Source organism: Ranitomeya variabilis, chromosome 2 (assembly GCF_051348905.1).
Source record: "Ranitomeya variabilis isolate aRanVar5 chromosome 2, aRanVar5.hap1, whole genome shotgun sequence".
Classification (NCBI taxonomy): Eukaryota; Metazoa; Chordata; class Amphibia; order Anura; family Dendrobatidae; genus Ranitomeya; species Ranitomeya variabilis.
The window spans coordinates 224,250,454-224,322,542 of NC_135233.1; the positions used below are offsets into that span (position 1 = coordinate 224,250,454).

At 46.3% G+C, this 72,089-nt stretch overlaps 1 protein-coding gene across 3 annotated transcripts; it reads right to left on the reverse strand.

Annotated features, from left to right (window-relative positions):
• Positions 1–1,062: 1,062 nt before the first annotated feature.
• On the reverse strand, positions 1,063–57,035 carry PLXNB3 (plexin B3). 3 transcript variants are annotated; one of them, XM_077283772.1, is made up of 35 exons: positions 56,878–57,035; positions 37,229–38,275; positions 36,812–36,991; positions 36,519–36,644; positions 23,576–23,676; positions 22,109–22,241; positions 21,185–21,341; positions 19,011–19,119; positions 18,525–18,636; positions 18,229–18,357; positions 16,997–17,119; positions 16,513–16,606; positions 15,422–15,591; positions 14,245–14,390; positions 13,216–13,321; positions 12,643–12,773; positions 12,379–12,555; positions 11,720–11,885; positions 11,367–11,597; positions 10,536–10,697; positions 10,289–10,437; positions 10,081–10,181; positions 9,717–9,934; positions 9,442–9,620; positions 9,292–9,358; positions 8,541–8,847; positions 7,266–7,369; positions 7,104–7,191; positions 6,863–7,026; positions 6,626–6,786; positions 3,609–3,756; positions 3,165–3,229; positions 2,691–2,766; positions 2,490–2,564; positions 1,063–2,048 (listed from the first exon to the last, which is right to left on the reverse strand). In XM_077283772.1, the coding sequence occupies exons 2-35, from the start codon at positions 38,264–38,266 to the stop codon at positions 1,944–1,946; spliced, it is 5,598 nt and encodes a 1,865-aa protein (XP_077139887.1). In that variant the 5' UTR covers positions 38,267–38,275; positions 56,878–57,035; the 3' UTR covers positions 1,063–1,943. The 3 variants fall into 3 exon arrangements, with proteins under 3 accessions (XP_077139887.1, XP_077139886.1, XP_077139885.1); XM_077283771.1 differs by lacking the exon at positions 56,878–57,035 and adding an exon at positions 50,749–50,771; XM_077283770.1 differs by lacking the exon at positions 56,878–57,035 and adding an exon at positions 43,621–43,683.
• Positions 57,036–72,089: the final 15,054 nt, after the last annotated feature.

The following is a 72,089-nucleotide window of genomic DNA, read 5'->3' on the forward strand; positions in this document are numbered from 1 at the left end:
TTAAGATTCATTCCCTTTTGTCTCCGCAAATGCACATGTACATTTGCAGCAATGAACAGACCTGATCCTATCTTTTGTATTGAAGCATCTAATGAGCGTGTGAAAAGGTCATTGTGATGGGAGGGGGAAGCAGGGTCTGATGTGATTGGTGGAACTTGGGTAATCCTGCCTCTGAAAGGGAGCCTGCTGTAAACTCCATGTGAAAGGAGAGGAAGTAGGCCCTAAAATAGCCCTAGTGGCCAGTGTGAAAATTGCAAGACTACTAATTTTATTTTTTTATTAAAGATAATGACATAGAAAAAAAAAGAAGCAAAACAATGGTAAAAATACATAAAAGCCTTTTTTTTTTTAGACACACTCCCTTAAAACCATGCTCACAGCGGACAGATACTGAGGATTTTGCATCCGGATTTGCTACTAGGAAAAACTGCAGCATATTACAAGTAAATGAGATTTTACCGCACCTCATCTACACTCTTCAGAAAAATCCACAGTGGAAATTGACCTGAAAGGTGAGATTTTTAGATCCGCAGCTTATATTAAAGGGTTATTTCCATTTTCATAGATGTATATTGTCAGAGAGTATAAATACAAGTAATTTTTCAATTTACTGCTCATCAAAATGTTCAGCCGTTCGAGATATTAACATTTTTATTTGCTTTACTGCTTGCTGCCTTGGAGACCGACCACCGCTGCTTGACAGCAGAACATGTGCAGTGTTTACAAGCTCTTTTCTACTGAGCTTGTACGCGCTGTTTTGATCTGCCCAGGATTGCTGGCGCGCGTCGCCACCTCCTAATCCGGCTAGCTTCAGCACAGTGATTACAAGCTAGACATCAGCAGCGGTCGGTCTCTTGGGCAACGAGCTGTAACTAAAAGAAAATGTTAATATCTCAATAATGGCTGCAAATGTTAATAAACAGTAAATTGAAAAAGTGCTTGTTTTGACAATGTCTATCTATGAAGATGGGAATAACCCTTTATAGGCTGTCAGGGCACGCTGGTAGTTGTACACTAGTTGCATTATAGGGTAAAAATAAGTAAAAACTCGTGACAAATCTCTTTCTAAAAAATCATTTTATTTGCAAAACAATCTGCATAAAAAGAACAATAAATATCGTTATAACTATGTACAGGCTTTGCATAAGTTAGAAACAAACAAAAGCGATCTAACGCTCTCTGGAGACAGACAGCGCGGTGATGAGACTGTCCCCTTGGGTACCACCACCAAACGTAACGGTCACACCCCTCACAGGCACCGCCTGGCGATACAATATGCCCACCATGTAACAGAGCACACAATGCCTTGTATACATGATTCTTTTCTCTGTAACACCAGGGTCAGTCCTGCAAGAAGCTGATAAAGCGCATACATATTGTATATTGAGGGACACAAATAAGACTGGTGCATGTGTATTATGGCCCATGACAAACAATCGGAAATCCCATCGTTTGCTATAAGCAATACCTCTTCCCTGCCATATAATTATAATATACATCCACACAGTGTATTACTTATTAATTCCTTATTATACAGTGGAAGGGAATAAGGCCAGGGCGGCATACTGCCCCCCTTCTAAGACATAGGTGGACCCCCGAAAAACCACAGGAAGAACCAGAAGGAAGGCACTTGTACAGCTCCACTGAGGTAGGCAGTGCACTGCATGGCTGGTGATGAAGGAGGAAAGGATTCTCGATAGCGCCAATCGATACGGTGGAACTCGTCATTTCACCTGGATTGTGGAAAGAAAGTGCTAAAAATGTCAAATGTCATTTGTTCTGAAGAGTCTGCGGGTGCCGTCCAATGACCCGAGAGTTCCCGAATCGCACGTCTTCTCATCGGATGGAAACGTGCAGCAAAGTCCTAGTAGGAGACCACCAGGTTTCTTCCCATAAGTCATTACTATGGGATGTGAGAAAAAGTCATGAGACCCCCAAATCTATTATAGATCTGTCACTTTGTTTTCCACCAGAGCAGAGATCTGTTGTAAGCGATACGCCAGCTGCATCTTCTGCCCGCTGGGATCTTCCTCCAGGGCCTGGCTGATCTGTTTGTAAAAGAAAAAAAAAAAAGGTTAGTGGGAGTGATAAATCTCCATAAAGAGACAGAAAAGAAGCTACAAAGTCTCGGTCAGACCGTCACAGTGAGCTCGCTGATGGACTCTCAGTTAACTCATTCTGCATCCACCAATGGCCAGTGCAACATAGAGGCTAAGAAGTGAAAAACAGCGCAACATTTTTAATGGAACTCAAAATAAAAATGATTTTTAGCTGAAAAATATCTGCATTTAAGAAAAAGAAACGTGGCCCCAAAAGGTGAGCAAGCCCTTTAACCCCAAGGAGACGGATCAGCAGAACAGACACGTAATCGTCACACAGAGATAAGCGGCTGCCAGATGCAACTACTGACGCTTATCTCTAGGAAAATAAATCGTCCTGAGATCCAACGTGTCCGATCTGTTTCTTGTGACGGTGACAGCGCCACTCACCGGATCATAGTACTTATTGATGTAGTTGTACAGCTCCTGCAGCGCCACCATGGAGTTCAGGTCATCGGCGTGAATCTGAACGGAAGCAGAAATGGCAGGTGTAATACACATATACATTATACTGCCGGAATCTGACAGCTGCAGATCTATATCCCGGGGTCGGCGACTTATCAACGTGCGCAGACCCCATAACTCACTCACCCCCGACAGCTCTGTGAGAGAGGAGTTCATCTCCTGGTAACTAGCCGGGGTAGTATCTGCGATGTCGGCGTAGTACCTGTATGAGGAAGAATACAGAAAAATCACCTGTCATAGGTATAACGGGGGCCGTACACATTCATGGCTCGTCCGACTGACCGCCGTCCCCCCACACAGGCTTCATCCAAGTATACATGTATTCTGTATAGAAATAAGAGGCTGCCAGGCGCCTCAAGCAGAATCTTATCTATAAGGACCAGGCATGTTCAATCTCAACATGTCCAATCCCTAATAATCCAATGTACTACAGTACACAGTGAATTCCCCTCGCTTACATTATGTAGGGTGCTGTAAGAAAGGTCACTATATAGTGCAACAGATCCCCCACCACTGAGACCCTAAGAATTCAGGTAAAGAGAGTGACACATGGGGAAACAGACCATCCCCTAGTCTTCTACAATGAGAAGGTGTACTTACTTCTCCACCAGCTGCTTGTATCGTGGGATTTCACGAGCGTATAGTAATTTATTAACAGGCGAGTCCTATAACAAAACAAACATAATCAATCCAGGCAGAAAACACATATATAATATAATGAAATATATATATATATATATATATATATATATATATATATATATATATATATATATATATATATATATATATATATATATATATATACCTACCATATATGTAAAGCTATGGACCTTTCAACAGACTATGGATTCTTTACAGTACAAGCAGTGAGACCGGACTGTGGATTGTTTACTCTACAAGAAGACTATGGAATCTTTGTACAGAGATAATATGAATATATATATATATATATATATATATATATATATATATATATACACACACACACACACACACACACACACACACAGTATATAAACCACACACATAATATATACTCACTCTGCCCACTTTGTGCTCGGAGATGGTACACGAGTCGATGAAGGTCTGAGCAATGACTGACAGAATGGAATCCACATTCTCCGACACCTCGATATCGAAGACCATCTGAGGGTTCTTCAGGATGAGCACCCAGAACCTCTGCATCAGGCTGAGGCCAAGCGGAGAGACACATGAGCCTCACGGTCATTCTTACGACATTTTAGAAATGGATCCCCCCAATAATAACACAATGCAATAAATCTGTATACACTGTGCTCCCCCTGGTGGCGGCAGTGAGCTATTGAGGCCTGATTGCAGCCGGAGCTGGGGAATTGGGGCACAGTTTATTGCACATTCAGCAAATAAAGCTTTTCGTGCAATAATGAAAAGTTATACAATTTTCCAATATACTTTCTGCATCAATTTCTCACGTTTTTTCAAGATCTTCTGCCGGGATCTTAAAAACCAGGAAAAAACAATATTGATGTCCTGTCCTTTGCTGAGGAGATTAATATTAAATTGGCGGAGGGTCCGGCTGGCTGCAGCCTTCACTTATAGCTTTTTTCAACTTCAGCTGAAGTAAGGTCAAAACGGGCATAAGGGTGTGAGGTGGAGGCTGATGCGGTGACACACTGCACTTTCTATTTGCTGGTATGTCTAACTCCATGCATGGTGTACACACGTTCTCTGTTGGGACTTGTTGTACAAAATCTATACATGAACATTACATTGCATATGTACACACACACACACACACACACACACACACACACACACACATACATACACACACATACATACACACACTTCTATATTTTGGTAGTCCTCTGCCATCTAGTGGCCACCTTTTGTATTGTCCTTTCTTCTGACTTGTGTCCCTCTTCAGCCTCCTCCCTACTTTTCATTGCTGTCTTATTTATTTTTACACCTAGGACAGCAACAATGACATTGGGTCATCCTCTACGTCCAAAAGAAAGAAGGTTCAATCATAAACACGGATGGCGATTCTTTACTGTACGAGCAGTGAGACTAGGGATTCTTTACTGTACGAGCAGTGAGACTATGGATTCCTTACTGTACGAGCAGTGAGACTATGGATTATTTACTGTACGAGCAGAGAGACTATGAATTATTTACTGTACAAGGAGTGAGACTATGGATTCTTTACTGTACGAGCAGTGAAACTATGGATTCTTTACTGTACAAGCAGTGAGACTATGGATTCTTTACTGTAGTAGTAGTAAGACTGGAATATTTACTGCACAAGCAGTGAGACTATGGATTCTTTACTGTACAAGCAGTGAGACTATGGATTATTTACTGTACTAGCAGTGAGACTATGGATTCTTTACTGTGCGAGCAGTGAGACTATGGATTCTTTACTGTGCGAGCAGTGAGACTATGGATTCTTTACTGTGCGAGCAGTGACTATGGATTCTTTTCTGTGCAAGCAGTGAGACTATGGATTCTGTACTGTAGTAGTAGTGAGACTATGGATTCTTTACAGTACAAGCAGCGAGACTGGATTATTTACTGCACCAGCAGTGAGACGATGGATTATTTACTGCACCAGCAGTGAGACGATGGATTCTTTACTGTACGAGCAGTGAGACTATGGATTCTTTACTGTAGTTAGTAGTAAGACTATGGATTATTTACTGCACAAGCAGTGAGACTATGTATTCTTTACTGTACAAGCAGTGAGACTATGGATTCTTTACTGCACAAGCAGTGAGACTATGGATTTTTTACTGTGCGAGCAGTGACACTATGGATTCTTCACAGTACAAGATGTGAGACTATAAATTATATACTGTACGAACAGTGAGACTATGGATTATCTACGGTTCGAGCAGTGAGACTATAGATTATATACTGTCAGTGAGACTATGATTCTCTACTGTACGAGCAGTGAAACTATGGATTCTTTACGGTAAGAGCAGTGAGACTATGGATTCTTTACTGTGCGAGAAGTGAGACTATGGATTCTTAACTGTACAAACAGTGAGACTATGGATTCTTTACAGTACAAGATGTGAGAGTATAAATTACATACTATACGAACAGTGAGACTGTAGATTTACTGTACATGCAGTGAGACTATGAATTATCTACGGTTCGAGCGGTGAGACTATAGATTATATACTGTCAGTGAGACTATGGATTCTTTACTGTATGCACAGTGAGACTATGGATTCTTTACTGTACGCACAGTGAGACTATGGATTCTTTACTGTACGAGCAGTGAGACTATGGATTCTTTACTGTACGAGCAGTGAGACTATGGATTCTTTACTGTACGGGCAGTGAGACTAAGGATTTTTTACAGCACTAGTAGTGAAACTATGGATTCTTTACTGTACAAGCAGTGAGACTATGGATTCTTTACTGCAACAGCAGTGAGACTATGGATTCTTTACTGTACGAGCAGTGAGACTATGGATTCTTTACTGTACGAGCAGTGAGACTATGGATTCTTTACTGTACGAGCAGTGAGACTATGGATTCTTTACTGTACGGGCAGTGAGACTATGGATTCTTTATTGTACAAGCAGTGAGACTATGGATTCTTTACTGCACCAGCAGTGAGACTATGGATTATTTACTGTACTAACAGTGAGACTAAGGATTCTTTACTGTACAAGCAGTGAGACTATGGATTCTTTACTGTACAAGCAGTGAGACTATGGATTCTTTACTGTAGTAGTAGTGCGACTAGGGATTCTTTACTGTATGAGCAGTGAGACTATGGATTCTTTACTGTACGAGCAGTGAGACTATGGATTCTTCACAGTACAACATTTGAGACTTTAAATTACATAAAGTACGAACAGTGAGCGTGAGACTATGGATTCTTTACTCTGAGCAGTGAAACCATCTGCTACTAGTCTGAGTGCCTTGTGAAGAGCCGGGAATTAATTTTTCCCTTAATATTGAGCTATTAGTGTCGGCCTAATGGGCTCTGTGCTTTCCTCTGGACCAACATGTCAGATTATAGGTCACACTCGATGGACTTGGGTCTTCTGACCTGCACCCACCTGTGAGTCTTCCAGATGTGGACCGTTTCCTTATCTGCAATTCCATGTTTCTCAGCCATTTCATCCAGGAAATCAAAGTAGTATTTAATGGCAATGGGGACAGGGCGGTTCACTCCCAACATGGCCTGGAAAGTGTCATCCACAAACTTCTGCAGTGTGCCCTGTGAGGGGTAGGGATGGGTGAGCCTCGGCCGGAGCTGACCATGACCCTCCATATCTGCGGGTGACCCTCCTCACCTTCATATACAACAGGCGCGTCAGGTAGATCTCGGGGATGGCTTTGGCGCGCTCTCTCTCCCGCAGGCTGCTGCGGCGCTGCTTACACACCTCAGGCTCCTCCACGGACTTCACCAGGTGCCATATTCTGATGCCATCGTCACCATCCTCGAGCATTGGGGTCTCTGATAGAAGTGAGATACGTGATGGGGGGACGGACGTGGCGCTGGGCACATATGACAAGTCTGACCCAAGTACTCACTCTCTCCGCCCATGTAGTTGCTGCTCGGCATCTCACACTGGTCATTATGTAGCCGGGGGATTAGAGTCACGGTTGCGGCATCCGGGACCTGTTACAAGAAGTGAATGGTAGAACCCGTCCTAAAATCTGGGGGTCCCACAAATATCACACTAGACCCCGTACCTTATAATGGTTCAACGTGTTCAGCCTCTTCCAAACACCCTGCGCTAATGACGTCAAGTCTTCGTCCGACAGAGTCAAATGGCCCGCCTGACCAGAGCGCCACTCTGTGGAGACATCAGACATTACACAGCCTGCGTACTCATTGCAGGGTCCCCTGACATTACACAACATGGCATCCATATGCTTAAAGAGGCCCACACAAGACAGCTGAAAGGGCTGATTTCAGTGGGACCTGCCGATCTTGTGTAGGGGTCTTTTTGACTCCCCCGTCCAACAGGTAAATAAAAAAAGATCAGACATGTTAACATTTCAACATGCCACATCCTTTGTACTCATGAGAGATAAGTGGCCTAAAAATGGCTTATTCTTGTCTCAATATTTTGCATATATGCACTCTCAGCCAAACTGAGTGTGCATGTGTATAGAGAGGGGGCGCCGGTAGGTTTAGTCTGTGGAGAAACAATCCAGCATATTTTAAAAGGTTTATCAGCCTCTTTAAACCCCCAGCAATCAACTTTAATCTGGAAGCAAGGACTTCATTTTCCTGCAGCACCTCCAGAGACCAAATGAAGTATTACACAGCTTCCATTATTATCATCCAGCCGGGTCCTCCAGATTGACAGATGCTCTTTATGCTAGCTAGTAGAGGAGGGTCCTGAATGTAGGCCCTTTCTATAAACCCATAATTACCTATTAGGGTATTTATCGAGGAGTTGTGATGGTTTGGGAATAAAATATGCCAAGACATTCACTAGCAAGTAGAGTCTGATATGTAGGTAAATGTGGACTAAAGGGAATGTGTCGTCAGAATATGATCTGGTGTTTATATCAGGATTTGAGGTTTTGCATATGTAGAAAAAAATTTATATATTACTATTTTTATAAAAAAAAATATATATATAAATAGTAATCCTGTGACTTCTTTTTTTTTTTAACGTTCTACTTCCTGTTATTTCAGGAAGAGTTTTCATCAGGCTCCTTATCATCAGAGGCAAGATTACAATGATAGGTGACACCTCTCTACACAGCTGATAACAGAGGGTCCATCAATCTCAATCGGTGATGTCACAGCTGACCTGCTCCTCCTCCCTTCAAAATGACTTGCACATGCGCATTATATGCTTCAGTACAAAAGATTGGGTCAGTCTGATCATTGTGGCTAATGTACATGTGTTGTTTCCTGAAACAATGATTAGAGCCTACAAAAGCCCCAGTGGTCATTGTGAAAATATATAATACAAGGTATAATTGTAGATATACCAGTTTAGGTCTTACCCAGGTCAAGTGTATGGACAGGAGGCCGCTGTGAGAATGGCATTCCTTTGTAAATATGGCTCAAGATCTTCCTTTTAACCTGTGTGATGGTGTCGGTGTCCAGCACTTTGACAGGAACCCGCTGCACCTCTGCCCCATTCTTCACTATGACGGTTAGAGTCATCGGCCGGCACTCGATGTCCTCCCTCAGGAGCCGCCCGTCATTCAGAGTGCGCTTAGCTTTACCCGTCACCGCGTCCACGGGGCCCTTATCCACCTGATACATGATAGCGCGGTACAACTTGTACAAAGGCTCTGCTGCCGCCTCCTGCGCGGAGAGGAAAGGAAGACACTGACCAGGTGGGGTTCCCCATAAGAAAGAGATACTACACCTGCCCCTCTGATCGACCATTTTTAGGACACCAGTATCATTGCTTCCTCCAAAACACGCATCCCCTGGGGCACTCCAAAAGATAACTCACATATGAGACGTGGCAAAACTGTCTTAAAGGGGTTCAACAACCTTTTCATTTTTCCATTTTGCCGAAATGTGGGTTTTATTCCTACGGTGGGCCTTGCAGTCCTCAGCTCCTCTTCTCCCCCTTTGATTGACAGTGGATATGCTGCATTATGCCAACAATGGAGAAGAGGAGCTGAGGACTGAAGCATTGGATGATGACCGCAAAAAGGGATTCCCAACTTAGATTAGGACGATGCGAAGAAAGAACGTGCCGGGGTCTCTGCATCGCAACGGATAAGTCACGTTACTCACCCGAAGGAAGGAATGCAGGCAGATGGACATCCAGTTGGTCAGCAGTTTCTCCACTATGGTCTCTGTCCTGATAACAGAGAGAAGACGTTGGGGACACCATGGTTTGGGATCTACCGGTAAGATCTACACTCTGTACAGTCCAGCATGTACCTGCGGAGCAGAAGTTTGGGATTCTTGGCCACACACTGGTCTATCAGGTTACACAGAAGGGTCTTCATCACATCCGTCAGATACTCCAGTTTACCGTGCAGAGCCACCGTGAGCAGGGAGGCGGCGTGACAGCGGTCTCGCTGTGAGAGCGTCACTTGGGCATCCAGCGTCTCGATCAGCTGGGACACGACAGATTGAACATGAGGCTGAGGTCTCAGTATAAATTCATAAGATGTCAACTTGTGTTTTAAAAACCTCACAGGGGAAGCTCGTACCTTGGTCAGGAAAAGCTTGTTGTTGAGCAGGTTCGAGAGCTGGGTAAGGCCTTGCTCCACCGTGGCTCGCCTGCTCTCTGGGACGTCCAAGCGCTTACGGACGGGCGAGACGGTGTCCCCGGGGAAAAATATCTTTTCTGTGTATGTCGTATAGTCAAGAAAGGGAATGCCCGAGCCTTCGATGTCGCTAGTAAGATCCATCATTTCGGTCATCAGATCTGAAAGTGGAATAAATAAGAACACCCGTGTGCATGATCTGCTTAGCCGAGTGTGCACGTGTCTAGTAGGAAAAGAGGTGGAACCGCGGCCGGATGTGCACGGTCTGCTCTACGCTAATCTGGAAAAAGAGACATCGGGACAGTACCAGTAAACTCCTTCCGGCACTGGTCTCCCACACTGGTCTCCAGGTTCTCCAGTTGTACCAGGACCTTCTCATAATCCCTCTTCGCCTTCTTACTCTGTCTCCTGTAACAAACGCACACGAGTTACATATCCCCAGCGTAAATGTGCCAACATTCACCGGGAAGGCAGCTTTTACCACAATTTATGAGTAGTGATATTTCTGATCATACCGGTACATGAAGATGATGATTAGCACAATGGGGATCAGCAGAGCAGCTCCAACTCCTATTCCAATTTTTGCTTCTTTAGGGAAACTCGACTGCCCGTCCTCATCATATTTCACTTGGCCGAGGTTGAACTGGAGATTTCCCATGTGCACCTTAGTTCAAAAATGATAATAAAAAAAAGGTATGAGGTTGTTGTTGGCAGCGTTACATATACACAGGAGACGAGGCAAAAAAATTCAGGAATACTAACCACAAACTCCGGGAGAGAAGAAGTGGAGTCGAGCGGAGGTGGAGCAGTAAGAGGCGGCTCGCAGTACAAGTGGTTGTGAGTGAGGGTCTTCACGGTACAAATACCATTTCCAATCATTGCCCGAACTTCTTGTTTGCTGATGCCTGAATCTAGGCCCTCGCCCTGTAAAACCACAGAATGCAGCAATCTAATGGATATATGCAACATTTTGAATTTATCCTCAGACTGCACTTTACATTTTGCGTGTTCAGATTACAGCTTACGGGAGAGCCATCTGTGGTCAGGGACACCAGCAGAAAGCTGCCCGAGGTGGGGGACACTGGCAGAAAGCCGCCCGAGGTGGGGGACACTGGCAGAAAGCCGCCCGAGGCCGGGAACACCGGCAGAAAGCCACCTGAGGCGGGGGACACCGGCAGAAAGCTGCCCAAAACTGGGAATACTGAGAGAGCCCTCCACCCCCGAAGCCGGGTGGGTCGGCATAGAGCCAGCCTCCCTCCTCATTCTCAACACCTGACCCCCCACACCTGAGTCCAGGGATTACGGCAGGGAGACCCGCCCCGGAGGCCATCGGCAGAGGCCGGAGACACAACGAGAGAGCCCACTCCGAGGCCGGAGACACTGCGAAAGAGCCCTCTCAGAGGCCGAAGACACTGGGAGAGAGCACAATCCGAGGCTGGAGACACCGCGAGAGAGCATCCTCAGAGGCTGAAGACACCATTAGAGAGCCACCTCCAAGGCCGGAGACACCGCAAGAAAGCCCCCCAAGCTTGGAACACCATTAGAGAGCCCTCACCGAGGTTGGGGACACCGCGAATGCTCTCATATTGTTACCTCTATATCAAGCACGTTCCCGGGTTTCAGGCTATATGGTTTGCCGGGGTTGTCACGGTTCAGGGGCTTCAGGACCGGGTTCTTCTGGTAGGTGAAGTTCTTCCCGAGGCTGCTGTATGGAATCCTGACATTGTCTAGTACAAATAATATATCCACAAGGACGGAGTTGTCGGGGACAGACGGTGAGGTGCACTCCATGAATGTAGAGTTTTGGAGACACGGTTCACTAATCTGATCATGGAATGTGAAACAACAAAGGGCAAAAAAAATATTAAAAATAAAAACAAAAACAGAGCTAAAAAGCAACAAAGTATTAAAAGAAAAAGTATTAGGATGATTGGAAAGGGCCTCACCTCATGGACAGGACCAAGAATAAATTCCCTCTTTCGCCTCCTCCTTCTTCTCCTGCTCTCCTTTACCGGCTGAGGCTCCTCCACCGGCGACCTCACCAAAGCGCACATTTGTGGCGTCTGCACGACATCCAGGTTCACACCCGTCACCACAACTGTCCGTCCTCCTCTGTGGAAGAAGCAATGGGACATCCATGAGATGGAAGTCTCAAACATACTGATGCCGCTCAATTCCAAGTGTGATGAGGAGGTCCTGAGGACAGATAGCCAGAGCACAAGTCGGCCATGTACATGTCCTGGGAGACCCCTGACAATGGGTCAGCATCAGCCACAACTCTTTAAAGGGAATTATTGATGACCTATCTGCAGGATCAATCGCAGATGGGTGGGGATCCAACAGCCGGCAGCCCACCAATCAAAAGGGTTTTGCTATCGGATGTAAACACTTTTGCATACAAGATGTTCTGCAGCAGCTCACAATGGCTTTTGCACTTTGATTGAAGCTGCGCTCATCAGCTCCTTTCTAAGCTGATCTATGATGATCAGGGTGCACAGGGTGTCAGACCCCCAATGATCTGCCATTGATGAACAGATAGGGCAACAAGCCGTATGCCTGGACCGCCCCTCTAACTAAAGCCCAGAGATGTAATTTCCATCCCTACCCATAGAAGGCGCTGGAAGGATAAGCAGAAGAAATGGTGGGGTTTTCTGTATAGTCGTACAAGGTGTCCATCAGACGTCTTCCTGTTCTCCCATAGAAAACCTGCACTGCCATCTCCTGCTGCACAGAACTGGGGCTTGTGACACAATATAACTGGTCTTCTAACAAATCCCCAAACCTGAAAAAGACAAAGAAAACAATAATCCATATTATTGGGCACAAACAACAGAGTAAAATAATAACATAAGAGCATAATATCACTCACACTTCACAAGGCAAATCCCCGACAGTCACTGCTATCTGGTCACCGGTCAGTAGCTTGGAACCGAAAATGGTGATGACTGTCCCACCAGCCATGGGACCCCGTACTGGATCCAGCGCCTGAAGAATGGGGTCCTGAATTGTAAGAAAAAAATCCATTGTTAACATGAAGCCCCGGCTGCAGTCCCTAGAATTATATTAAACGAGGGCGGTCATTACAGAGCCTTAAATAATAAACCTGACTGCCCATCGCCAACCACTAGGGGGAGCTCACTGCATGGGGCTGATAAAATACTATACAGAGATTAAAGCCCCCCATACACATTATACAGCTGAACCTGCAGAGATTGAGGGGTCATCAGACAGTCTAATGAGTATCGGAGACTCCAGATTCTCCCCTGACTGATGATGTTGGGGGAGAGAAGGATCAGACATGAAAATTTCAGTGTCCGATCCTTTTGTTCTTCCCACCACCAGAGGAGTCAGCATAGAAGACACAGGCACGATAAGCAGTGCGGAGCGTTCCTGTGTATGTCGGGGGAGATAGCTGTGCATATGGGGGCTTCATCTGGCTTACCTGATAAGAGAAAAGCTCGCTGGAAATTCCAGGATCCCGACCATTTACTGAAACTTGCACAGTGCCAGACATCTCCTCTGGACTCGCGGACAGGGTGCAGACAATCCTGTAGGTAAGTAATCAACTAATTAGCAGGCCCCCCCATACCCCAGACATCTGGCCCGACTCTCCCATATACAGGACCGCTCGCTCTGTATATAAAGAGACTTGGGCTGGAGGCGTCGGGATGCACGCTAGACCCCCACTACATGTAAAGACCTCCAAGCCTCTGTTTTTGGCCATTTAGCACTCAAAATCAGAGAGATCTGGCATTTATCACCTAGTGATCACCTAGTCTTTATGCATTTTTGCGCCATATTTTACGCAACGTTCTTCATTATATATATATATATACATACATATACACACACAACAACGTGGGCTTGTTTTTTGTTAGCCAGATTTTATTTTTAGCAGTTTTGGTACAAAATTTTGTGCGATAGTGCTGCAGTGGAGTACAAAACTTGTGAAAAAAAAAAAAAAGTTTATTTTGTGCAGTCGAAGACTGAGAGGCGACACTATAAATCTTATCGATAGGAAGGTGCAACATTTTACTCAAAAAGGGCACAAAAAGAAAAACAGAGGACAAAGTGAGAGCATCATTGAATCTGTGCAGAATTCATCGAACACCCTGCGCCATTAGATGAATTTGGGGCAAAATCCCCCAGCGGAAAAAGAGGGGGAAAAAAAAAAGGCTCCTGCAGTGCACAAATCTATTTCTGCAGTACTACTACCCACCACCAGGGGGTGGTAAATAACAGGCGCAGCAAAGTGTGACTAACTAGGAGTATGATGGATCCGAGTCGCTAATAAACACGTCTATTTCAGGAAGCCGCGGTGGACGGCAGCCGCTACTGGAACTTTTATAAGAGGCAGGACACTAAAATGAAATGTCCCAGTAAGCAAAGGCTTAGAAGTACAGAAGTGGTGAAAAGGGGGTGAATTAGTGCGAAAATCCAGAAAGAGCGCTCATTGCAGCGGTCTACTAACCTGTTGGATACGACGTACAGTTCTGGCAGGAGGGAGCACGGCTGGTCACATACAGTCACTGACACTTCTTCGGCTTTCTGGCCCATGTTTGCTCCATCGATGGTAATGGTCGTGCCTCCTTCCAAGATACCAGTCACAGGGGAAAACTAAAAAGTAAAATATAATAATTAAAAAAAAATCTCCATATTATTCTCTAAATATATACAGTTACAATCAAAATGATCAACCTGGCTATAAAATATGTTTGCAGCAGGTTATAACAGCCAGAGGTGAAGATATGTTTGCAGCATGTTATAACAGCCAGAGGTGAATATAGGTTTGCAGCAGGTTATAACAGCCAGAGGTGAATATATGTTTGCAGCAGGTTGTAACAGCCAGAGGTGAAGATATGTTTGCAGCAGGTTATAACAGCCAGAGGTGAATATATGTTTGCAGCAGGTTGTAACAGCCAGAGGTGAAGATATGTTTGCAGCAGGTTATAACAGCCAGAGGTGAAGATATGTTTGCAGCAGGTTAGAACAGCCAGAGGTGAAGATATGTTTGCAGCAGGTTATAACAGCCAGAGGTGAAGATATGTTTGCAGCAGGTTAGAACAGCCAGAGGTGAAGATATGTTTGCAGCAGGTTATAAAAGCCAGAGGTGAAGATATGTTTGCAGCAGGCTATAACAGCCAGAGGTGAAGATATGTTTGCAGCAGGTTATAAAAGCCAGAGGTGAAGATATGTTTGCAGCAGGCTATAACAGCCAGAGGTGAAGATATGTTTGCAGCAGGTTATAACAGCCAGAGGTGAATATAGGTTTGCAGCAGGTTATAACAGCCAGAGGTGAAGATATGTTTGCAGCAGGTTATAAAAGCCAGAGGTGAAGATATGTTTGCAGCAGGCTATAACAGCCAGAGGTGAAGATATGTTTGCAGCAGGTTAGAACAGCCAAAGATGAATATATCTGAGACTGCAGTAGTCGGCAAAAAACCCCTATATTTTGTAGTAAATTTGGAGCAAACGTGTTTGATTTGTTGTGTTGAGCGATTTACATTGTTCTAGTTTCATCAGTATACTGATCCATGTGAGGGCTGTTGTAACTGAAGTATGAGGCCGTATTGTACTGTACCCCCCCACCCACACAGAATTCACGGCGTACGAAGTGGTAAGGCTGTGCGTGGGCCCTGTATACGTACCGAGTGGATGAGCGGTGTGGGGCAGACATGGACGGTGCTCTGGTCGCATTGATCCTTGTGCACACACAAAGCATTGGTTTCCTCTCCGCACCACAGGCACTGGTACTCCGGGGGCAAGGCCTGGCAGCGGCTGCAGTCCGACTGCCCCACAGAGCAGTTATACAGAGTCACTGGGGGGATGAAGATGAAAACATTTGGGAAAGAGAATGAAAAAAAAAAAAAAATGGAGTAAAATAATGAAATAATGACCGTCCTTCATGTTGTTTCAATATTCCAGTTAAAGGGGTTTTATGGTTTCAGAAACTCCCTAGTTTGATATAAAGATTAAAAAAAAAAAGGAAAAAAAAAAAAAAAAAAAAAAAGAGTTCTCTCATTCTCACCCGGTCCAGCTCTGATTCTTCACCGCTATTGTCTGCAGCACTGACATCACATTGACAGCACTGCAGACAATCACTGAGATAAACGACTCTGCCCAAGCTGCTCAGGGAAACTGAGCTCTCTGATTGGACTTCCAATGTGGGAGTAAGCAGACCTGGAAGACCCCTTTAAAGCTGGCAATACACATTTAATAGCCGTGCATATTTTTTATTTTTTAAATTGAGGAGTAAGCAGCTACCAGATCCCGACGGTGACTTATCTGGTTAGAGAATTAAGGATCGGGCATGTTGACATTAATATGCCTGAACCCCTTTTTCCCCACATCTCAGTAATAGATTAACTGCACATCAGACGGTAGGGTGGTCCCATCAACATCGGTGGGTCCAGATAACATTATCTTAATGTGAATGGTCGTCCACGGCTTAGAAATCGGCAACCTATATGTATGCTGGGTCCTCAATATCAGATTGGTGCTGGTCCAACACACAAGACCCCTCCAAAGTGAGCTGCAGTACCCAACAACAGCCACAACACGCTGAGTGGCGCTGTGCTGCTCCTGCTCTGTACACCGCCAGAGCTGAGAACAGCAGAGCGGTGGGGATGGCGGGTGTCAGACCTCCACCTTTTAATGCATACGTGATACAACGCACGGCACAAAGTCATGAATTATCACACAGTCAGTAAATATCCTGCTATGGTGAACCAATAAATACCTGTAATGTCCCCCTCGTTGTCCACGCGGTACACGTCCCCTTTCTTCACATACACGGGGACCTGATGCTCCATCACTCGTAGGGGGTACTCGTACTATCAGAGAGAAGAAGCCGCCTGGTGTTAATCATTACATCCGCTACATGGCGGCATCATCACAAATTAATAGGGCTCATCGATATTTTCCTATACAAGTTTATACATGGAAACGGTCCCTGAAAGAGTTAAACTTTTTATCCATTTTGAGCAACTACATCGAGACCTTCATGAAACGGCCAGAGCAGGAAAAGCCCCCCCATCGGAGGACCCAAGAGGACTACGCATTACAGACAACCCATTGTTTCCAATTAGAATTGTGTAATACTATATTTTTCCTGTGGGGGCACTGCAGAGAAACTAAACACTTGCTGTGATTGTGAGAAAAAAGGCAGACGACCCATTTTAAAAAGGCGGCAACCTAAATCCCCTGCAGTCAGTCTCGCGCACCTTATGGGATTCACAATGGACCTTATACAGATCCTTTTCTGCGGTCGTCTGGCTGATCTGCGCTCTCAGGGTGATGGGCGCTCCTTCCACCTCTATGATGCAGTTGAATTCTAGAGCTTCGCCCTGAAAAAAAGAAAATAAATAAAACATTGAAAATTATTCCGTTGCCAAAAATGGCATTAAAGGGGTGGTCCGGAACTAGAAAAAGGGTGTGCTTTTTTTTGTATTACTGCTCAACCCCATTCACCTTCCAGATAACCCCCGGGCACATAAGACAAGCAATCAAATGCAGAAATAATAATAATAATAATAATAATAATAAGCATAATTTAAAGAATATATAATAAAAAAATATATTAAAATAAAATGTTGAATAATCCACCTTTTCCCAGTAAAAAAAATTAAATAACGACAAACATATTTGGTATTGCTGCGTTCGTAAGGAAATTCAGATCCGTCAAAATATAAAATTATATAAACCGTATAATAAAAATCGAACATGCCAGAATTGTATTTTTTTTTATTGTTCATCGCTGAAATTTGCCCATAACAATTGAATAAGCGATCAGTACGACCCATGTTCCCCAAAAGTGGTATCAATAAAAACGTCAGCGCGACAGAAAAATAAAATTATAGGGCTCAAAGCAAATTTTTTATTTTTTTTTTTTTAATAAACTATTATTTTTTTAAACCATTAAAATATATAAAAAATACAAGATTAGTATTCTGTAATTGTTCTGAGCTGTAGAATCATGTTTCCAAGATATAATTACCGCACACTGAACAATGTAAAAACAAAACGCAAAAAACAATGGATAAATTGATTTCCCCCCCCCCCTTTTTCCAATACAGTATATGGTAAAATAAATGGTGTCATTCAAAATTACAACTCATCCTAAAAAAATAAAAATAAATAAAAAAGTCCCCATACAGCTATGATCATGAAAAAAAAAGTTATGGTTGTGGGGGAATTAAAAAAAGCGCAAACCTAGAAAATTGCTCAATCAGGAAGGGGTTAAGAGGCGTCTCTAAGTTACTTAACACAAACTGATCCCTATAGGAGAATCTGCCGGGTTCGGTTATACTACTCGCTTAATAAATGCTGCAGTACCAGACATGGCCTTAGGACAGGAGTGGCGCTGTTGAGTGTACAAGTGAAAGTGTTTGGATGTGAATCTGCCCAATATCTATTATTACAACACACACAATTTGACAGTATCGACAAAACTCACATTGAGGAGCTGCAGATTGTATCCGATCAGATCGAGTTCTCCGTCCATGCCAACGTGAATCAAGTGAGAGCCTTCAACTTTCTCCACCCGCGGGCAAGATCCCGGACCCCACAGCTCCCTCTGTTCATCCTGCAAGTACAGTAAATATCTCACTGTATGGGCAAATCCCAACCAGATCCCATCAGCATGGCACGAGGACCCAAAAACATGGAAGGTTCTCCCCCCAATGTTATGGTCGGTGACGTGGCACCATGCCCCGTGGTCACTGTGGACCCAGAAGTAACTATGATCCTTACGCTCTGGCTGTAGATGATGATCCCCTCGTGGCTGCACTGTGGAGTGTGAGAGCAATGGTGGTCCGACAGACACCAGTAACACCTCCAGGGGCTGCTCACACACGCGCTGCACCTGTAAAGACAAACCCTGCCATCATCATCTGTGGGGTACAGACACGTATAGCGCCCCCTGTCCTGAGAAAATATGGCCTAAGACTGAGCAGACGTCGTTCTATCACAACGAGGTGGGCTTCCAACTCTCAGGAAGTAATCTGTTCCCATTATTATCATTTTACTTTTTTAAATGTCACCATCAGTGATTGACAGCAGCATCTAAATGGTTAATAGCAGCAATCGGAGCCAGCTCCACTCACTGCTGTTAAGGGCAGATGACGGCTGTATAACACTGTACTTATGGAGTGTGCGAATGAAGGGGTTAACGATTCTTATGCCTATAAAATTATTCAGGGTTCACTTAATTACCAACCACAGCCTGGGCTAACTCACGGATTAGTCACTGCCAGGTCCATAACAGCCGCACAGTCATAGAAGACAAAGTCGGTCACGGTGACGGTGACTTCATGGAAGACCAGCGCCAAATGTACAGTCACGTGATCTGGAAGAAAAAATCTAGATATATATTCGCTTATAGCGATTTATCATTACACGACGTGTATGCGGTATATGTGTGCAATATATGTCACCGGTAGTATCCTGTAATATCCAGCAGGGGGAGCGAGCAAGAACAGGGAGAAATCTCAAGGATAAAGGGGAAATAAACTTATAAAAAGAAAACTTTTCACAGTCACATGTCAGAAGTTCTGATAGGTAAGTGTCAGGACCCCCACAGGGGCAAACAGAGAAGGGGCTCAATACCAAGCCTATGTAGGGGTCCGTGCTCAGTTCTGCTCATGCGGAGCCTTATTGACCCTTCGCTTGCCAATTAGTGGGGTCTTATGAAATAAATATACTTCTTGGAACTGAAAAATCAAACTAGTAATTCTCACATTAGTTCCACTGAATTACGATGTCCTTATATAACGCCTGATTCTGGTCCAGGTCCACCCTACTATGGGCACGGGACTGTTTGACCCTACTACCCTGTAATTATATATATATATATATATATATATATATATATATATATATATATATATATATATATATATATATATATATATATATATATATATATATACACACACACACACACACATACACTGTATATATCACTATACCCATGCTCCTCTGACCACCTCCACTGTAAACACAAATGGATTGGGCATGCTGGAATCTAACATGCATGATCCTCTCTCCCCAACATCTGCTGACAAAATAAGCAGGAAGGCCACTATACTTAGTAGATCATTTGGCAAATTAGCCGAAAACATCTTCACTAGACCTCAGGCTTATGCCCCCCACATACGATCGTTGACCCGACAGTTATATCCCCCGACTCCCCATAGAAAAGGATCGGCCATTGGAAATCAAACATGCCAGCTTTATTTATTTATCGGGGAATAGTCAGGGCCCCCCATACACATTAGATTGACAGCTGATCGGGACAATATTTAGTCTAATGGGTATGCGGCCCGTTAAGCATAAAGGCACATACATCCACTATCAGGATGATTCACATTTACCAAATGTGGGAACTTAACGCCCAAAAATGTAATTATCTGAGCTTTTCATTATTTGCTACTCAAACGTCATAAATAAACATAGGAGTTGTGGGATCGCTGAGAATCTGACAGCTCCAACTACAGGGAGGTAATTGTCCCCCGTATAAATACCACAGTACTGAGCATGTGCGACCACCGCTCCTGTAAACAGTGAATAAAGCAGTGGTCGCACATGCTCAGTACTACTCAACACACACAGGAGGAATTTAGGACCCCTGCCCTCTTGATTGTGAGAGACGAGGCTGCCGGACCCCATCTTTTCTACAAATATCACCAATCCTGTTGGATATGCGATGTATGTTTTTTTCTTGGAAAGCCCCTTTAATTTTTTTTTTTATAAGAAATATTAACTCTCCTAATTCTGAGCAGAGATTTATCTGCACGGAAAAAAAGGAAACTATTGAGTGCACACGAGAGAGACTCATGGACAATTAGAAGGAGCAGGCTTCATAGGACAGGCACAAGGTTCCTGATCAGGAAGCCTGACCTCCGAGCAGCACATAGCCAGGCCCTGTACACACTGGCTTCTCGTGAACCCTAAACCTCCAATCTCTGCAATCTCAGGAACTTTACCACTGCTCTTGACAAACCTGATTATTATCGCCAGAGACAAAACAACCAGCGCCATCGATACCTGCAGTGACCGTCTGCAAGGCAAGGGATGCAAGGAGACCACTGTGGAAAACTTATGGGGGTGCAGCTGAGTAATTGCTGCACTTAAGGGTCTTAATGGGATCATCTACTGTAGAAAAGTTCTGGATCCTCATCTCATGGTCAGGTTTTAAAGAGCGTCTCACACTCTGGAGGACCAGCCCTGCATTTCACAGAGCATGTGTGTAATGCTTTATTTCACCTGCGGAGGCGCTGCAGGGAAACTGAACACTCACTGTCAGGTTTTCCCACAGATTACAGCTGATCGCTTGGTGTTCCAGCAACAAGAAGGACTTGTTTGACATGAAGAACCCTTTTACTCGGTCTTTGTAATAGACGGGGGCTCACCTTTGTCGGGCTGATTTGGGGGCAGTAGTCCCGGTGGCGGAGAGGTGCACCTGACATTGTTCCCATAGACATGGGCAGGACTGGACCAATCATTGAACAGACAATTCCAAGCGTCTTGTTCCGCACCTGATGGAAAGTTCAGCACAGTCATGGAGACCTGAAGAGAAGTGAGAAATATAAGGTTCATCTGCCGGACCCCTCATGCATTTTTTTTTGAAGACCACCAAGTTTCTAGCGCATTATGGGAGATAAAGTGACAGATACAAGGTTAAGGGGGTTATCTCAACAAGCACAGGAGAGAGAATAAGTGTATGACCCCCATACACGTCTTGGCTGACCCCGCTAATATTCAGCCTACAGTCTAAGTTGTATGGGGGCTTCCCGGCTCTCCCCCAGTAGATGATGCCTGGGGGCATAGCCGAATTTAGACTGACGATCATTTAGTTGTCTAAAAGTTAAACTACGGAAGGCTCGGCTCCTGTGTATGGGTGGAGTCAGGAGAGGGAGCTTTATGTATGGGGTCCTTAGGGTCCCATTTTGACACCCGCCAATCATGAGAATGGGTGATTTTGGTAGTGCCCCTCGCTATTCATTCTCTATGGGGGCAGCAGTGAGCACATTCCTGACAAATGGTGAATAGAGCGGTGATCACACATACACTATTGCACCATTCACATGGGACCCCCATTCTCCCAGCGATCATACATTTTTGTAGAAAGCGATAACCCCCTTGGTAGTCGGTCAGATAACTGCAGGCTAATTCCAAGATGGGACCAGCAGAACTTTGACTTTTTACTTTGGGTGTGAATAGAGAAGTACACTCCGCGCACATGTAGTACACGCTTTACAACATTGCTCAGTGGTTTACGTGGCCTCTGGGCTGTAATCTACAAGATTGGAACTTCAGCCTCTTACTACTCGCACCTCGGTCTGCTCCAGTCTGCTCTGGTTGGCTGGATACAGATCCTGGATGGACACGCACTGAGTATGATCATCGAAGCTCCATAGCCAGTGGTTGGCCTCACTGCTGGCTGCACACTGCAGCTTCTCTGTGCACCTACAAGGAGGAGAACCAGATACAGAGATGACTAGGGGAAGGGCGAGGAGAAGAAAGAAGGAGAACCAAACACAGAGATGACTAGGAGAAGGGTGAGGAGAAGGAAGGAGGAGAACCAAACACAGAGATGACTAGGAGAAGGGCGAGGAGAAGGAAGGAGGAGAACCAAACACGGAGATGACTAGGAGAAGGGCGAGGAGAAGGAAGGAGAACCAAACACGGAGATGACTAGGAGAAGGGCGAGTAGAAGGAAGGAAGAGAACCAAACACGGAGATGACTAGGAGAATGGCGAGGAGAAGGAAGGAGGAGAGCAAACACGGAGATGACTAGGAGAAGGGCGAGGAGAAGAAGTGGACTTTAAGATGCCCATACCCCTCGTATTACTAGGCTTAGCAACTTTCTATATGACCGAGATCCAGGATTGAATTTTAACCCAGGGTATTTTAACAATTTAGAACATTATCCAGTTTCTGTTACAGGAAGTCATGGTTTCCCACGTCTGACACTATCAGACCGAGTACTGACCACGATGGCTGTTCGGCCGCGGGTCTCCTGACTTGAACCCAACAGCAGACCCGCGGACTGTCTTCACATTTCTAAATTTAAAAAGTAGCTGACAGCACATTTCTGTCTGCACTCGGACCGTGAATGTCAGAGGTGTGAAATCGGCCTTGACTCATGTAAAGTTATTTTCTCGGTCAGCAATTCATCCAGCCTTTAAAAAAATTCTTAATAAAGTAGAGACCCCCACCATCAATTGTGTTTCCAAGTATAGTTAAGAAGTAAGATCAGTAAAGATGTCAGGCTCAGACTGGTCCACTGGGGAGGCTGAGAAACTCCAGGTAGGCCTCTAAACTAGCAAGTCTGTAATATGTTTAGCAGGTGCCACTATGAACACCCTCTGATGCAAAATACTGACCAATACTGAACATGAGTCGTACTGCTCTACCAATGCAAGAAACATGAAAGCGTCCAGAGTGCTAGTCCGAACTGTCAATCAATCAGGAGCGCTACTGCCGGGTGGCTGGGGAGCTGTGTGCTCCTGAATCAAGACTGAAGACCCCCTTTAAGTGTTACCCCATAAAAAGATTATACACAACAGCCTTCGCTCAGCAGCCAGCTGTGTATTATATGGATGGACATACAGACAGCATACGCTGTCCGAGCCTCCCTGGTAATATCAGCCGATCCCCCCCCTCCAAGACCCTTTAATTCCTCTATTTAAATGCAGAAAATTGATGTTTATATTCCAGTCAATGGACCGTACAAATGTGAATGTCACCCGGCAGCCCGTCATCTGCCACTACCCGTAATTACTCCATGAATTATTTACCTCCCCTCCAGGACACACCAGCCGCAGAAGGGGTCCCCCGCTCCGAGACAGGAGTCACACGAAGAAAAGCTCAAACACTCGGCAACTGGAAGCCTGGTGACCTGGAAAGTGAAGGAGACGAGGTTACAGGGGGCAGGGAAGACGCGGTAAAGATTGCCCCCCTATAAGGGGTCATCAGACAGGCGGACAGTGACTGGCACCAAAAGAGAAAGAGAGAGCACAATCTAAACTAGAACATAACGTCTTCATGTCTTCAGTGCAATCTTCTGCTCTCTGTTATCACCAATTGCAGATCAGGGAGACTGGAAAAACAAATCCGTGACCTCCCGATCGCCGCTTTCTCTCACCCACCTTCAGTACCAAGAACCTTTAAGTAAACTTTTCATAAGTGAATAAATGGTAAAAAAGTTTAGAAAATCCATAGTCACAGGGGCATCTGTTATTTAGGGTCCTCAGCTCTGGTCCAGTAGAAATCGGAGAAACTGCAAAGAGCCATTCTCGTTCTGGAGGACCCGACCCGTCCTGGGTTACACACACATTCTACTCATGTGACGGGGGACGGTGTAATACTAGGCTTCACCAGTGGTGGAGCTGCAGGGAAACTGAACGCTTACTGCTTGGTTTACACACAGATTGATCGCTGGAGAAGTCAGCAAGGGGAGAAGCCTAGGACCCCTCTAACACACAGAGATGGTCCAAAGCGGAGAAGCCCCTTATAGGTGTTGTCTGAGGCTCCGTGCGAGGTTGGCATTTACCGTCCACAAACAAAAGGAACCTGAAAACGGCAGCTGCTATAACCTGGGCTGCCATAAACTGGGCTGTTATAACCTGGGCTGTTATAACCTGTTTAAATTTGCATGTGAACCTGTAATCAAATATTCGACATCCTGCTCCTTCTAGGAAACACTGAGGGGCGACGAACTTCATCATTAATTATGGAGCAGTGAAATCCGGGAGAAAGCTGGAGGGCAGGCGGGCCCAGGAGCCGTGTGTGATGTGTTATTAGGTGCAGAGTCAGTGACAATCCCCCAGACCTCGTCCTATACACACAGATGTAGCACAGGCAGTTTGGTCATCGGGCAGAACACATTTTTTCTTTCTTACTTCCTGTGAACCTGAAATCAGTGAGCCCCCTGGTGATCATTAGGGTGGTCTGTACACTGCTCGGCCTATCACCTTTGTGAAGGGACTTGGGACTTCTCCCGAATAGCCAGAACAAAGAGCCCCTGGGGGTTTAGGGCACTGCGAGGGTTAACCCTAAATCTGGCTATGCACATTAGATGGCGTTTGTCCGGCTGACCGTTATCCCTCTGGACTCCCCTCACAGAAAACCAAATGTTCCTAGGTCTTCCGAGAAAGTTGAAGACAACCATCTAACAGTGGCTTAAAAAATGTCGGGAATACTCATGTGGTCATCATAACTGGCGGATCTGGCCAACTTCTCTCTCATGTGTATGGGGGCCGCAACATCACTTAAGGCAATTAACAACATCGGATGACAGCTTTCCTGACCCTACCTTCCATGGTTTGGTAAATTGAAGAGGTCAATATGAAAATCCCTGGTGGTCTAGGGAAGTAAACGCTTTAATATAAGGATCCCTGGTGGTCTAGGGAAGTAAACGCTTTAATGTAAGGATCCCTGGTGGTCTAGGGAAGTAAACGCTTTAATGTAAGGATCCCTGGTGATCTAGAGAAGTAAAAGCTTTAATGTAAGGATCCCTGGTGGTCTAGGAAAGTAAAAAGCTTTAATGTAAGGATACCTGGTGGTCTAGGGAAGTAAAAGCTTTAATGTAAGGATCCCTGGTGGTCTAGGGAAGTAAACGCTTTAATGTAAGGATCCCTGGTGGTCTAGGGAAGTAAACGCTTTAATGTAAGGATCCCTGGTGGTCTAGGGAAGTAAAAGCTTTAATGTAAGGATCCCTGGTGGTCTAGGGAAGTAAAAGCTTTAATGTAAGGATCCCTGGTGGTCTAGGGAAGTAAACGCTTTAATGTAAGGATCCCTGGTGGTCTAGGGAAGTAAACGCTTTAATGTAAGGATCCCTGGTGGTCTAGGGAAGTAAAAGCTTTAATGTAAGGATCCCTGGTGGTCTAGGGAAGTAAAAGCTTTAATGTAAGGATCCCTGGTGGTCTAGGGAAGTAAACGCTTTAATGTAAGGATCCCTGGTGATCTAGAGAAGTAAAAGCTTTAATGTAAGGATTCCTGGTGGTCTAGGGAAGTAAACGCTTTAATGTAAGGATCCCTGGTGGTCTAGGGAAGTAAAAGCTTTAATGTAAGGATCCCTGGTGGTCTAGGGAAGTAAAAGCTTTAATGTAAGGATCCCTGGTGGTCTAGGGAAGTAAAAGCTTTAATGTAAGGATCCCTGGTGGTCTAGGGAAGTAAAAGCTTTAATGTAAGGATCCCTGGTGGTCTAGGGAAGTAAACGCTTTAATGTAAGGATACCTGGTGGTCTAGGGAAGTAAACGCTTTAATGTAAGGATCCCTGGTGGTCTAGGGTAGGGAAGTAAATGCTTTAATGTAAGAATCTCCTATGTCTTAATGTAGTAACGCACCCTGACACAAAGCACCCCTACCAATTAGCTGAAGCTGGGATATTTCAGCTCTGAAGCTACGGAATAGTGAATGCAGCCCGGGACTACAATACAAGCTGTGATTTGGGATCAGCACTAGTGTACACACCTAACTGTATGCCTTCATGTCATATAATGCCGCCATGGCCCCCCGCTGCCGTTATTAGGACCCCGGTCAGCTGCTCGGTATAAGAATTCAAGGACGAATTGTGAAGAACAGAAAGTGTTCCTGGTGGAAAGAAGGAGCAGGAACGAGATGTGACCAGCACAATGCAGCTATCACTGGACACTGCAACAATGTATCAGGGACACTGCCAGCATAGCAAAAAACAAGATTATTAAAGGGGTTGTCTACTTTATAAAACTATACTGCAGCCGCTGCAATCTAATGGTGATTGATCAGAGCAGTACAAGGTGGCCGGACCCCCGCCGATCACTGGATGACCACCCTACATGGAAGTGACAACTTACAGTCCTACAGACACATATGGACCAGGAGACCCCCGGCCAGTCCGGGTAAAAAAAACCAAGAAGCTAGACAAAAATAAAACGTAAATGCAATCGTGAATCGGGCCCTTTGTATGAAAAAGGGGAATTCTGAAAATCAAACTGGAAAAACTACGCCTCCATATGAGGAAGGAGGCTCGGGGTTTAGGGGGGGATATTTTACCGATGTGGTCTGTGCTCATAAAATCAACTGAGAAAAACCAGAGCGACAAACTCTCCATCAAGCCGTCTAGCGAGCTCACTGATGGATTCTCAGTAAACTCATTCTGCAGCCAGCAATAGATGGTGCAACTTTTTTAATGAAACCCAATAGGAAGAGTGAATTTTTTTTAGCCCCAAATACAACCAATTGCCAGATGTTACATCTCTGGGGCCATTTAGGAAATATTTTGCACACCCCTTTAAGACGGGACAAGCCACCGGGCCCAAAGAGCCGCCTGCAGATCGTCTGACCCTCCTCAGTCATTAATGTGCCCAGTCATGCAGATAAAACCCTGACAAGTCCTGGAGGAGACAGCAGGCATGGCACTGCCCGGGGCCGACTCTGCTGGAGGGGAGAACTTTGTTTTTTTTGTAATTAAAGTTTAACTATTGTGTAACAAAATCTCCCACAACTTTGTAACATTATTATGGAAAACCAGTCTGGACCAAAATCACACAGCTGGGGGGTTTGTTACAGTGTATCAGAGCCGTGCACATGAAACAGCAGGACAATTAAAGGGAACTACCTTTTACCAGTAGTTTATACTGCTGTTTGTATTTTTTTTTTCACTTTGTAAACACATATCTCTATGACCAGCAACTATATTTATCCCTTCATGCAATCTATGCAAATCATTTACTAGTAGTCATGGAGGCGGAACCTCTTAGATGAGTAGTCATGAAGCGCATGGCGGCATGGGTCAGATGCTTGAGATAGAGCATCCCGTGTTGATGGAAATCAAGGAATCCACAGTTAGTCCATGAGCCGGGCCAGATATCGGTACCACCCGGAGTGACTAATTTTCTTTGGTATTTTTAGGTAGATGCATGTCTGTAGTTTATTTTTTGATATGATAGCCCTTACATATACGTAGCTTATTAACCCCTTCAGCCCTAGGCCTATTTGTACCCAAGTGCCTAAGCCAATCTGACCTGTGCCACTTCATGGGCTAATAACTTTGGAACGCTTTCACCTATCCAAGCCATTCTGAGATTGTTTTCTCGTGACATATTGTACTTCACGTCAGTGCTAAATGGGAGTCAATATATTTTACCTTTCTATATAAAAAAATGCTAAATATTCGGAAATTTTGGAAAAATCGGCAATTTTTTAACTTTGAAATTCTCTGCTTTTTACAAAAATACTGATACCCCCCATAATAGTTATTAATTTACACTCCCCACATGTTTACTTCATATTGGCATCATTTTGAAAATGAAACCTTATTGTTTTACGACGTAATAGGGCTTATAGTTTTATGCGCAATTTTTCACATTTACAGCAAAACCCACTTTTCAAAGGACCAAGTCACTTCTGAAGTCACTTTAAGGGGCTTACATAACAGAAACCACCCATAAATTACCCCATTTTGCAAACTACACCCCTCAAGCTGTTCAAAACTCATTTTTAAAAACTGTTAACCCTTTAGGTGTTCCACAGGAATTTTAGCATGAGCCAAGAACCAAATATGACGATATCGGTACCACCCGGAGTGACTAGATGTAGTATTTGTAACAAAATTTAATCCAAGTTATGTAAATACACACTGAACATGTCATGTGCATATATATATATATATATATATATATATGTTACTCCATAATATCTTCAACATCGGACTCTGAATCTGACTGTTGTTCTACTGGCTCGTCTTCAGTACCCTTGTTCTGGCATGTCTGTAATCTGCACATGTCTGTGCACTTCAGGCCATTGCTGAGGCAAGTACACTGAGGAAGTTCACATGACCGCACACACTTGCAGGACAGTAGCTGTATAATAGCTTCTGGTGCTGGTGCCCCTTGCATCCACTTGACAACAAGCTTTCCGTCGTTATCTATCATCCAACCGCAGTCTGTTGGGTTTGCAACCCATGGCTGGCTCTGCAGACTTCTCCTCCAGATCGCAGCCTGGTAGTTTGCACGCAGTGCATGCATGAAAAGGCAGTCCTGGCAAGGAGGGAGTTGACTTGACTCTACCACTCCACGTCTGGCACAGAACAGCTGATAACGGAGCCTGTTTACCTCAGTTGTTTGGGTAGTTGGCAGGTACATGTGGCAGGTGATTTCCTGTAACTTCTCAAAAAGTTCGGTAGACACTTCCCATGAACGACCAACTTCCTGAAAGGCATCCTGGTATGTCTTGTTCATCTTCAACTGCTTGAGTGTCGTCATCTTCCCACGGCCAGCGAATGCACTGACGGTGTCACAGCCTGTAAATGCATGCATACCAATCAATGAATCACATACGCTGCCTCCCAATGTTCGGCTCAGAGTGGTGATATCCAGGAATCTTGTCCGGTTCTGTGTACCGCATTTCTGGAACAGGTGGGATGGGATTTTGTGGCACATGCCCAGACACAGGACCATGACATCAGTATCCTCCGAAGTGATGATGACCGACTTGTAACCAGATTCTGCTGCATGAAGAGCATGGAGAAGGAGGCGTGTGTCTGCTTCTTCTTGATTTGACTTAAGGTCAGCAGCCTCTTCCCACTGTTCTTTGGTGATCTTAAAGCAGAGCTGCTCACATGTGACATACAGCTCCTTCTCCTCAAGCTTCTCCCTGTGGTGTTTCGCCTTCCATTCTTCTACCAGAAACTTTATGAGACTTGCCTTGTTGGAGGAACTACTTAGAAGCTTTTTCCACTGCTGGATGTTGTGCCCATGTTGAATGTTCTTGAAATGGATCCCTGTGCCTTCATATCTGTTGACTCTTTCTGTATCTTTGATGGATGTCTCCTTGTAGACGTCAAAGACAATATCAATGCGCTTGCTCTTAGCACCCTCATGGATAGCGCGACTCATTGCTGTGCCTGCTAGCTGGCCAAATGTTGCATTGTTTCCCTTCAGTTTCTGAACCAGGCTCATCCCATCAATGATGGTTGCAGAGGGCTCGGGGATCACTTCTGCAGGACGAGCATTCCTCTCCAACTCCCTTGCGAGGGCAGCCTTGTTGGTCTTGCGGATAGACCCATCACCATTGGCAAGTGCCCATGGCAATGGACCCAGGGGATGAGTCAAGACATCACTCATTTGTAGCTTTCTGTTCTCAGCTACAAGTATCATCTGGCCAAATAGGTTTCTGTCAGCCTTCAAAATTACCTCCTTGCCAAGACCTTGTCTGCGTGTCTTCATTTGGATGTTAGAGAACGTTTTAAGTTTGTTCTTCGTCATCTTGTCATGAAACAATGTAGTTGGCTTATCGGTACCCAAACGCTCATCCTTGAATGTTTGATATGCATCCTCTCCTATACTGTATGCCCCTTGAAGGTCTTTGGCTACATCTGGTGGTGCTACAGTCGCTGTTGACAAACTGATAAGTTCACCATTATGCTCTTTGTTGAAGGGGTTCACCCAACCTGTCTCCAGCAGTTGAACGAAAGATTGGACATCGGCTTCATCTCTTCTAATCCTAGACACCTGTAGGTCTGAATGGCTGAAGTCAGTATATTGTTGGCCTACCAGGGCCCTCAGCTGCCTCAAGTACATACTGCGGTACTCTGATGTCAGGTAGAACCTGGAAACAGCTCCAACTTTGAGGCTGAAGCCTTTTGTGCCCCCTGGTGTCTGGGTGTCTTTGTTGATTGTCTCTTCAATGGTCTGGTCCACAGGAATTCGTCCAAAAGGATTCTTGCTACCGATCTGGACCGAAAAGCCACCTTGCATGAAGTATTCATGGACCTCTGGGTGTTCTATGGGCAGCCGAGACATTGTGGCATAGTAATAGGTTAGGTATCGGGCATAGTTGACCTTGTCATAGGCAAAACACCATGGTATCATCTGTCGGATTGCTCCTAGGTGAAGCATCCAGTTGCCTTCTCTTGAAGCTCGAACCAGGGCCAGCATGGTCTCGACCATGTCCAAGTATGACATCCAGAATGCTGAGAGTTGTTCATTTCTGAGGGTCTCAAGATAAACTTGAAAGAGCTTCAGGGTAAGTGTGCAAGATTCATTATCCAAGAGCTTTTCGAAGGATCCCTGCGACACACTGATGCGAAAGTTTGTGATGTTCTTCAGTGTTTCATCCAGATGGTGAAGGTCCCTTGCATGGTTTTCTTCTAGCCATGGAAGGAAGTTTTTCCATGCAAGCCTCATAAGTGCTTCATAGACCAGCTTGTGTAGTCTCACTGCTCTGTTGTACCTCCGGCCGTCCATCACTCCAGACACTGATCCTTCAGCGATTACACCGGATTCAACACACAGATCTCTAAGGCCTGCATCCTGAAATCTGTTCCCTATGATAGAGAGGAGATTACAGATTGTGTGGAAGACACCCATTCTAATTATAATGTTCTTGAACTTCTCCTGTTTCCAGATAACCTCGGCAGCTTTGGCATAGAGTGCTTGATCAAACACACACACAATTCTGTTAAGCTTCAGGGTCTGCATGATGGCATGTGTTTGCTCCAAGACTTCATTCACAGTGGACATGGCTGTTGCAGGAGCATTGATAGTGGGCAGGTAGCTTACAGTGTCCTGGGCCACTACAATGTCGCTGCGGATTTTTATGTTGAACCCAGTCCAACTGCTGGTGGTCTGATCCTCATGGTCTGACATTCTAGCCAGAAGCCAGATATGGTTTTTGGTTTTTGAATCCTGGACCTCCTTGGTAGTGTTAACATTCGAAGTCTCAATCCTGGGTGGCTCTCCCCGCTGCCCAACATTGTATATCGGTAGCATTAATTCTGTCAGAGTTATGCTTCTTTTCTTCGACTTGGTTACATCTGGCAGGACTTTCTTTGTCACAGAGCATGCAACATTGGACTGAACAGCAATGCCATTGACTCTATGAGATGTACCTGCTCCACTTAGTGTCTCCTCAAGTCTGTCAATGTTATCCCAGGCCAGGGTTGTGAACACACCTGGGTAGATACTTGCTGGCATTGGGATGTCATCCTTTGAACATTCCAACTTCTGGATACAAAGGGCTGTATCGATCTCCTCAGCCATTGAATATGACACACAGTGGCCAAGACGATTCAGAGTTCGAATCAGTTCTGTATTGCCGGTCAAAGACTTAACTGCAAAGGATAGCAGTACGTGCTTTGGTGTACACAGAACGTGTATGTGTCAGTGTGTGTGCGTGTGTTGGGGCACCTCAGGGTGTCTTCAAATGTGACATAGCCCCCTAGATTTCTTCCAGTAAAATTTGCACTCCAAAAGTCATTTGGCGCTCCTTCCCTTCCGAGGCCTGCCGTTCCCCAATACTGCAGTGTACGACAACATATCGGGTGTTGTTGTGTTCGGGAGAGATTGGTGAACAAATAGTGGGGTGCATTTTTTGCTGGTACACCTCTTAAAAATAAAAAAATGAGCCTAAAATGACACCTTCATGTAAAAAATGCACTTTTTCCATTTTCTCAACCAAGTGTTTCCAACTACTGTGAAACACTGGTTGGGTCAAAGTGGTCACTATACCCCCTAAAAGATTCCTTGGGGGTGTAGTTTCCAAAATAGGGTCACTTTTTGGGGTTTCCACTGTGGGGGTACCTCAGGCAGCCTTCAAATGTGACATGGCCCCCTAGATTTCTTCCAGTGAATCCGCCACCCAAAAACCACATAGCGCTCCTTCCGTGTTGAGCTGTGCTGTGTGCCCATACTTTAGTTTACGAGTACATGTGGGGTGTTTCTATAAACTGCAGAATTAGGGTAACCAAGTTTGGGTTTGCCGTTAACCCTTGCTAGGTTGCAGGTAAAATTGGATTACAATGTAATATCTGGAAAAAAAATGAAATTTTGAAATTTCGCCTTCATTCTGCTAAAATTCCTGTGGAACACCTAAAGGGTTAACAGTTTTTAAAAATGAGTTTTGAACAGCTTGAGGGGTGTAGTTTGCAAAATGGGGTAATTTATGGGTGGTTTCTGTTATGTAAGCCCCTTAAAGTGACTTCAGAAGTGACTTGGTCCTTTGAAAAGTGGGTTTTGCTGTAAATGTGAAAAATTGCGCATAAAACTATAAGCCCTATTACGTCGTAAAACAATAAGGTTTCATTTTCAAAATGATGCCAATATGAAGTAAACATGTGGGGAGTGTAAATTAATAACTATTATGGGGGGTATCAGTATTTTTGTAAAAAGCAGAGAATTTCAAAGTTAAAAAATTGCCGATTTTTCCAAAATTTCCGAATATTTAGCATTTTTTTATATAGAAAGGTAAAATATATTGACTCCCATTTAGCACTGACGTGAAGTACAATATGTCACGAGAAAACAATCTCAGAATGGCTTGGATAGGTGAAAGCGTTCCAAAGTTATTAGCCCATGAAGTGGCACAGGTCAGATTGGCTTAGGCACTTGGGTACAAATAGGCCTAGGGCTGAAGGGGTTAATAAGCTACGTATATGTAAGGGCTATCATATCAAAAAATAAACTACAGACATGCATCTACCTAAAAATACCAAAGAGAATTAGTCACTCCGCTTGGTACCGATATCGTCAAATTTGGTTCTTGGCTCATGGACTAAGTGCACGTGTCTATGGCATGGGCTCTGTGACTATCCATGGATCCTGTGTTATCTACTGTATATAGAGGTGGTATCAGTCATTGTACAGGAGGAGGAGGTGAGCTGTGACATCACCTATTGTGAATGATGGATCCTGTGTTATCAGCTGTGTATAGGGGTGTTATCAGTCATTGTACAGGAGGAGGTGAGCTGTGATATTACCTATTGTGAATGGTGGATCCTGTGTTATCTACTGTATATAGAGGTATTATCAATCATTGTACAGGAGGAGGAGGTGAGCTGTGACATCACCTATTGTGAATGGTGGATCCTGTGTTATCTACTGTATATAGAGGAGTTATCAGTCATTGTACAGGAGGAGGAGGTGAGCTGTGACATCGCCTATTGTGAATGCTGGATCCTGTGTTATCTAAAAGCTCACAGACGCACAAAAAGGACTTAAAAATCCTCCAGAAAATTGACAAAAAAATCACAGAGAAATAAGCAGAGATGGTTACCTGCTGAAGCCTCCAAACAAATGCACCAGCAGGGCGCATCGGTCCCGATTAATGATGGCAAAAACACAGGTGCAAAAAATACCGATGAAACAACCACTTTCAATCCAGTATTGGTTGTTTGGTATTAGTGCACAAAAAGATAAGCGATAATAGTCTGTATGTGGCATTGTTCACACAGGCAATGTGTGGTCTACAGCCTATTACTAACGCACATACAAGATAAAGTGCGTCTGTGAGCTTTTACTCAATGTTTAGCGTTAGGACCGGCAAAAATGTAAGGACCCTTGACGTGGGTTGCCGGCTCACGTATTGAGGCCCCAATATAAACTAATACCTTACATACATTGATATGTGTTTTTTTTGCACTTTATCTTGCACGGCGCAGTCGGACCAAGATGGCTCTGTAAACTGTAGGTCTCTATTCACACAGTATGCATTTTGTTGCACTGGGCGGCCCGCCTGTATGTGCGTTAGTAATAGGCTGTAAACCAGATGCTCTGCATTGCTTGTGTGAACAATGCCACATACAGACTATTAAAGGCACAGATGATTGGCCTCGGGGAGACCAAAACATCCAACACCGCGGAGACACCATCACGTGTTTCTCAACGCAGTGATCCAGAACACTGCCCCCATCCCTTATGGGAAATATGCAAATGCATGTAGGATAGCTGCGGAGACACCATCACGTGTTTCTCAACACAAGCAGTGAATAGCCAGACCTTTCCCCGGGAAGGAACAACCACGGGAAGGGCAGCATCCTATAAAGGAAAACGTCCAATACAGGAAAACCACCTATGCCAAGCATGGTATCCATCCACAGACAGCTGTTTCGAGGTGTTTGCCCATCATCAGTGTGGAGTAGGAATCTGGCTATTAGGAGCAGTGCCTAGTAAAAGGCTGTAAAGGCACAGATGATTGGCCTCGGGGAGACCAAAACATCCAACACCGCGGAGACACCATCACGTTTCTCAACGCAGTGATGGTGTCTCCGCAGCTATCCTACATGCATTTGCATATTTCCCATAAGGGATGGGGGCAGTGTTCTGGATTGAGAAACACGTGATGGTGTCTCCGCAGCTATCCTACATGCATTTGCATATTTCCCATAAGGGATGGGGGCAGTGTTCTGGATCCTAATAGCCAGATTCCTACTCCACACTGATGAGGGGCAAACACCCCGAAACAGCTGTCTGTGGATGGATACCATGCTTGGCATAGGTGGTTTTCCTGTATTGGACGTTTTCCTTTATAGGATGCTGCCCTTCCTGTGGTTGTTCCTTCCCGGGGAAAGGTCTGGCTATTCACTGCTTGTGTTGAGAAACACGTGATGGTGTCTCCGCAGCTATCCTACATGCATTTGCATATTTCCCATAAGGGATGGGGGCAGTGTTCTGGATCACTGCGTTGAGAAACACGTGATGGTGTCTCCGCGGTGTTGGATGTTTTGGTCTCCCCGAGGCCAATCATCTGTGCCTTTACAGCCTTTTACTAGGCACTGCTCCTAATAGCCAGATTCCTACTCCACACTGATGAGGGGCAAACACCCCGAAACAGCTGCCCATGCTTGGCATAGGTGGTTTTCCTGTATTGGATGTTTTCCTTTATAGGATGCTGCCCTTCCCGTGGTTGTTCCTTCCCGGGGAAAGGTCTGGCTATTCACTGCTTGTGTTGAGAAACACGTGATGGTGTCTCCACAGCTATCCTACATACAGACTATTATCGCTTATCTTTTTGTGCACTAATGCCAAACAACCAATACTGGATTGAAAGTGGTTGCTTCATTGGTATTTTTTGCACCTGTGTTTTTGCCATCATTTATCGGGTCCGATGCGCCCAGCTGGTGCATTTGTTTGGAGGCTTCAGCAGGTAATCATCTCTGCTTTTTTCTGTGATTTTTTTATCCTGTGTTATCTACTGTATATAGAGGTGTTATCAGTCATTGTACAGGAGGAGGAGGTGAGCTGTGACATCACCTATTGTGAATGGTGGATCCAGTGTTATCTACTGTATATAGAGGTGTTATCAGTCATTGTACAGGAGGAGGAGGTGAGCTGTGACATCACCTATTGTGAATGGTGGATCCTGCGTTATCTACTGTATATAGGTGTTATCAGTCATTGTACAGGAGGAGGAGGTGAGCTGTGACATCACCTATTGTCAGTGGTGGATCCTGTGTTATCTACTGTATATAGGTGTTATCAGTCATTGTACAGGAGGAGGAGGTGAGCTGTGACATCACCTATTGTGAATGGTGGATCCTGTGTTATCTACTCTATATAGAGGTGTTACCTTTCATTGTAATCCTGTGAAAACTGCAAGATTTCTATTGATTCTCTTGTGATGAGGAAAATTAAAAATAAAAAAATTCTATACTTGATTTAAACAATAGGTCATTTTCTGATTACACATTTATGTGAAAGCTTAGTTTACAATTTTTGCCACATGTATGGGGAAAACTACAAAGTGTCCCCTCTAAACATGTCCTTTGTCTCCCCATGCATCCAGGAACACCAACAGACTGCGCTTTTGGTTTCCGTTGGGGAGATATTCGGCTCCAGTAATTTGTTGGGCTCTTTCGGTGGCCTAGACTAGCTTGTCAAGTCATTATCATCCATTTTCTGTATTGGAGGACTGCCCCATTGCTTACATTCTGCCGCAGGCGATCAAGCAGACATCAAATACATCAGGGTGGATCTCGCTTACCATTGACTCAGTCATAACATACAGGAGCCTCCCCGAGGTGTCCAAAACTAGGTCAGGGCTTACAGGAGATCCCGGTGCCACCACCAAGGAGCTGTAGACTTGTCCAGCACCAGAAGAAACAAAGACCTAAAAGAAAGGGAAAAAAAGGTAAAACTATCCCAAAATATACACAGACCGCTGGAGACCATCTCTAGAACCATTTTTTTATGGACAATTACAACACAAAGATTCCTCCTCATCCTTGAATCCTTCATGGATAATGTTCCTCTCTTTGACCGAGAATCAGTTATCACCTTATGTATAGATCCTCCAGCGTCTCCTAGGAAGACAACCTTGCGAGAGTCCTCCACTAACGCAGCTACAGCAGTGAGACTGGAGTCATTAGTGATCAGAGGTGAAGCCATGACCGAGACTCGGCTGGCAATTGGGCTGGGTGTGTGATCGCCTCCACATGGAAAATTCTGTGGGGACTCCTGTAAAGAAACAAGAATACATGGTTACTGAAGGTCCAAGCTGGAAGCCAATTTGGGTCAAAGTAGAAGGCTTGAAACAGTTTCTACTCTTATTGACCTGGTTCCTTGACAAGAAATAAGCCAATAGGTTTGGTTATTCTCAAGAAGGTACAAAACCACTTCCTAACCTTACAAGAGGGACATTTCGGAGATAATGTAGTGCAGAACTTAAGCAGGACTGTACATTTGGGCACGTACCTTAGGGAGTGCTGCACACTTAGAGTTCACTCCATATTCAATCCCAGCCTCTTCTTGACCACTTTCGCCCTTGCCCGACTCCGTATAACACAAGACTCTTGCTTTCTCGATCCGTTCCTCAATGTCTTTCATCATAAAGGAACATAGCGCTGTCCGGCTACTGGGAGATGGGATGGGACCTTGGCTGGCCGAAAACACCACAAACAGCTCTCTGTTCTTGGTCTCCAGATGGGCCGCTTGCGCCAAGTTGTAGCCATCGCATACAAGCGGAACTTCCACATAGGAGTAGAGGTGAATGTCCTTGCTGCAGACGCTGCCAAGATATGTTTTGTACTCCATTTGTGATTTTGATCCACGCCGGTAAAACAAGAAGTAAACATGGCCATCATCGGAGAAAGTTCCTACAAACGTGTTATTGTAATCCGAAAAGTCGCCCACCACAAGTTTGCCCAAACCTTCATTGGAGAACACGGATGACTTCTCCAGTTGCCGTATAGTAATTGGTGGGATTCCACTCGAGAGCCTAGCAGTCAAGCCCCGTCCTACAAAAAGGTAATCACCCTGTGGTGTCCTCTCAACTATCCCTACGGTGGTGACTTTGGGATCGTTGGCTGCCACAAATTGGTTGTCACCAGGGTCCTCTGTGCGGTAAATGATGTTAGAAACATTAGCCAAGTCTCTTTTCTCACAAATTCCCTGAAAAACATGTCCACAGGTCAGTAATTCTCCACCGTGAGTGTTGACGGTCAAGAGCTTGTTGAAGTTCTGGGTCTTGGTAGCCTGCTGGCAATCTTTTAGGTCCTTGAAAGGAAGGCACTCAGGACTGTCCAACACGGGACCAGTCGAATCCTCCGACATAAGCTGAAGGTCGGGTGACAGCTGGAAGATCCAGTTGACAGCCCCAATGTAGATGAAGCCAGAGCTGGGGTCATAAGCCATATGGTTGAACGTGACATTTGGGCGGAGAAAGTGGGGAAACGAGGAAACAGACAAAGAAAGGCCAAGAAAGACAAGCAGGGACTGGGCCAGATCCAACATAACGATCACCTGCAAAAGAGGAAATTATTAATATCACTGGAGTGATTTGTTCATGGCAAAAATCCACTCATGGAAGCAGAAGGGATGGGACCATCAGCAAAAATATAATGTGACACTCTGCCAAACCTTCCTGGAACAAATATATGTGACTTGTGAGAACTGATAATGAATCTACCACAAAAACATGTAGAAATATTTCAATTGTAGGAAGTTCTAGAACAAAGCCAACAACAACTCACTTTTTTACGAAAAAGTAATGCCCCAAAGCTGCCCAAGGGGACATAACATGCCGCTTGCCGAACCTGCCGATTTCAGTGGGAGCTGTTGGGCTACCTTCTGGGTATGGAGAAGATCCAGTCTCTCTACTGCCATCATGACACCCAGTCTTTTAAGTCATTGTCTGGATGTGGCTTCCCATTAAAAAAAAACAAAACAGGCACCCAAGTGTTCGTGTATGTGTCTTGTACGTGTGCGGTCCTAGCCCACAATGGAATGTAACTGGCTAGCAAAAGGACAGTCAAGGTAGACATTGCCGACATGTATGCACCATGGGACTCTGTCGCAGATGAGGGTCCAATGTCTTAACTTGTACCCGAAAGACAGAAAAATGTGTGGCTGTCTGCAATATGGACAGGCGCACAGAACTGCACACGAAGCGCAGAGACTGATCCTTTAGTGCAATCTCTGCCTCAAAACGGTTATCCACTGCTCATGCAACCCTTTCTCAATTGCTCTATTCCCCCTTATACTCACCTCTGGAGCCGCCGCTGCTCCAGCAATGACGCCGCTGTTCCAGCAATGACGCCGCTGTTCCAGCAATGACGCTGCTGGCTTTCACAGGGCTCGTGTGACGCTGCTATGTCATGCGAGCTCTGCAGCCAATCAGCACCCGCTTCACTCTCACTTCTTTCGGCTATAACCAGAAAAGTAGCAACTCTCCCTTCTTCTGGGCTATTATTTTATAAGGGGGAATATAGAAGTAGAGAAAGTGTTGTCCAACCCTTTAAAAGGGTTATTCTCATTTTCTCAGATAAATAATGTTGGATAACACTTATAAATATAACCACTTTTGCAAGTTACTATTGATTAAAATTTCTAGCCATTCTTGAGATATCAACATTTTTCTTTTGTTTACAGCAGGTTGCCTAGGAGACCGACCACCGCTGCTGTCTAGCTTGTAAGCATGGCACTGAAATTGGATGGGGTCAGGAGGTAAGAGCACGCTCCCAAGATCCTGGCCAGCCTCAAAACTGTGCTTTCAAGATCAACCGAAAAGAGCTTGTAAACACTGCGTGTGTCTGTGTATATTATATATACACACACATATTGCTGTCTAGCAACGGTGGTCTGTTTCCAAGGCAACAGGCTGTGAACAAAAATAAAAAAAAAGTTACTATCTCAAGAATGTCTGAAAACTTTAACAAGCAGTAAATTGCTAAATTTCTTGCATTTACAAGCCCTATCCGACAACATGAAGATGGGAAAAACCCTGTGAAGGCTTGTGGCCTTATTTCAGTAATGAACTTAACCTTAGATACCACATATAAATCATCTCATCTAATCCGAGTCAGCGTTGATGCAAACCATGATGGGGGAAGATAATCTTTCAGCTTAATCCAGAAGTTTTATAGGTCAGCAAATCACACAAGAACCAAAACGTGTGGAGTCATTCATATATCAATGTGTATGGAGAGCGGTATACGGGTTGGATTCCGCATGGTTCCCTATATTTCAGCTTCCTGGACCCCTATGAGCGGTAGATAGGGGTTAACCACAGTCATGAGTGGGGAGAGACTGAATATTACAGGGTAACAGAATAAGCGCACGTTATGTGAAATTTAATAAGTGTTTAGTTTTGCATCCAGGTGCATGACGGCAAAACAATCCCCGGGTACAGAGTGTACAGGCACAGACTGGCCCATCGCCTGATCCATTCTGCAGATGAATGTCCTCTAGGCCATATCCACAAGGGTCCCATCTATGGGATCTAGAGGTGCGGAGTTCAAGGGTCATCTATGTCCTAAGCTAAACTGGTCACATCTTAAGAAAGGCTAAAGCTGGGAAAAAGTTCATAAAACTTCTGACACTTCTGAATGCAAGTACATTTGCTCTGATCACTCTGATGTGATCAGGATCAGCCTGCAGCAATAGTTAATTTAAAGGGGCACTGATAAAATTAAAAGCTAGCCGAAATGGATGGGATGCAGCGAAAACAGATCAAGGCTTTTGGAAAAGTTTCAAGAGTCTAAAGAAAGTTCTGCAGACTGTCAAATTAAATTGTATTTTTGGTTTGCGACACTTTATTTTTATTTAAATGCATGTTATAGCAGCTGAAGAAAATTTTCATAATTGGATTTTATTAAAAAATTTGGCACCGTTTGCCTATCATAGTCTCTATGATGCACTGTCTATTGCTGGCTGGAGAATGAGTTAACTGAGAATCTGTCAGTGAACCCGTTGTGACGGCATGATGGAGAGTTTATAACTTATCTGTCTGTTATATCCATTTATAGAAAAGCTGGGTGATTACCAATATGGCTTCTCATTAAGTGTTCCCAGGACCCTTAAAGGAAAAAAAAGGCGGTAGTGGTGGTGGAGGCTGGCTTCTGGATTTACCGCCATAGATCACAATGGAAGGGCCTGTTTAGAGAGCGCTGGGGCCACACGTTGGCGACTTCATCAGGGCTTTAGTCTGAACTGTCAGAGCGATTCACTAAAATGAAGCAAACCGAGTCACCACCTTTATGGTGGTGAGTGTCTTTTTTTAGGCAGTCTATCACACTTTGGCCTCCTTTATGGTGGTGCGTGTCATTTTTTAGGCAGTCTATCACACTTTGGCCACCTTTATGGTGGTGCGTGTCATTTTTTAGGCAGTCTATCACACTTTGGCCGCCTTTATGGTGGTGAGTGTCTTTTTTTAGGCAGTCTATCACACTTTGGCCTCCTTTATGGTGGTGCGTGTCATTTTTTAGGCAGTCTATCACACTTTGGCCACCTTTATGGTGGTGCGTGTCATTTTTTAGGCAGTCTATCACACTTTGGCCACCTTTATGGTGGTGAGTGTCTTTTTTTAGGCAGTCTATCACACTTTGGCCTCCTTTATGGTGGTGCGTGTCATTTTTTAGGCAGTCTATCACACTTTGGCCGCCTTTATGGTGGTGAGTGTCTTTTTTTAGGCAGTCTATCACACTTTGGCCACCTTTATGGTGGTGAGTGTCTTTTTTTAGGCAGTCTATCACACTTTGGCCTCCTTTATGGTGGTGCGTGTCATTTTTTAGGCAGTCTATCACACTTTGGCCTCCTTTATGGTGGTGCGTGTCATTTTTTAGGCAGTCTATCACACTTTGGCCGCCTTTATGGTGGGGAGTGTCTTTTTTTAGGCAGTCTATCACACTTTGGCCACCTTTATGGTGGTGAGTGTCTTTTTTTAGGCAGTCTATCACACTTTGGCCACCTTTATGGTGGTGAGTGTCTTTTTTTAGGCAGTCTATCACACTTTGGCCTCCTTTATGGTGGTGCGTGTCATTTTTTAGGCAGTCTATCACACTTTGGCCGCCTTTATGGTGGTGAGTGTCTTTTTTTAGGCAGTCTATCACACTTTGGCCACCTTTATGGTGGTGAGTGTCTTTTTTTAGGCAGTCTATCACACTTTGGCCACCTTTATGGTGGTGCGTGTCTTTTTTTAGGCAGTCTATCACACTTTGGCCTCCTTTATGGTGGTGCGTGTCATTTTTTAGGCAGTCTATCACACTTTGGCCACCTTTATGGTGGTGCGTGTCATTTTTTAGGCAGTCTATCACACTTTGGCCACCTTTATGGTGGTGAGTGTCTTTTTTTAGGCAGTCTATCACACTTTGGCCTCCTTTATGGTGGTGCGTGTCATTTTTTAGGCAGTCTATCACACTTTGGCCGCCTTTATGGTGGGGAGTGTCTTTTTTTAGGCAGTCTATCACACTTTGGCCACCTTTATGGTGGTGAGTGTCTTTTTTTAGGCAGTCTATCACACTTTGGCCACCTTTATGGTGGTGAGTGTCTTTTTTTAGGCAGTCTATCACACTTTGGCCACCTTTATGGTGGTGAGTGTCTTTTTTTAGGCAGTCTATCACACTTTGGCCACCTTTATGGTGGCGAGTGTCTTTTTTTAGGAAGTCTACCATGTTTCTGTGTCGGCCTAAGAAAAAAAAAAAAAGGGACGGGGTCCTAAATCTTCGGCCTCGTTTTAGTGAATGGATTCCAACTGTATCCCATTTTTAGGGGGCTCCTTCGGAATGAAGGCACAAACATGCGGCCAAAACGCGATATGAACCCAGCTTAAAACCTGACATCACAGAAACAATATGGTTTAATCAGATGCTGAGGCTAAATTGTGATTTTTGATGTCCCTGTGATGGCTGCAGGTATAACATGGAAAATAAATGTGTGTTCATCTGTAAAAGGCTCAAACTGTGACAGGACTGGATTTTTTTTACATTTTTATGTTCCCAAATAACAAAGTAATCAAAAGAACTGGATAGAAAGGCTTCTGGGCCTAGTTAGCGCCGTAAACAGTGTTTGTCCCCATTAGCAACCAATCACAGAGTGGCTTTCATTTCTCAAATGGCTGTGGAAAAATGAAAGCTGCACTCTGATTGGACATATTCAGTATTAAACAGTTTTGAGAGACGTGCCCCTGTGTTTTTGCCCCAATTTTCCTAAATGTTGGTGTTCTTACCCTGCATGGGAATTCTTGTGACAACCGCAGCTCCTTGTATTTTCATGTGTGGAAAATCCCAGCACAACCGGCAGCACAAGTCAAGTGCAAACCTGTCCTTTATTTATACATGTGGTGAACTAAGGACGTCTATGGAGGTGTACAGTAAAAACAAACTGATCCCCCCTCCCTTCTCGTACCTTTTTTAGATCAACATACAGGTCCAGATTGAATCAGTGACTATTAGGAAATGTAATTAAGTCAATCAAGCAATTTTTATATATTCATGGACAATCCCTTTAAGTAAATATTACATCTGATAGAATTGTACTGATCAAACAAAATGGTGATGGCAATATTAATATCAAAGCCATAGATATTGGTGGTATTTACGGAATACGGACCACAAACATACTAATAGGGAAAATCAAAAAGTTGACGGTGTCAGATCCTAGTGAATTTATAGGACCGCTCATCATATGGGTATCATATTGTTTGATCGATGCCCACCCTTTACATGTCTGGGGAGACTGGCACCCACAGAGATACGTTATTTTTTGTGTTTTTGTGCACTGGCCATAATAATATATATAATAAATTATTGCAGATGATCCCATAAAATGCTACCCCATATGTGCAAATAGTGAACAGGGCAGGTACTTACATTAATATTGGCGGAGCCCCTCCACTTCTATAGACAGCCCATATTGACATCACAGAAACAATAGGCAGATGTGTGTATGTGGGGACCAGTGGACACCCAGAGGAGGAGGGGGTCTGCCCATGAAGAAAGTGCGGAGCGCCGTATTATTGGCTGTCTGCAACCTCATACCCCTCCTCCCTCACTGACAGCATCTGCCACATGGGGAATACTGGTGACATCCCGTGTACGAGCAGTAACTCCTTCTATACCGAGAGAGCCCTCTGTTACAGGAAAAGGGACAAGTGGACTAATAAGGAGGAGGAATGCTGGGGGCCATGTTGCAGCTTGGGGGGGGGGGGGAGCAAAAGCAATTTTCATGAGAATGATTAATTATTCCCATTGACAAGACAGCACATTAAAAGGACCCTCTGTCCTGTGGACCCTGTGACCACTCCTCGCCCCCAGGGACAGGCTGTGACAGAAGTGTGTGTGACATCATCCCCCAGACCACAGCCAGCGAGGCAGCCCACCGCCTTCAATTAGAGAACCTTTTAAAGCCCCCCAGGCCACCTGATTGGTGCTTAGGAGGTCTCCGCTATATCTTGGCACCTGACCAGTTTAGATAGTAATTTCCACCACAAGCCAACCCCGGGGGTATGAAATTCTTGATCCACTTCTAAATTGCAGGACAAATAAGGGGGTGTAAAAATCAGTGCGGAATTACAGAGCAGACACCTTCAAACTGCAAAATTCCCCCCTTATGGTAATTGTATGTGTTCCCCTTTAATACATTGCGGTCCAGTGTGCCCCCTTTTTTGTGGTTTCTAGTACAAGGAGGGAGGCCATTCTCTGGCAGTATTAGGGTCATTTCACACTATGCATTTTTTTTTTTTGCAGTAAAACCTGATAACTTGGCGGGAAAGAAGCTGCAGAAAAAAAAAAACGTTTTAATTATTTTTTCTTGCGTTTTTTAGTGGCAGTTTTGGCATGCTAGTTTTGTTTCTTGTGCATGTTGATAAGGTTTAGTGTTGAAAAAAAGTACTATTCTATAGAACCAGGTTTTTGCACAAAAAAATACACCAAAACCTGATACTGAGTTGTGTCAGTTGGTATGGCCCACCTTATTGTACTGCCTTTCCTCTATTGTCTGTGTCAGTTGGTATGGCCCACCCTATGGTACTGCCTTTCCTCTATTGTCTGTATCAGTTGGTATGGCCCACCCTATGGTACTGCCTTTCCTCTATTGTCTGTGTCAGTTGGTATGGCCCACTTCCTCGCACCCAGAACCTTCGAAGGGTGAGGTCCATCAGGCCCTGATCTCAGAATGATCGTCGCACACTTGTTATTCACTAAGAAAGCTATTGATCTAGTACAATAGTCGCCATCTTGTCTATTGACCGAAGTCAGTCCTAGAAAGCTATTAGGACTGGTACGAGAGAACGTGCAGTAGGGACCGCTGCTACTAATCTAGGACTGGGTTCTGGCAATGTAACAAGATGGCGACCATTTCACTGTACCGTTGGGATTACTTCTTTATATGAAATGAATGGGATTTGCTAATTAAAAGGTATTTAGTATTCTTTTCATAATGGCATTTTTTTTTCTAGTTCTGGAAAACCCCTTTAAAATTTGACTTTGCAAAATTAAAATGTTATTAGCTGGCAGAATTCACTTCCCCATTCACTAACCATCACTGACTTCACCGCTAGTTAGACAGAAGGGTCTGATAGGGGGAGACGAGACTGATGGCAATAATAAGCTTTGAAACCACTTTTATGCCAAGATGCCCCGTTTCAGTAAAGAGGGGGTAACACACACTGCATGTATGGTGAAAGGGGGGGGCGTGGATTTGTGATGACGTAGGGGACCCCATATTATGTAGAAGTCGCCCTGTTTTGCATTATGGATGGGCACAACTGATTGATGGGTAGGGGAGGCGAGGGCCCGTCTTTCCCACACAGAGGCCGTTTTCAGGCCTGGCAGAGACACTGACCTCCCCCACCCACCCTCATGCCTTGGAGCTTGATGCCAGTACAAGCTCTGAAAGCCCCTCTTTGTCCAGGGGGCTCTGATAAGGTCTCTGTGGAACTAAAAGGATTTCTCTGCAAACCATGAAAATAATTGGGACATGGGAATAATGACTGCCCTCTACCCAGCGACAGTGTTCCAGGACAGGCAGCGGATATAGCGGACGGGCAAGAGAGAACCAGAATGATGTGTAGAGGTTAATGGTTGTTCTCGGCAATTCTTCCACTTCTCCTCTAACATCTTACAGGGGCGTTCTCCCCTCCTGGTCCTATAGAATATTGCTACTATGATCGATGAGGTCCGACTTCTGGCACCCACGAGGCGTAATAACACTGCAGTTGCCCACCATTAAGAACAATTTTTTTTATGTTAAATAAATACATATATTTTTATATTTAAAAAAATTGTATGTGGGTTTCACTAAAAATTTTGCACTGTTTGTCTTCTATAGCCTGTGTGTTGTGCTGGCTGCAAAATGAGCTAACTGAGAACCCGTCAGTGAGCTCATTCATTTATCTTTGAGCTCTTCTCAGCTGATTTATGACCACTGATCACATTAAGATTGAATGTGTATGGAAACAAAAGGCCTGGAAAAGCAAACCGGGAAATATTTTTAAAAGAAACCCAATTGGAGCTTTTTTTTTTTTACCTAAAATACATAAATTGTAGTAAATAAAAAAAAATAATTGTCTGTAAAGTTTGACAATCCCTTTAAAAGGGTTATTCCCATCAATAAACGTTATTATCTGTCCAAAGTTGGGGGTCCTACAAACCCTTGTAAATGGGGCTTGGAAATGCAATCTAAATGGAGAGATTCTCCAACAGTCCCATAGACAAGAAACGGAAGGGAGACCCATACAAGAGTCTGTTTCTGCTTTTTGTAAAGAAATAGCGCCACTTCTGTTTATAGGTTATGATAAGTATTGCAGCTCAGCCCTAGCTACTGGAGCAGCAATACCAGACACGGCCTATATACAAAGGTGGCGCTATTTCTATGTTAAATTAAAAAAATCTGACTCGTTTGTAATCGTGGTAATCCCTTTCCATCTCATACAACCTGTAGCCAGCCCCCTTTACCATCCATCTGCACACAAGTCACTCAGATTTAACCTCTCGGGGTCAGCGCACTCCAGGAAGGCCTCAATCGCAGGATTTTGCAGTGGCCCCAGGGAGGACATCTTCTTGTTTGAGCTACTGTTTTGACTTTTACCTGTGGCAGACATGAGAGGGGGAGGAAGGTAGGGCGGCTCTGGGGATTCCTGACACTCCAGAGCACAGTGGGAATCTGTCTGGTCAGGGCGGAGGTCCCATCTGCATGGAATGATTGTGTAAAGCAAACAGTCCTATTAGAGACAGGGATTTGTGGGCTAATCCTTGTAATCACCAGCTCAAAGCCCAGCCAAGGATAAAGCGGCTCTGCCATTGATGGGCCCGAGAAACCTATATGTGTATACACTGCCATATAGCGCCCTCGAAAACAAAGGATTGGCCATGTATTCCTCCACACATGTCAGACACATGTCACTGGAAATCAACATGTGGCACATATGTCCGCAGTATAATATACAGTGGGTACGGAAAGTATTCAGACCCCTTTAAATTTTTCACTCTGTTTCATTGCAGACATTTAGTAAATCCAAAAAGTTCATTTTTTTCACATTAATGTACACTCTGCTACGCATCTTGACTGAAAAAAAAAAACAGGAATGTAGAAATGTTTGCAAATTTATTAAAAAAGAAAAACCAAAATATCACATGGTCATAAGTATGCATACTCTTTGCTCAGACACTCACATGCTGTCCATTTCCTTGTGATCCTCCTTGAGATGGTTCTACTCCTTCATTGGAGTCCAGCTGTGTTAAATTAAACTGATAGGACTTGATTTGGAAAGTCACACACCTGTCTATATAAGACCTCACAGCTCACACTGCATGTCAGACCAAATGAGAATCATGAGGTCAAAGGAACTGGACAAGGAGATCAGAGACAGAATTGGGGCAAGGCACAGATCTGGTCAAGGTTACAACAGAATTTCTGCAGTACTCAAGGTTCCTAAGAGCACAGTGGCCTCCATAATCCTTAAATGGAAGAAGTTTGGGACTACCAGAAGTCTTCCTAGACCTGGCCATCCAGCCAAACTGAGCAATCGTGGGAGAAGAGCCTTGGTGAGAGAGGTAAAGAAGAACCTCAAGATCACTGTGGCTGAGCTCCAGAGATGCAGTAGGGAGATGTGACAAAGTTCTACAAAGTCAACTATCATTGCAGCCCTCCACCAGTCGGGCCTTTAGGCTGCGTGTCCACGTTCAGGATGGCCGGCGGTATCGCCGGAGCGGCAAAGCCGCTCGGCGCTAAGCCCCGCCCCCTTCTGGGACGCGATGATGCCGGATGTGTTAACTGTACACATCCGGGATCATCGCCCCCCTCCCATAGGGCACAGTGTTATGCCTTGCGGGGACATGCTGCGATCTGAAAAGACGCGCAGCATGTCCGGAGTCGCAGGCCCGCCGCGTGCGGGTTTCCACGCATAGTGGACACGGGATTTCAAAAAATCCCCTCCACTATGCTGGAACATCTGGACGCTGCGTGTTTGACGCTGCAGCTCTGCGCAGCGTCAAACAAGCAGCGTTTACTGACCATGGACACACACCCTTATGGCAGAGTGGCCCGACGGAAGCCTCTCCTCAGTGCAAGACATATGAAAGCCCACATAGAGTTTGCTAAAAAAACACACGAAGGACTGCCAGACTATGACAAATAAGATTCTCTGGTCCGATGAGACGAAGATAGACCTTTTTGGTGATAATTCTAAGTGGTATGTGTGGAGAAAACCAGGCACTGCTCATCACCTGCCCAATACAATCCCTACAGTGAAACATGGTGGTGGCAGCATCATGCTATGTGGGTGTTTTTCAGCTGCAGGGACAGGACGATTGGTTGTCATTGAAGGAAACATGAATGCGGCCAAGTACAGAGATATCCTGGATGAAAACCTCTTCCAGAGTGCTCTGGACCTCAGACTTGGCTGAAGGTTCACCTTCCAACAAGACAATGACCCTAAGCACACAGCTAAAATAACAAAGGAGTGGCTTCAGAACAACTCTGTGATCATTCTTGACCGGCCCAGCCAGAGCCCTGACCTAAACCCAATTGAGCATCTCTGGAGAGACCTGAAAATGGCTGTCCACCAACATTCACCATCCAACCTGACGGAACTGGAGAGGATCTGCAAGAAAGAATGGCAGAGGATCCCCAAATCCAGGGGTGAAAAACTTGCATCATTCCCAAGAAGACTCATGGCTGTACTAGATGCTTCTAAGGGTGCTTCTACTCCATACTGAGCAAAGGGGCTGAATACTTATGACCATGTGATATTTCAGTTTTTCTTTAATAAATTTGCATAAATTACTACATTTCTGGGTTTTTTTTCAGTCAAGATGGGGTGCAGAGTACATTAATGAGAAAAAAAATGAACTTTTTTGAATTTAACAAATGGCTGCAATGAAACAAAGAGTGAACAGTTTAAAGGGGTCTGAATACTTTACGTACCTATAATAAATATATATATATATATATATATATATATATACACACACACACACACACACACACACACACGTGTACACACATATGTATATATCACCACAATATGATATATACACACACATTCGACCCCCATGTTGACACCTGGCGCTGTGCTACAGTCAGAGCCCAGACTAGGTGCCATCACCACGGGCCGCGCACACTGAGCCCCTCTATCACATCACAATGCAAATTCATGAGCCATTAATGCAAATCAAAGCCCAGGAAGTGACTGAATCTGATATAGAGACACCATGAGTATTCAGGTCATGCACTTATGTCCCCTCACAGTCGCTGCCGGGGGATGGGAGATTTATCCATGTACTAGCTATCTAGGCATGAACATGGGGAAAAAACGGCCACTATTATAATATGCTATGGAAAATATATGAAATGAAATAAGAATCCCATAAGGAGCGGCCATTATTATTTTCACTTAAAGGAATTGTGCACTCCGCTTATTTTTCCCCTCTTGCCTTTAATTAAATTAAAGTACAGTAAGCATTTGTGCTGGCGATGTGTTACAGGACAGTGTGGGCGTCTCTGAGGTAAAGTCGTGCAGACATACTGAGCCATGAGAACTGCTCTAGGGACACGTGTCTGTGTCAGCCATAGCAACCAATCAGATTATATCTCTCAGTTTCAAGTAAGCTCGGTGGGGCTGAAAGCTGGAATCTGATTGGTTGCTACCCATCTATGACAACCCCATCCATTTCCAGGTCCTACGACAACCCCTACAATTCCCAGGCTACCCGCCTATGGCAACCCCTAAGGGCACACTAATGCCAAGGTAAACATCACGTTTAGAAATGTAGCATCTACGAGACTCATAATTATATCTTAATGTAGGAGCTGTAATCTCCGACCTGCGGCTGTAAAGCAGATCCGTAACTACAACTCCCAACGTGCAGCTAAATAGAATTTAAAGGTTTAAAAATGGCCGTCCAATATCCTCTCATGGGGAGCATATCTCTGTCAGGAACAAAAGGATCAGACATATTGAAATTGATCTGCCTGGTCTTTCTCTCCCACAAGGGAGACCTGGAAGGTCCCTATACACAGCAATAGGGAAAAGGAATGATATGATCCTATGACAACCCTTATGGGCAAAGAAGTATATATTAAATATATTTTAGTGTAGAGCTGTGATCTCCAATCCGTTGTGTAACTACAACTCTCAGAATGCCGTGGCACTCTACCTGCTGGGTGTTGTAGTTTAACAAAAGCGCTAAAGTCACATGTTAAAGACCTTAAAATATAATAGGAGTGGTACAGACAGGCGACAATAGAGCGGCCATCAGCTCTTGTTTGCTTCCCATTCATTCCCTGGTGACGACAGACTGGGAGAAGCGGAGTTATACTGGAGGAAGCCACAAGAGAGTCAGGTGTGCACGCTCTCTCCAAAGAGGTGAGCAGCCATGTTCCCAGACACGTTCTGCAGGTGTGGGGGAGGGGAGACAGAGCAATCGGCTCCACGGAAGACCACAAAGTGCAGGGATGGTCCCATAATTATCCCGAATCGTATGATCGCTGGGACTCACCGCCTCGCTCAGCTGAGAACAGTCGATCTGTGGCTTGAAGGGTCCCGGTGCCCCTCCAAAACACCTATGTTGTAGAAGTAAAGTTGTTGTTAATCGATCCAGCCCTTAAGATTTTTAGGAACAGATGACTAAACATCAGTTGACTCAGTGGGAAGGTGTGGGTGATGGTACCTAGCGCCGTCCACGGCAGACTGTGACATCATATAGGATGGCCATAAATATTAGATAGCCGACGGCTGAGTGCTTGCTCATTGAAAGGCTATTCCTTCCGACATTCCCATCCTCATGCACGCTCGTCTCGGGTGAGCGTGCATGTGTTCTGTATGGGAAAAGGGCACTAAGCTGCTGCCAGACATTTCCAATGGCAGCTAAGAGAACTACAAGAACGGGATACTGTTTTTTTGGGAAGAAAACCAGCTGGTGTATGGAGACTTACTTAAAGGGTTTGTCTGATTTCAGGAAAAATAAACCCCCCCCCCCGCGACTGTATAACTGCAATTCACTCCCCCTCCCTGGATCCAGTGCAGAGTTCCATTATGCGGCAGTATAAACCCAGCCTTATTCGCTGATCCCATCTTAGTGACTGTATACACAAATCGCTCATTATTCCAGAAACAGCGCCACCATTGGTCGCCGGCGATGTCTGGTAATGTAGGTCAGCCCCATTCAAGTCAATGGACTAAATATAAAACTATATGAAAAGTAACGATGCTCTCAAGGACATCAGGCACTGTATTGTGATGAAATGGTTTCTACATGACAGACGCCGGCCCCTGTGCTAGACAACACATGGCGGCTGCATGCTGCGTACTAACACGCCGATACACATTTCCTTCCCTTTAAGACATGGTGCAGACTAAGGACCTGCTATAAAGGATCTGAGACTCAGGAATCGCTCTTTGACCCCTGCAGTTTATTATCCGACTCTATTTCAATCCCAGATGAAGACAAAACACGTTGTGCAATTACAATAGGTTTGTCATTCATCAACTAAAATGCAGTCTATTGTTCACTGTTATCAGCCAAGTTACAATGGAGAAAAGTCCCCCCATACAGATTAGATGAGTCATGCGTGCCTACTGATTTTGACAGGACCGGCCAATCGTTTCACATGTATGGGAGCCCCCTGACATATGATGTTGGGGGGGCAGAGAAGGATCGGGCGGTCTGAATTTCAACGCCCGATCCGCTTGGTTTCAGGAGATATAAGACTCCTCGGTCTCCTTTCTTCCCACTGAAAAGACATCTGAGCCGAGCACTCATGTGTATGGGGGAGTCAGGAGAGATACCCGTCTGCCAAACACCTATTTCACAAAAATCTTTCACCTGTGCAGGGGTCAGTTTACACTGTAGGTTCCGGATTCTAGTCATGAACCAAGGAGCTCAGGATCAACATCGCTCCAATGTACTGGCCACATAAGAGTCTGGAGCGGACAGAAAAAAAACAAAAAAAAAAAACGAAGAAGTGAAATTGTAGCAATGACCAACATGAGATCATGGGGTTCATTAGAACCGCTCTGGGGATGAGTCCCCAATACACAAGGTAGTAACCGAGCACCAGATTATAGGAAGTGGTGTATATGAATCCGGCCATAACTCCGGCAGTAAGGAGATAATGGACGAGCAGCTGCTGCTCCGGCAGGGAGTGGAGGAGACATATATATATATATTCGCCCCGTCTGCTGTGGAATTTGCTGCTTCTTATTTGTATGGACATAGAAGCCTTTTATATACTCGCCGCCCTTTCTACAGGTCTCATCTTCGACAATGGGCAGCCGCCAGCGTCCACCATTACAGGCAATAGTCTGCATTTATGGTACATGCAGGTGAATAGACAGGCACTTCTGGCGCCACTATCTACCAGGACAGCGATCGGCCTGGAGGAGTAACATCCACCCTGTATGATCTATTTCACCAGGACAACAACCATCTTCTCCACTGCCACCGACCTGCACATACAGCTAGTATGGAGGTGTAGGAGAGAAGCGGCTGAGAGACATATGATCTGTGACCCCCTTATCTACAAAGGATTTGGTTAAAATCACATGTGCCAAAGCTACATAGATTACTAGAGGGAAGATGATGCACAATTTTTAGATATATGACTTGTCCATGGATAAAATGTCCCCACCACCTAATCTCCTTACATGACTAGTATATATACAGAGCACCTGTAACAGTGCCAGATATCTTGGTGGCTTCCACAGGGCCCACTGCTTCTCGGAAACCCAACAGGGCCCCCTGCTTCTCTGCAAACCCCACAGGGTCCCCTGCTTCTCGGCAAACCCCACAGGGCCCACTGCTTCTCGGCAAACCCCACAGGGCCCACTGCTTCTCTGCAAACCCCACAGGGCCCACTGCTTCTCTGCAAACCCCACAGGGCCCACTGCTTCTCTGCAAACCCCACAGGGCCCACTGCTTCTCTGCAAACCCCACAGGGCCCACTGCTTCTCTGCAAACCCCACAGGGCCCACTGCTTCTCTGCAAACCCCACAGGGCCCACTGCTTCTCTGCAAACCCCACAGGGCCCACTGCTTCTCTGCAAACCCCACAGGGCCCACTGCTTCTCTGCAAACCCCACAGGGTCCCCTGCTTCTCTGCAAGCCCCACAGGGCCCACTGCTTCTCTGCAAACCCCACAGGGCCCCCTGCTTCTCTGCAAACCCCACAGGGCCCACTGCTTCTCTGCAAACCCCACAGGGCCCACTGCTTCTCTGCAAACCCCACAGGGCCCACTGCTTCTCTGCAAACCCCACAGGGCCCACTGCTTCTTGGTGAACCCCACAGGGCCCCCTGAATCTCGGTGAACCCCACAGGGCCCCCTCTCAGCGGAAGTCACAGGGACCTTCTTTACCGGTCTACTCATCCGAGCTCTTTTTTGGAAAAGTAGACCTGTGAGGTAAAACAATCCGCCCCACCATTCTTTCCTCTGTCTGGAGTTATGCGGGGACTGTAGGGCTGAGGCAGAGGCATATTAATTATTTCCTTAGAACACAAGCATCACCGAGGCATCTGGCAGCCATCTATCCCTGTCTTAGGCAATAAACCCACATGCCCGGCCCATACAAATGTTATTGCTTATGGAAAAGCTGTAGAATAATTGCTGTGGAGCACTCATGATTCAAAAGGGGCTCAAGTACCTTCCCTCCATATCTTCTTCCCCCTCCCCCTCCCTGGGAACATTTTTTATTGTAACACTCAGGTTATAAGATGGTCGCCCCCTGCTTCAGCACTGTGGCTCCAACACCTTCCTCCTTTGTTCTGTTGATAAGTAACTTTATGATTCGGCCTGTGATCCTGTGCAGTTGGGTAAACAGCAGGGAGCGTCAGACATTGCCCTTTGCTTATAGTAATGTGGTCATCAGCCCTGAGTAGGAGGGGTGGAGGACAAAAATGAGGGCAGACACTGAACAAGAAGGGGCGACTGTGACGTTCATCTGTAAGAGATTGTCATCAATTGTACTTAAAAGAGAATCCGCCGCAGAAATTGGAGGCGGACACTCGGATTATCAGTTGTGGATGTGCCGCAGATGGTTAGTACGATGGATACGGGATAAGCGGCGCCCTTCAGGGGAGCGGACATCCAACCACGCTAAACCGTATTTGCCCACGATGGCCAATATTAGGGGCCAGTCACTAGCCACCAATCTTCTGTCGATGAGCAGTGTTTTTGGCTGGACCTTGATTTTCACTCTTCCCTGGTATCTCAGTTCCTGTTGTGAGTCTAGTCCATTTTCTTGTGTCTTGAGAGTAGATAGGATGAAACAGAGCAGGAAAAAAAGCACAGGGGGTCCGGATAGATGGCCACCAAAAGACGTCTCTATCAGCGCCATGGAAGGAACCAGAACAGCATATCCTGCATCTGTATCCTGCCTGTTTGTACACTGCTACAGACCACAGCAAGCCACATCCTGGAGAACAACTACAACTCCCAGCATGAGAAGTGACTGGAAGAAGATTATGACTTCTACAGCAAAAATGGATCCATCAACTAACGCTTAGCACCGAACATGCCTGATCTAGGCCAATGGGCACAATATGATGGGATCACGTACTCCATGCTGGGCAGCTACTATGTGCTTTCAGTCCATAGTGCGAGAAACCCCATACAGATGTTAGTTGTTGCCACAGCAGAGGAGGCTGAACTAATATCTTCCAAGTGTCTTGGATTTGGGGGGATACGGGAGGCAAAATAGACCCCAATGTGAAGAGAGAAATCCTTTTCAGAAAAGCGAATGGCACCAACCATTAAGTGCCCATAAACCTCCAGGAGCTAATTTTTGGCTGAAGGCTATCTGAGGGTTGGCCAAACTATTCTCTAATTTGCATAGGGGCTTTTAGCTACGAGTAGTGGATTTCTTAAAGAGACACTAAACCCCAAAATATTTTTTTTTCTTAATTCTGCTGCTGAGGTTTATGGGGAAAAACTGAAAAAGTGTCAGAGAATTGTGGGTCATCAACAATAAATCAGGGGTAATCTCATCGATGTATGTGTCTTTTATACCCGGCGTACCCGACAAGGCCAGCGCCAGCACGTCCTGCAAGTGGTTTATAAGATGAAGGAACCTTCTACATAATTGTCTGCTCCGCCATGGGAACAAGTTGTAGATTTCTCTCGTAGAAATAGATCTGAGTAGAAGACTTCAGCGGAACTTGTCTCTAAAAGGGGTTTCCACGTCTGTCACATCCCGTCACCCAGTTATGTCAGAATAATAATTTATTTTGTGGGGGGGGGGGGGGAATTGAGTTAGACTTGGACAATCCCTTTAAAGGGGTTTACGGTATTTAAAGAAAAATGGATCCTATAGTAAAGAATGCTGTAAAATAAGCAATACATAGCCCCCGAATCCGCCACTAGCGCCTGTACCAGAAGGGATGGTGTCCGACCTATTAGTGCCCTGACTGCACATGTCCGCTGAGGTCAGGGATACCTGGTTTGGGGTACACCACAGTCAGCAGATGTCCGACAATCTCCATCACTGATCGGTGGGGGGCCAGCTGCTAGGACCAATACAACGGGATTTTTTTTTATCCCTGAGGAGGGCACCTAGTGGGAATGGCCGACCGCTCAGCAGCCCCCCAAGGAATTAACAGAGCCTCGATTGAGCATGTGCACTGCCAACTGTCTTTTTGGCTTTACTTAATACCCCACTTGCTATTGAGGCGCCCATTTCTATTGGCTGCTGGGCACTGAACAGAGCATGTACGTCCACCAGCAATTCAGTTCATTGACTGGACGTGCACTCTGCTACACACTATGAACACCAGGTGGCGCCATACTATGTAAGTAACTGTCATCACTAGAGTTGTCGCCCCATTCACAGCTCTGTGCCAGTCAGTGCGTGATACCGCCTGGTCGTCACAATAACGTGCGGCTACAGAGGGGTCTCCCTCCAAATCAAAATCACACAATAAAAAGTCCACAAGTCACATTTGTTTTCTTTAAAAGTGGTTCACCAACCTCTAAAAAAAAAGACAAAAAAAATTATAAAAAAACCTGCATTTATTCCACCTTTATACCCACAACCCTGATCACTGTAGCACAACCAGTCACCAATGAAGCAAAAGACTGGACCTGAATTAAGAAAAAAAAAATCGGAATTGAACCCCTTTAACAAACAGCAATAAAAGGGATTTTTTCCATTACGATGTAGCAGTGATTACTGCGACAAATCTGTTGTAAAATTGTCCTGTAGCCCGTGCGGGTCCGTGGCGGACTTACCATCGTATGTGGACGGCCCCCCCGATATATATCCCCGGTAGGAGGGGTGCGTCTAGTATGGACTTGGGGGACCCCTTTATCACCTCCATATGTCCCACCATTATAAACAGCGATTCATCCATTCATAGTGAGTGATTGGGGGCAGAAGTTATCGCTATAGACAGATGAGAAGCCGTGGACGGGGAGAGCATTACCTGATCCCTACTGTCACTGTATAAGGAATGATTATCAAAAATTAAAGGGCCAGTGCAGGCGAAGGGGGCATCCAACAATGATAGGCAGACATGAAGCCAGCACATTGGGGAGTGCCTCTCCACCTGTACCCAGAGGAAGTGAGTGCAGAGAGGACTGTGGGGGCAGCACCTGGGGTCAGGGGGTCATGCAGAGAGTAAAGGGGTCTCTCCTTACCTGCTCCCGGGGTCCCCCTGCACATTCAGCAGCTTCCACCCGAGAACTCCTCCGAAACAAGTTCCCTACAAGTCTCCCAGAGACAACAGGCAGCAGCAGCAGCTCGGCAGGATCAGGTCCTCCTCCCACCAAACCCAAGGCACATTGCTGTGCTGCTGAGCGCCCTCTGCTGGCGGCAGCGCGCAGTAACACCTGAGGCTCACACCGGGCTGCACCTAGACATTTTGTATGTACCTGTGTCACCATTATTCTCCGCTGCTCGGGGCCGACAGCTTCGATCTTCCCCTTAGACTCCGTTCACACTTTCGTTTGCCTGTTCCGTTTATAGCATTACTGATGGTAGCGGAAGCTGAGGGACCCGGCTGGTTATTATGGGCTCCGTCTAGGCTCCGTCTGAGTCTGGTTTTAGAATGGAAGAGAAATAGCATTAAAGCAAAACTTTTTTTTTCTGTTCTAATAACTGACACATAACAGCCCCCTAACAATCAGTGGGGTCCCGCTGCTTCCATTGTATCGCTGGTGCATCAGATCTGTTTTACTCCAGTTTCCGCTCAAATTTCTTGTAAATGGACGGAATTGAATGTGCAAGGAGCAATGTGAACAGAGCCTTATAGATAAGAGGCGACACAGGCTTCTGGAGGTCACAGCGGACAGCACTGCAGGGGGCACATTGGGGATGAGTGGGGGTAATGGGGAGGTGAGAGCGGACAGCACTGCAGGAGGGCACATTGGGGATGAGTCGGGGTAATGGGGAGGTCAGAGTGGAGAGCACTGCAGGTGGGCACATTGGGGATGAGTGGGGGTAATGGGGAGGTGAGAGCGGACAGCACTGCAGGGGGCACATTGGGGATGAGTGGGGGTAATGGGGAGGTCACAGCGGACAGCACTGCAGGGGGCACATTGGGGCTGAGTGGGGGTAATGGGGAGGTCAGAGTGGACAGCACTGCAGGAGGGCACATTGGGGATGAGTGGGGGTAATAGGGAGGTCAGAGTGGACAGCACTGCAGGGGGCACATTGGGGATGAGTGGGGGTAATGGGGAGGTCAGAGTGGACAGCACTGCAGGGGGCACATTGGGGATGAGTGGGGGTAATGGGGAGGTCAGAGTGGAGAGCACTGCAGGAGGGCACATTGGGGATGAGTGGGGGTAATGGGGAGGTCAGAGTGGACAGCACTGCAGGTGGGCACATTGGGGATGAGTGGGGGTAATGGGGAGGTGAGAGCGGACAGCACTGCAGGGGGCACATTGGGGATGAGTGGGGGTAATGGGGAGGTCACAGCGGACAGCACTGCAGGGGGCACATTGGGGCTGAGTGGGGGTAATGGGGAGGTCAGAGTGGACAGCACTGCAGGAGGGCACATTGGGGATGAGTGGGGGTAATAGGGAGGTCAGAGTGGACAGCACTGCAGGGGGCACATTGGGGATGAGTGGGGGTAATGGGGAGGTCAGAGTGGACAGCACTGCAGGGGGCACATTGGGGATGAGTGGGGGTAATGGGGAGGTCAGAGTGGAGAGCACTGCAGGAGGGCACATTGGGGATGAGTGGGGGTAATGGGGAGGTCAGAGTGGACAGCACTGCAGGTGGGCACATTGGGGATAGTGGGGGTAATGGGGAGGTCAGAGTGGACAGCACTGCAGGGGGCACATTAGGGATGAGTGGGGGTAATGGGGAGGTCAGAGTGGACAGCACTGCAGGGGGCACATTGGGGATGAGTGGGGGTAATGGGGGAGGTCAGAGTGGACAGCACTGCAGGGGGCACATTGGGGATGAGTGGGGGTAATGGGGGAGGTGAGAGCGGACAGCACTGCAGGAGGGCACATTGAGGATGAGTGGGGGTAATGGGGAGGTCAGAGTGGACAGCACTGCAGGAGGCACATTGGGGCTGAGTGGGGGTAATGGGGGAGGTCAGAGTGGAGAGCACTGCAGGTGGGCACATTGGGGATGAGTGGGGGTAATGGGGAGGTCAGAGTGGACAGCACTGCAGGAGGGCACATTGGGGATGAGTGGGGGTAATGGGGAGGTCAGAGTGGAGAGCACTGCAGGGGGCACATTGGGGATGAGTGGGGGTAATGGGGAGGTCAGAGCGGACAGCACTGCAGGGGGCACATTGGGGATGAGTGGGGGTAATGGGGAGGTCAGAGCGGACAGCACTGCAGGAGGGCACATTGGGGATGAGTGGGGGTAATGGGGAGGTCAGAGTGGAGAGCACTGCAGGGGGCACATTGGGGATGAGTGGGGGTAATGGGGAGGTGAGAGTGGACAGCACTGCAGGGGGCACATTGGGGATGAGTGGGGGTAATGGGGGAGGTCAGAGTGGACAGCACTGCAGGGGGCACATTGGGGATGAGTGGGGGTAATGGGGAGGTGAGAGTGGACAGCACTGCAGGGGGCACATTGGGGATGAGTGGGGGTAATGGGGAGGTCAGAGCGGACAGCACTGCAGGGGGCACATTGGGGATGAGTGGGGGTAATGGGGAGGTCAGAGCGGACAGCACTGCAGGAGGGCACATTGGGGATGAGTGGGGGTAATGGGGAGGTCAGAGTGGAGAGCACTGCAGGGGGCACATTGGGGATGAGTGGGGGTAATGGGGAGGTGAGAGTGGACAGCACTGCAGGGGGCACATTGGGGATGAGTGGGGGTAATGGGGGAGGTCAGAGTGGACAGCACTGCAGGGGGCACATTGGGGATGAGTGGGGGTAATGGGGGAGGTCAGAGTGGACAGCACTGCAGGGGGCACATTGGGGCTGAGTGGGGGTAATGGGGGAGGTCAGAGTGGAGAGCACTGCAGGTGGGCACATTGGGGCTGAGTGGGGGTAATGGGGAGGTGAGAGTGGAGAGCACTGCAGGTGGGCACATTGGGGATGAGTGGGGGTAATGGGGAGGTGAGAGTGGAGAGCACTGCAGGTGGGCACATTGGGGATGAGTGGGGGTAATGGGGGAGGTCAGAGTGGACAGCACTGCAGGAGGGCACATTGGGGATGAGTGGGGGTAATGGGGAGGTCAGAGTGGAGAGCACTGCAGGAGTGCACATTGGGGATGAGTGGGGGTAATGAGGAGGTCAGAGTGGAGAGCACTGCAGGAGGGCACATTGGGGATGAGTGGGGGTAATGGGGAGGTCAGAGTGGAGAGCACTGCAGGAGGGCACATTGGGGATGAGTGGGGGTAATGGGGAGGTCAGAGTGGAGAGCACTGCAGGAGGGCACATTGGGGATGAGTGGGGGTAATGGGGGAGGTCAGAGTGGACAGCACTGCAGGAGGGCACATTGGGGATGAGTGGGGGTAATGGGGAGGTCAGAGTGGAGAGCACTGCAGGAGTGCACATTGGGGATGAGTGGGGGTAATGGGGAGGTCAGAGTGGAGAGCACTGCAGGAGGGCACATTGGGGATGAGTGGGGGTAATGGGGAGGTCAGAGTGGACAGCACTGCAGGAGGGCACATTGGGGATGAGTGGGGGTAATGGGGGAGGTCAGAGTGGACAGGACTGCAGGAGGGCACATTGGGGATGAGTGGGGGTAATGGGGAGGTCAGAGCGGACAGCACTGCAGGTGGGCACATTGGGGATGAGTGGGGGTAATGGGGAGGTGAGAGTGGACAGCACTGCAGGAGGGCACATTGAGGATGAGTGGGGGTAATGGGGAGTTCAGAGCAGAGAGCACTGCAGGAGGGCACATTGGGGATGAGTGGGGGTAATGGGGAGGTCAGAGTGGACAGCACTGCAGGTGGGCACATTGGGGATAGTGGGGGTAATGGGGAGGTGAGAGCGGACAGCACTGCAGGTGGGCACATTGGGGATGAGTGGGGGTAATGGGGAGGTCAGAGTGGAGAGCACTGCAGGAGGGCACATTGGGGATGAGTGGGGGTAATGGGGAGGTCAGAGTGGACAGCACTGCAGGTGGGCACATTGGGGATAGTGGGGGTAATGGGGAGGTGAGAGCGGACAGCACTGCAGGAGGGCACATTGGGGATGAGTGGGGGTAATGGGGAGGTCAGAATGGACAGCACTGCAGGAGGGCACATTGGGGATGAGTGGGGGTAATGGGGAGGTCAGAGTGGAGAGCACTGCAGGAGTGCACATTGGGAATGAGTGGGGGTAATGGGGAGGTGAGAGTGGAGAGCACTGCAGGAGGGCACATTGGGGATGAGTGGGGGTAATGGGGAGGTCAGAGTGGAGAGCACTGCAGGAGGGCACATTGGGGATGAGTGGGGGGAATGGGGAGGTCAGAGTGGACAGCACTGCAGGTGGGCACATTGGGGATGAGTGGGGGTAATGGGGAGGTCAGAGTGGAGAGCACTGCAGGAGTGCACATTGGGGATGAGTGGGGGTAATGGGGAGGTCAGAGTGGAGAGCACTGCAGGAGGGCACATTGGGGATGAGTGGGGGTAATGGGGAGGTCAGAGTGGACAGCACTGCAGGAGGGCACATTGGGGATGAGTGGGGGTAATGGGGAGGTGAGAGCGGACAGCACTGCAGGTGGGCACATTGGGGATGAGTGGGGTAATGGGGAGGTGAGAGTGTACAGCACTGCAGGAGGGCACATTGAGGATGAGTGGGGGTATTGGGGAGTTCAGAGCAGAGAGCACTGCAGGAGGGCACATTGGGGATGAGTGGGGGTAATGGGGAGGTCAGAGTGGACAGCACTGCAGGTGGGCACATTGGGGATAGTGGGGGTAATGGGGAGGTGAGAGCGGACAGCACTGCAGGTGGGCACAATGGGGATGAGTGGGGGTAATGGGGAGGTGAGAGAGGACAGCACTGCAGGAGGGCACATTGAGGATGAGTGGGGGTAATGGGGAGGTCAGAGTGGACAGCACTGCAGGTGGGCACATTGGGGATGAGTGGGGGTAATGGGGAGGTGAGAGCGGAGAGCACTGCAGGAGGGCACATTGGGGATGAGTGGGGGTAATGGGGAGGTCAGAGTGGAGAGCACTGCAGGAGGGCACATTGGGGATGAGTGGGGGTAATGGGGAGGTGAGAGTGGACAGCACTGCAGGAGGGCACATTGGGGATGAGTGGGTGTAATGGGGAGGTCAGAGTGGAGAGCACTGCAGGAGGGCACATTGGGGATGAGTGGGGGTAATGGGGAGGTCAGAGTGGGGAGCACTGCAGGAGGGCACATTGGAGATAAGTGGGGGTAATGGGGGAGGTCAGAGTGGAGAGCACTGCAGGAGGGCACATTGGGGATGAGTGGGGGTAATGGGGAGGTGAGAGCGGACAGCACTGCATGTGGCACAATGGGGATGAGTGGGGGTAATGGGGAGGTGAGAGTGGAGAGCACTGCAGGAAGGCACATTGGGGATGAGTGGGTGTAATGGGGAGGTCAGAGTGGAGAGCATTGCAGGAGGGCACATTGGGGATGAGTGGGAGTAATGGGGAGGTCAGAGTGGAGAGCACTGCAGGAGGGCACATTGGGGATAAGTGGGGGTAATGGGGGAGGTCAGAGTGGACAGCACTGCAGGAGGGCACATTGGGGATGAGTGGGGGTAATGGGGAGGTGAGAGCGGACAGCACTGCAGGTGGGCACATTGGGGAAGACTGGGGGTGATGGAGAGGTGAGAGTGGAGAGCACTGCAGGAGGGCACATTGGGGATGAGTGGGGGTAATGGGGGAGGTCAGAGTGGACAGCACTGCAGGAGGGCACATTGGGGATGAGTGGGGTAATGGGGAGGTGAGGTGGACAGCACTGCAGGAGAGCACATTGGGGATGAGTGGGGGTAATGGGGAGGTGAGAGTGGAGAGCACTGCAGGAGGGCACATTGGGGATGAGTGGGGGTAATAATGGGGAGGTCAGAGCGGACAACACTGCAGGAGTTACATTGGGGATGAGTGGGGTAATGGGGGAGGTCAGAACAGAGAGCACTGCAGGAGGGCACATTGGGGATGAGTGGGGTAATGGGGGAGGTCAGAGTGGACAGCACTGCAGGAGGGCACATTGGGGATGAGTGGGGGTAATGGGGAGGTCAGAGTGGACAGCACTGCTGGAAGGCACATTGGGGATGAGTGGGGGTAATGGGGAGGTTAGAGTGGACAGCACTGCAGGAGGGCACATTGGGGATGAGTGGGGGTAATGGGGAGGTCAGAGTGGCGAGCACTGCAGGAGTGCACATTGGGGATGAGTGGGGGTAATGGGGAGGTCAGAGTGGACAGCACTGCAGGAGTGCACATTGGGGATGAGTGGGGGTAATGGGGAGGTCAGAGTGGACAGCACTGCAGGAGGGCACATTGGGGATGAGTGGGGGTAATAATGGGGAGATAAGAGCAGACAGTACTGCAGGAGTTACATTGGGGATGAGTGGGGTAATGGGGAGGCCAGAGCGGAGAGCACTGCAGGAGGGCACATTGGGGATGAGTGGGGGTAATGGGGAGGTCAGAGTGGAGAGCACTGCAGGAGGGCACATTGGGGATGAGTGGGGGTAATGGGGGAGGTCAGAGTGGACAGCACTGCAGGAGGGCACATTGGGGATGAGTGGGGGTAATGGGGAGGTGAGAGCGGACAGCACTGCAGGTGGGCACATTGGGGATGAGTGGGGGTAATGGGGAGGGGAGAGTGGAGAGCACTGCAGGAGGGCACATTGGGGATGAGTGGGGGTAATGGGGAGGTCAGAGTGGACAGCACTGCAGGAAGGCACATTGGGGATGAGTGGGGGTAATGGGGAGGTTAGAGTGGACAGCACTGCAGGAGGGCACATTGGGGATGAGTGGGGGTAATGGGGAGGTCAGAGTGGAGAGCACTGCAGGAGGGCACATTGGGGATGAGTGGGGGTAATGGGGGAGGTCAGAGTGGACAGCACTGCAGGAGGGCACATTGGGGATGAGTGGGGGTAATGGGGAGGTGAGAGCGAAAAGCACTGCAGGTGGGCACATTGGGGATGTGTTGTGAACTCTGTTTTTGGGCTCCCTCTTGTGGTCACAACTGGTACTGTGTGAGTGCTGTCTTTGGGCTCCCTCTGGTGGCTCTTTGTGTCATTTTGCAGGTCTGAGGCTTGATCAGCTGTCTCGTTATCTGTTAGCTGGTTTCCTATTTAGTTCACCTGGACTCTCAGTTGTTGCCTGCTGTCAATGTCTTCAGTGCTATTTTGGAGCTCTCCTGCAGTCCTTCGTTATCAGTCTCTTCAAGAGAAGCTAAGTTTTGCTTGGTTCATTTTTTGACCATCAGTGGTCATATGTTTCTTGGTTTATTTTTGTTTCTTGTCCAGCTTGCTAATATGTGATTTCCTTGCTTGCTGGTAGCTCTAGGGGGCTGAGTTTCTCCCCTCCCACCGTTAGTTGGTGTGGGGGTTCTTGTATTCTCAGCGTGGATATTTTGCATAGGGTTTTTTACTGACCGCACAGTTCCCTATCTGTCTTCTGCTATCTAGTATTAGCGGGCCTCATTTGCTGTATCTGTTTTCATTTCTACGTTTGTGTTTTCCCCTTACCTCACCGTTATTATTTGTTGGGGGCTTCCTATATCTTTGGGGTGATTTCTCTTGAGGCAAGTGAGGTCTTACTTTCCCTCCAGGAGTAGATAGTTTCTCAGGCTGCGTCGAGAAGTCCAGGATTTTAGGCACGTTCACCGGCTACCTTTAGTGTGTTTGTTAGGATCAGGTTTGCGGTCAGTCCAGTTACCACCTCCCTAGAGCTCGTGTCTATGTTCATAAACTTAGCTAGTCCGTTTTGTGATCCTCAGCCACTAGGATCGTAACAGTACAGCAGGCCAAAAAGTGTTTAATGCATCGCAGAAGTGGGATAAGAGAAGCCCTGAGTACAATTTTTTTTTTTTTTCTTCCTCTCTATCTTTGCTGCAGTCTGTCCAGCTTCTCTCATCCCCTTAATCTCTGGGTTGTTTTGTGTTCAGCTGCAGGCATGGATATTCAGAGTCTGACTTCTAGTGTGGATCATCTTGCTGCAAGGGTGCAAAGCATTCAGGATTTTGTTGTTCATAGCCCTATGTCAGAGCCTAAAATACCTATTCCTGAGTTGTTTTCTGGAGATAGATCTAGGTTTCTGAATTTTAAGAATAATTGTAAATTATTTCTATCTTTGAGACCTCGTTCCTCTGGTGATTCCGCTCAGCAACTTAAAATTGTTATCTCCTTGTTACGTGGCGACCCTCAAGATTGGGCTTTCTCTCTGGTGCCAGGAGATCCTGCATTGCTGAATGTGGATGCGTTTTTTCTGGCGCTTGGACTGCTTTATGAGGAACCTAATCTTGAGAACTAGGCAGAAAAGGCCTTGCTGGCTCTTTCTCAGGGCCAGGATGAAGCTGAGGTGTATTGTCAAAAATGTCGGAAATGGTCGGTGCTTACTCAATAGAATGAGTGTGCCCTGGCTGCAAATTTCAGAGAAGGTCTTTCTGAAGCCATTAAGAATGTTATGGTGGGGTTCCCCACGCCTGCAAGTCTGAATGACTCAATGGCTTTGGCCATTCAGATTGATCGGCGTTTGCGGGAGCGCAAATCTGCGCACCATCTGGCGGTGTTTTCTGAACAGAGACCTGAGTCTATGCAATGTGACCGAGTTCTGACCAGAATTGAGCGGCAAAATCATAGATGTCAAAATGGGTTGTGCTTTTACTGTGGTGATTCAACTCATGTTATCTCAGCATGCTCTAAGCGCGTTAAGAAAATCGCTAAACCTGTCACCATTGGTACTATACAGCCTAAATTCATTTTGTCTGTTACTTTAACCCCTTCCTGACATCAGACGTACTATCCCGTCGAGGTGGGGTGGGCCCGTATGACCACCGACGGGATAGTACGTCATACGCGATCGGCCGCGCTCACGGGGGGAGCGCGGCCGATCGCGGCCGGGTGTCAGCTGCCTATCGCAGCTGACATCCGGCACTATGTGCCAGGAGCGGTCATGGACCGCTCCCGGCACATTAACCCCCGGCACACCGCGATCAAACATGATCGCAGTGTACCGGCGGTATAGGGAAGCATCGCGCAGGGAGGGGGCTCCCTGCGGGCTTCCCTGAGACCCCCGGAGCAACGCGATGTGATCGCGTTGCTGCGAGGGTCTCCTACCTCCTTCCTGGCTGCAGGTCCCGGATCCAAGATGGCCGCGGCATCCGGGTCCTGCAGGGAAGGAGGTGGCTTACCGAGTGTCTGCTCAGTGCAGATGCTGGTAAGCCTGCAGCCCTGCACAGCAGATCGCAGATCTGGCAGAGTGCTGTGCACACTGCCAGATCAATGATCTGTGATGTCCCCCCCTGGGACAAAGTAAAAAAGTAAAAAAAAAAATTTTCCACATGTGTAAAAAAAAAAAGAAAAAAATTCCTAAATAAATAATAAAAAAATATATATATTGTTCCCATAAATACATTTCTTTATCTAAATAAAAAAAAAAAAACAATAAAAGTACACATATTTAGTATCGCCGCGTCCGTAACGACCCAACCTATAAAACTGCCCCACTAGTTAACCCCTTCAGTAAACACCGTAAGGAAAAAAAAAAAAAACGAGGCAAAAAACAACGCTTTATTACCATACCGCCGAACAAAAAGTGGAATAACACGCGATCAAAAAGACTGATATAAATTTCCATGGTACCGCTGAAAACGTCATCTTGTCCCGCAAAAAAAAGCCGCCATACAGCATCATCAGCAAAAAAATAAAAAAAGTTATAGTCCTGAGAATAAAGCGATACCAAAATAATTATTTTTTCTATAAAATAGTTTTTATCGTATAAAAGCGCCAAAACATAAAAAAATGATATAAATGAGATATCGCTGTAATCGTACTGACCCGAAGAATGAAACTGCTTTATCAATTTTACCGAACGCGGAACGGTATAAACGCCTCTCCCAAAAGAAATTCATGAATAGCAGGTTTTTGGTCATTCTGCCTCACAAAAATCAGAATAAAAAGCGATCAAAAACGGTCACGTGTCCGAAAATGTTACCAATAAAAACGTCAACTCGTCCCGCAAAAAACAAGACCTCACATGACTCTGTGGAGCAAAATGTGGAAAAATTATAGGTCTCAAAATGTGGAGACGCAAAAACTTTTTTGCTATAAAAAGCGTCGCTGGTTTCACACTTGCGTTTTTGTCTGCAGCGTTTTTTCCCTATATTTAACATTGAAAACGCATGTGGTTTTTTTGTATGCGTTTGGTCGCGTTTTCAAACGCATGCGTTTTTTTTCTGCATGCGTTCATTTTCAGAAATACAACCTGCAGTATTTTCTTGCGTTTTTAAGCACATGCGTTTGTTTGCGTTAAAAACGCATGCATTTTTATCGAAAAAAAAACAGAAAACACACTGAAAAGCCACCCACCACCATCAAGGTGATAAAGGGATCCAAACCCTAACCCTAACTCTACCCCTAACCTCACCCCTAACCGTTTAATGAACATTTTCTGACAGTCATAGTGCCACGTATTTCAGTGCCACGTATTTCAGTGCCACGTATTTCAGTGCCACGTATCACGTATTTCAGTGCCACGTGTTTCAGTGCCACGTGTTTCAGTGCCACGTATCACGTATTTCAGTGCCACGTATCACGTATTTCAGTGCCACATATTTTAGTACCACGTATTTCAGTTGCACGTATTTCAGTGCCACGTATTTCAGTGCCACGTATTTCAGTGCCACGTATCACGTATTTCAGTGCCACGTGTTTCAGTGCCACGTATTTAAGTGCCACGTATCACATATTTCAGTGCCACGTATTTAAGTGCCACGTATTTCAGTGCCACGTATTTCAGTGCCACGTATTTCAGTGCCACTTATTTAAGTGCCACGTATCACATATTTCAATGCCACGTATTTCAGTGCCACGTATTTAAGTGCCACGTATTTCAGTGCCACGTATTTCAGTGCCACGTATTTCAGTGCCACGTATTTCAGTGCCACGTATTTCAGTGCCACTTATCACGTATTTCAGTGCCACATGTTTCAGTGCCACGTATTTCAGTCACGTTTAGGGTTAGGGGTAGGGTTAGGGTTAGGGCTAGGGTTGGAGGTAAAGTTAGGGTTGGGGCTAAAGTTAGGGTTGGGGCTAAAGTTAGGGTTTGGATTACATTTACGTTTGGATTAGGGTTGGGATTAGAATTATGGGTGTGTCAGGGCTAGGGGTGTGGTTAGGGTTACCGTTGGGATTAGGGTTAGGGGTGTGTTTGGGTTAGGGTTTCAGGTAGAATTGGGGAGTTTCCACTGTCCAGGCACATCAGGGGCTCTCCAAGCGCGACATGGCGTCCAATCTCAATTCCAGCCAATTCTGCGTTGAAAAAGTAAAACAGTGCTCCTTCCCTTCCGAGCTCTCCCGTGCGCCCAAAAAGGGGTTTACCCCAACATATGTGTTATCAGCGTACTCGGGACAAATTGAACAACAACTTCTGGGGTCCAAGTTCTCTTGTTATCCTTAGGAAAATAAAAATTTGGGGGGCTAAAAATCATTTTTGTGGGAAAAAAAATGTTTTATTTTCACGGCTCTGCGTTATAAACTGTAGTGAAACACTTGGGGGTTCAAAGTTCTCACAACACATCTAGATAAGTTCCTTGGGAGGTCTAGTTTCCAATATGGGGTCACTTGTGGGGGGTTTGTACTGTTTGGGTACATCAGGGGCTCTGCAAATGCAACGTGACGCCTGCAGACCAATCCATTTAAGGCTGCATTCCAAATGGCGCTCCTTCCCTTCCGAGCTCTGTCATGCACCCAAACAGTGGTTCCCCCCCACATATGGGGTATCAGCGTACTCAGGACAAATTGGACAACAACTTTTGGGGTCTAATTTATCCTGTTACCCTTGTGAAAATACAAAACTGGGGGCTAAAAAATCATTTTTGTGAAAAAAAAAAGAATTTTTATTTTCACGGCTTTGCGCTATAAACTTTAGTGAAACACTTGGGGGTTCAAAGTTCTCAAAACACATCTAGATAAGTTCCTTGGGAGGTCTAGTTTCCAATATGGGGTCACTTGTGGGGGGTTTGTACTGTTTGGGTACATCAGGGGCTCTGCAAATGCAACGTGACGGCTGCTGACCAATCCATTTAAGTCTGCATTCCAAATGGCGCTCCTTCCCTTCCGAGCTCTGTCATGCGCCCAAACAGTGGTTCCCCCCCACATATGGGGTATCAGCGTACTCAGGACAAATTGGAAAACAAATTTTGGGGTCCAATTTATTCTGTTACCCTTGGGAAAATACAAAGCTGGGGGCTAAAAAATCATTTTTGAGAAAAAAAAAAAAATTATTTTCACGGCTCTGCGTTATAATCTGTAGTGAAACACTTGGGGGTTCAAAGCTCTCAAAACACATCTAGATAAGTTCCTTAGGGGGTCTACTTTCCAAAATGGTGTCACTTGTAGGGAGTTTCAATGTTTAGGCACATCAGGGGCTCTCCAAACGCAACATGGCGTCCCATCTCAATTCCAGTCAATTTTGCATTGAAAAGTCAAATGGCGCTCCTTCCCTTCCAAGCTCTTCCATGCGCCCAAACAATGGTTTACACCCACATATGGGGTATCATCGTACTCAGGACAAATTGCACAACATTTTTTGGGGTCCAATTTCTTCTCTTACCCTTGGGAAAATAAAAAATTGGGGGCAAAAAGATCATTTTTGTGAAAAAATATGATTTTTTATTTTTACGGCTCTGCATTATAAACTTCTGTGAAGCACTTGGTGGGTCAAAGTGCTCACCACACATCTAGATAAGTTCCTTAGGGGGTCTACTTTCCAAAATGGTGTCACTTGTAGGGAGTTTCAATGTTTAGGCACATCAGGGGCTCTCCAAACGCAACATGGCGTCCCATCTCAATTCCAGTCAATTTTGCATTGAAAAGTCAAATGGCGCTCCTTCCCTTCCAAGCTCTGCCATGCGCCCAAACAATGGTTTACACCCACATATGGGGTATCAGCGTACTCAGGACAAATTGCACAACATTTTTTGGGGTCCAATTTCTTCTCTTACCCTTGGGAAAATAAAAAATTGGGGGCAAAAAGATCATTTTTGTGAAAAAATATGATTTTTTATTTTTACGGCTCTGCATTATAAACTTCTGTGAAGCACTTGGTGGGTCAAAGTGCTCACCACACATCTAGATAAGTTCCTTAGGGGGTCTACTTTCCAAAATGGTGTCACTTGTAGGGAGTTTCAATGTTTAGGCACATCAGGGGCTCTCCAAACGCAACATGGCGTCCCATCTCAATTCCAGTCAATTTTGCATTGAAAAGTCAAATGGCGCTCCTTCCCTTCCAAGCTCTGCCATGCGCCTAAACAATGGTTTACACCCACATATGGGGTATCATCGTACTCAGGAAAAATTGCACAACATTTTTTGGGGTCCAATTTCTTCTCTTACCCTTGGGAAAATAAAAAATTGGGGGCAAAAAGATCATTTTTGTGAAAAAATATGATGTTTTATTTTTACGGCTCTGCATTATAAACTTCTGTGAAGCACTTGGTGGGTCAAAGTGCTCACCACACATCTAGATAAGTTCCTTAGGGGGTCTACTTTCCAAAATGGTGTCACTTGTAGGGAGTTTCAATGTTTAGGCACATCAGGGGCTCTCCAAACGCAACATGGCGTCCCATCTCAATTCCAGTCAATTTTGCATTGAAAAGTCAAATGGCGCTCCTTTCCTTCGGAGCTTTGCCATACGCCCAAACAGTGGTTTACCCCCACATATGGGGTATCAGCGTACTCAGGACAAATTGTACAACAACTTTGGGGGTCCATTTTCTCCTGTTACCCTTGGTAAAATAAAACAAATTGGAGCTGAAATAAATTTTGTGTGAAAAAAAGTTAAATGTTTATTTTTATTTAAACATTCCAAAAATTCCTGTGAAACACCTGAAGGGTTAATAAACTTCTTGAATGTGGTTTTGAGCACCTTGAGGGGTGCAGTTTTTAGAATGGTGTCACACTTGAGTATTTTCTATCATATAGACCCCTCAAAATGACTTCAAATGAGATGTGGTCCCTAAAAAAAAATGGTGTTGTAAAAATGAGAAATTGCTGGTCAACTTTTAACCCTTATAACTCCGTCACAAAAAAAAATGTTGGTTCCAAAATTGTACTGATGTAAAGTAGACATGTGGGAAATGTTACTTATTAAGTATTTTGCGTGACATATGTCTGTGATTTAAGGGCATAAAAATTCAAAGTTGGAAAATTGCAAAATTTTCAAAATTTTCGCCAAATTTCCATTTTTTTCACAAATAAACGCAAGTTATATCGAATAAATTTTACCACTAACATGAAGTACAATATGTCACGACGAGAAAACAATGTCAGAATCGCCAAGATCCGTCAAAGCGTTTCAGAGTTATAGCCTCATAAAGGGACAGTGGTCAGAATTGTAAAAATTGGCCCGGTCATTAACATGCAAACCACCCTTGGGGGTGAAGGGGTTAATTTGTTCTTTGTCATCCTACTCGGTTATGGCTTTTGTGGATTCAGGTGCTGCCCTGAATCTGATGGATTTGTCGTTTGCCAGGCGCTGTGGTTTTGTCCTGGAGCCTTTGGAATTCCCTATTCCACTCAGGGGAATTGATGCTACACCATTGGCTGAGAATAAGCCTCAATATTGGACTCAAGTGACCATGTGCATGACTCCTGTGCATCAGGAGGTGATTCGCTTTCTTGTGCTGCATAATTTGCATGATGTTGTCGTGTTGGGTCTGCCATGGCTGCAGGCCCATAATCCAGTTCTGGATTGGAAAGCTATGTCTGTGTCAAGTTGGGGTTGCCAGGGGATTCATGGCGATGCTCCTTTGGTATCAATTGCTTCTTCCACTCCTTCTGAGGTCCCTGAGTTTTTGTTGGACTACCAGGATGTATTTGATGAGCCCAGATCCGGTGCCCTGCCTCCTCACAGGGATTGTGATTGTGCTATAAATTTGATTCCTGGTAGTAAGTTCCCTAAGGGACGACTTTTTAATTTGTCTGTACCAGAACATGCCGCAATGCGGAGCTATATAAAGGAGTCTTTAAAGAAGGGACATATTCGCCCGTCCTCCTCCCCTCTTGGTGCAGGATTCTTTTTTGTGGCCAAGAAGGATGGTTCTCTGAGACCTTGTATAGATTATCGTCTTCTAAATAAAATCACGGTCAAATTTCAGTATCCTTTGCCATTGTTGTCTGATCTGTTTGCTCGGATTAAGGGGTCCAGTTGGTTCACCAAGATAGATCTTCGTGGTGCGTATAACCTTGTGCGCATTAAGCAGGGGGATGAATGGAAAACAGCATTTAATACGCCCGAAGGCCATTTTGAGTACTTGGTGA

Coding starts and splice junctions, on each gene's coding strand:
- PLXNB3 (XM_077283772.1), bottom strand. CDS start 38,266: ATGTTGGATCTGGCCCAGTCCCTGCTTGTCTTTCTTGGCCTTTCTTTG. Junction 15,592..16,512: donor CAACGAGGGGGACATTACAG/GTATTTATTGGT, acceptor TCATCCCCCCAG/TGACTCTGTATAACTGCTCT. Junction 2,767..3,164: donor TACAAGCAGCTGGTGGAGAA/GTAAGTACACCT, acceptor TTCCTCATACAG/GTACTACGCCGACATCGCAG.